The sequence below is a fragment of the Sminthopsis crassicaudata genome, chromosome 2, assembly GCF_048593235.1.
Source record: "Sminthopsis crassicaudata isolate SCR6 chromosome 2, ASM4859323v1, whole genome shotgun sequence".
Classification (NCBI taxonomy): Eukaryota; Metazoa; Chordata; class Mammalia; order Dasyuromorphia; family Dasyuridae; genus Sminthopsis; species Sminthopsis crassicaudata.
Window position 1 is genome coordinate 4,320,355 of NC_133618.1, and position 72,089 is coordinate 4,392,443.

The 72,089-nt window shown below is 42.0% G+C and overlaps 2 pseudogenes; both read left to right on the plus strand.

The window, feature by feature from the left end:
• Positions 1-4,254: 4,254 nt before the first annotated feature.
• On the plus strand, positions 4,255-30,047 carry LOC141552545 (pre-mRNA cleavage complex 2 protein Pcf11 pseudogene; annotated as a pseudogene).
• A 1,887-nt stretch (positions 30,048-31,934) lies between these two features.
• Positions 31,935-38,721, plus strand: LOC141552546 (pre-mRNA cleavage complex 2 protein Pcf11 pseudogene; annotated as a pseudogene).
• Positions 38,722-72,089: the final 33,368 nt, after the last annotated feature.

Consider the following 72,089-nt stretch of genomic DNA (forward strand, 5'->3'; position numbering starts at 1 on the left):
TTAATAGAACATCAGACTGGCCCATGAGAGCATAAATGCTTGTTAAATTACTGACTGATTAATAAATGAACTTTAGCGGGCATATGTACAATTTCTCCCACAGTTCGGGGTACATTGGACAGAGCTCTGCTCTTGGATTCAAGACCAGTTTACTGCAGTCAATAGTTTCCTTCGGATTGGACAAGTCACTTCCCCCCTTTCTCCTCAATTTCTTCATCTGTAAAGAGAATGAAATGGTGAACCACTCCAAGATCTTAGCCAAGAAAGCACCAAATGCGATCACCAAGAGTTGGACACATTTTAATTGACTGAAGATCACCACCACAAAGCTGTCTACTAAGAAATAGTTAGGGAGACCCATAGCCACCTAAGATGATTATTGACTCTAGCATGGAGGGCCTGTGATCTCAGCAAAATGTCTGACTACATGACCAATGACCCTCCCTCCTTTATGGATTATAAGATCCATGAGGCAGGGTCTGGCTTTGCCTTTGTATCTCCCCCATGTCTTAGCAGAGAGTCTTAGTGAGACTTCATCAGTTAGGATTAGAGTTAGCTTTGTGGAATGAAGGCATGAAGAGCCCCCTCTCTGGGCTTACCCTCTTGATTCCAGCTGGACCAGCCATATGGGAGTCCAAGGGCAAATGACTATTTCTTTCCCTTAATATTCGAGGCAATCGAGGTTTAGTGCTTTTAATACTATTGTTCATAAGTAACCCACAAGCATTTAACTAGTGTTTCTATTAAGCTCTGGTGATATAAGTACAGAGAAAGGTAATGAGCTCCCATCGGTGTATCGCTCAATATCATATAACCAGTTCATATCCCTCTAATAATAATTAACACCAATCGGATTTTACAAAGAAATATTTACTGAGAAAACAGAGCAAGGTCCGAAGTAGAACATCTTCCCAAACCGAGAGGTTCACATCATCCCTACACTCCCACTGAGTTCTAGAAAAACTTGACTCAGCCTGAAAATGGTTGTTTAAAAAATCGTCACCTAATTTTGTGCTTCTTTATGGAATCCCCTAACGTTCACTTCTGGAGATGACATAACTGTGGACAAGGTGAATTGCTCTCTTGCTTCTGTGGGATGGGTCTTTGATGGGTTGAGTCAAGTAGGTCACTCCTTGGGGCTGTCCTTGGGGAGTCCTCCCTGGTTCCTGGCTGCTGATGTGAGCTGTGATAGCTTGATGGATCACGCCATCTCACCAGGCACCTGGGTGCTGTCATCTCAGTATATTCATTCCCAGCAATCATTTCTTCTCAAAAGCCATCAGAGAAGAGAGAGAGAGAGAGGAGACAGAGACAGAGACAGAGAGACAGAGACAGAGACAGACAGACAGACAGACAAAAAGGCAGAGAAAGAGAAAGGAGACAGAGAAAGAGATAGCGAGACATAGAGAGAGAAGGAACATTTGCTGTGTGCCTAGCACACCCTAAGCCCTAGGGTTAGAAAAATAAGAAAACAAAATGGTACTTCTCTGGAACAAACCTACAAAGACTGGAGGGGAGCAGGAGAACAAGGGGCCTGTGGAGAGAGGCTTGAGGGTCCCAGTAGCCCGGTGGGGAGGTGGGTCAGAGGGTGGACAGCATGACTGGGGAGTTGCCACTACTCATTGGTCATTGTGCACAGTGACCCTCCATTGTGTGCAATGTCCCCGGCTGAGGGAACACATCCCTGCAGCATCCAAAAATCTCAGCTCCCCAGATCACAGTTGTTCAGAATTCCTCCCTGAAGGAATTGGAGAGGATTCCCTGGCCATCTAGTCTACCTCCTCCCTGACCGACAAACCCTTACAGAATATTCCCAACAAGGGATCATCCAAGGTCTTCTGGGAAACATCCAGGAAGGGGGACCCCGCCTTCCACTCTGGAACAGCTCTCCCCTCTGAGAAGTTCCTTCCCACACCCGGCCTCCTAGGGCCTCTTTGTAACTTCTCTTCATCACTCCTGGGGCCAAGCAGAGCAAGATTAAACTGACTTCTATTCCTCAAAGGCTGTTCCATTATCCACCTTCCATCCCCTAGAACCTAGAATTTTAGGTTCTAAAGTTCTCTTCTAGCTCTGACATTCTATGTTCTAAGTTTTCCTCTAGTTCTGACATTCTATGTTCTAAATTCCACCCCCAGCTCTGATCTTTATTCTATGTTCTAAATAATTCTGACATTCTACATTCTGAGCTCTGTCCCAGATCTGGACTTCTCTGTTTTAAGCACCCACACACATAGCTCTTACACTATGTTCCAAGGTTCTTTTCAGCTCTAAATTGTTCTAAAATATTCTCATGCTCTTGTTCTAAGATTCATCCAAGATCTAAGGTTCTAGGATTCTCTTTCCCAAGAGAGAGCAGATAAGTATTTATGGACATTAGCATTATCAGCACTTTGATGGAAATAAAGGAAGCTGGAACACCTCAGGGTCCCTGTGCCAATGAATGGTTATTCTTGCTGTCCAAGGTAGGACTTTGGTCCTTCATCATCTCAAGTCAATGAGAACCTCTCATAGCATCCAATGCACTTTTATTTTTCTTTCAAACCTCCTTTGATTCCCTTCCCCTGGAGGGTCTTTAGTAAGAATAGCCATTGGGCTATTCCTGAACAACCTTAGCTGCCATTAGAGTGGCTCAGTGGAAATGGCTGAGGACCCATTCTTAAGCTTATGGGGACTTCACAATGGATAGAAGGACAAGAGCAGTAGACCCAAGGCTGGTTCTAGGTACATCATAATTGTCTGAGCTGATGATTGGGATGGCTAAAGAATGTATGACACAAAGAGTTTGGTAACTTGCCCAACCACACAGCTGGGAACTCTCTGAGGTAAGATTTGAACCCAGGGATTCCTGACCCAAAAAGTGCAATACTCTACTCTCTCAGCCACACTGCTTCTAAAGCTCTATGACATTGGGTAAGAGCAGTTCTCTTCCTAAGATCCATTTTCCTCATTTCAAAAATGGGGATAATAATTGGTGCGATCCCTGTCTCATTGAGTGGGTGTGTGATTGAATCTCAGTAAAATACAAATTGAATGATCACTATGGCTTTTGGTAAAAATAAAATCTGAATCGTATTCAGCGTTTTAGGATTTGCTTTACTCTTCCACTAAAGTGAGCTCACAACACACTAATTAAGCACTTATTTCCTCCAGATATCACATTCTTTGGAGGAAAGGTGGAGATAGGATGAGTTTCCTCCATAAGTTTCCATTCTGCTGGAGGAGGGGGAAACATCTAGGATCTCAGTAATATAGACATCACCTCCATGATGCAGGTTACGGCCCTTCAAGCAAGAACCTTGTCCATATCTTCATCAGAGAAGGTCCATCTAATGCAATGAGGGCCTTGATTCCTCTGGATATTGTCAGAGTCGCCAGGGGAACCATACGGGCTGCTGTAGTCCAGCTCTCAACATTATCCTGTGACCAGTTCATCTTCCACACCATTCTTAGATGACATCCTTCATTGTGCATTGGCTGAGTGGCTGATGCTGCTTTTTCTTTGCAGATTCCCTTTGGTACGTGTCACAACCTGCTCATACCCAGCATCCACCTCTTCTTTGACCTCTGGGAGATACTCATTTTTAATTCCTTGGAGGCTTTAGTATTCTATGACTCACAATCATTCAAGCAGCCTGAGAGAATCTTGGCATTGAGAATGTGAGCTTTTATTCCAAGGAGACATTGGGGGTGTTTAAAAGAGCTTTGCAATGTCCAAAACATTTCAGATTATTCTTTTTCTGTTTCATTCGGGACCTAACTCAAGGTCATTTGCTGGGTGTGACCAACTGAGACAGAGATACAGAGAGACAGAAGCAGAGATAGGCAGAGAGACAGAGACAGAGATGAGAAAGAAAGTGAAATAGAGGCAGAGTCACATAAACAGAGAGAGAGAAGGATGGAAAAAAGGAGAGAAGAAGGCAAAGGGAGGGAGGGAGGGACAGAGAGACAAAGAGTAAAAGGCAAATAGGCAGAGACAAAACCAGATAGGGTTAGAGAGGAAGACAATAAATACTTGCATACAAGCTCCACGGGTTGTCCATCTAACAATAATCCAGACAATGAGCATTTTTGATCCACTTGGGTTTTTTTTCGGTCCCAAGCTCTCCTGAGTGGCTACAAACCATGTCCAGTTAGTTATTCAATAAACATTTATTAAGTCTCTACTATTTGCCACGTACCATGCTAAGCCCTGGGGAAAAGAAGGCACAAACATACCCTTTTCCCTCTAGTGGGGGAGACAACCTGTAAACGCCCATGTCCGTGCGAGGCATCTCTGCAATCAGCATGGAGTCATCCATGAAGAACAGCATCCTCCTCATCCTCAGAGGATGGTCCTTCCACTTCTATCTTCGGCCTCCCCTTGATGATGGCAAACACCTAAGACAAGCTTCAGGCACCCGGTTTTACACCCCAGCTGGTACCAATGACCAGAGAGCTGCTGAACAAGCTTCTTTCTTCTCTTAAGAAAGCTGGAATAATTTTCACTTAAACATGGGCAACCCCCATTATTGTACAGGCTCCAAAGTTTTATGTCATTGTCTTGGACATATATGTGTATATAACCAGCAGTTCATAAGCCCAACTTCTTCCCACCTAATATTCTCTTCATCTTCCCACTAATTATGTGATGGTAAAAGTGGGATGTCTCTTGCAAAGGCCTGTCTGCTCACTACTAGTGAGCGCCTCTTCCAGTCATGACTTTAATATGTGTTTATTAATCTCGTGAACATTTGTGTAGGTGGAAAACTAGAACTCGCAGAAGTTGGCGGTAGATGTCTCATTTTATTATACAAAGTCCAAGCAACTTTTCTATTTCTTGATGGAGTAGCGTAGGATTCAAGCTTCAAAAATCCTGGAAACCACTTTGTTCAGAACCTTCCTTTTTACCAAGATGACATCTAAGTCGAAGAGAGGGTGAGTCTCGGCTCACACGGCCCGCAATCAACAGAAGCAAGTGTGTAACTGAAGCCAGTTCTCTCCATGGGACTGTCCTGCTCCTTTCTTCCCCATGACTTCTCCATCAAAGCTGCAATTGCCTCCCAGCTTGTCGCCTTCAGCCTGGATCTCTTGTCTAGGCTTTTTATCTTTCCAATATCTTTCTACTCCCACAGACATTCAGTAGTGTAATGGTTAAGTCCAAATGTGATGAGCCTTTTCTCTTTGATGATAAAGAGATTCTGCAGATCTTTCACATTCTCTTTTGTTTGTTTCTTGCTTCTGATAAAATCTTCAAATACTCTGAGGATGATTTGACCTGGATCTTTTGCCAAGCTTTCTTTAAGCTAGTTTTCCCTTTCACTATTGCTCATTGACTCATTATTTGATATTGCTTATCATCCTTTCTCTAGAAGACTTGACAAATATGTTTATATTCCAAACCTGCCTCATCCTTGCTCGCCATAGCTCTCCACTTATCAACTGTCAAGCCAAGATATATTTATTAAGCACTTTGTGCCAAGCATCTGGAATACAAATACAAGTAGAAATATTGCTCTCAAGTAGTACACATTCTAATGAGGTGAAACAATACATAAAAGGAAACTGGAAAGGAGAAGAGATGAGGGAATTAAATTAACTTATAAACCAAGTGTTTGCTGATTGAGGCTCTTCTAATCTTGTGTCATTTGATTTATAACTATTAAATTAGCTTAGTGCAGTGCCTGGCACATAGTAGGTACTTATTAATGAATGAGTGATTAAAATTTCTCTATATTTTTCAATTATTAAAAGCATTTAAGTGTTACTTTCTTCTCAGTATTTGCTTTACTTCTTCCTTTTACAAAGTTTCACGGAGTTCACAGCTTTGTACCATAAAATGAAAGGAGGCCAGGATATTTGTTTATTAAATATTGCAGAGCTGTCTCACCATGATTGATTTTTAAAAAAGAAATTTCTGCACAACAGTACTGTAATTGATATGCACATGTTTTCCTCCCTCCAAATCCCAATTTTGTCATCAATAACTTCCACAAATAATTCCAATCGAAATGATATTAATTGTATGCCATATTTTTCCCCTGAGTTTTACTCTTTCCTCTAGCTTTGTGCTAATTCTGATCCTGGCTCTAAATCTCAGTGCACACAGACAGATGATTCAGAAATGAAGCTCACACTAGTAACCAAATTGAATGCTGTTAGTCAATTGTCTAGCACTTTCTGATAAGAAGTCTTGTAAAGGTGTTCAGCTTTTGTTCTTGTGGTAGTAGTAGTAGAGGTAGTAATAGTAGTAGTAGTAGTGAGGGAGTGAGGAGAATGATAGACATAGTAGTAGTAGTAGTAGTAGTAGTAGTAGTAGTAGTAGTAGTAGTAGTAGTAGTGGTAGTAGTAGGTAGTAATAGTGATAATAGTTCATAGTGGCAGTAATGGTAGTAATGGTAGTAGTAGTGATGGTGATAGGGATGGGGTGGGAATGGTAGAAGTAGTAGTAGTAGTTGTTGTAGTACTAATAGTAGTAGAAATGATAGTAATAGTAGTAGTGGTAGTAATGGTAGTAGTAGTGGTGGTAGTGATAGAAGTAGTGGTAATGAGGGTGTGTGGGGATGGTAGAAGTAGTAGTAATACTAGTAGTGGTAGTAATAGCAATAATGGTAGTAGTAGTGGTAGTAATGGTAGTAAGATGTGTACAAAGACTGTGACCCTGTGTTGCAAGAATCAGCCACACAAATCACATTGTAGACTCTTCGGTTCACAAGTGTCCTTGCTCAGACCTGCAGTAGAGCCTGGAGGACCTGCAACATCGTCCCTCCTCCTTTTCGGAATATCTCAATACATCTCGCCAAGGCCATGGCAGCATGGTCCGGGGGCTGGAGAGTTGCCATAGAGACAGGGAGAGCAGTCCCAGTCCTGCTGCTTTCACCCTGGCTGTGTGTCCCTGAAAAAATCACTCCCAGTGACCCCATCTCTCAGTTCTCGAACAACTCTGAACATAAGTTGCAGAGAAGAGGCTGGCCTGTATGGATGGAACAACTTCCCTAAACATGGAATTGCTGGTCACCAGTGATGCCTCAGCTTCAGCATCCTTCTGATCCCTTCTAAGGAAGACTCCAATGTCCACAGCAAGTCCTACGGATCCCTGTGGCAATAAAAGTCTTCTTCTCCCCATGGATCTCACAGAGCTTTGTATTCTGTACCTCTGAAGAATGTATCATGCATTATGTATTATAGTCATCTATTTGTATCGGTTTCTCATTTCTTTACATGACTGGTGAGCTCCAATGAACCTTTCTGTTTTGCAAAGGGCTCTAAAACATCCTTTATTAGTTATTTGATTTTTCACTTCATATTTATGGGAAAGGGGGAGAGAGAAAAATGAAGCAATAAAGACAAATGGCTTTGAAAAACGAGCTAGGCTCTCTCCATGAAAATTCCCAGAGATATCCAAAATCGATACACAACTAACACGAATATATATGACCAAAAGTCGCTGTTAGATATATCAGAGGTAAAAAGATTTGAATGAACAGTTTTCAAAGGAAGAATTCCAAACTAACAGCTAATATATAGTATCACGTGTGTGTACATCTATCAATAGAAATTTCTTGGATCACTCCCATGGCTTATCACGTTTACACACGTGCTGCCGCGTGAAGAGAAAAATCTCACAACCATTGAATGGATACACTACAATCTCAGGGAGACCCTCATTGCTGCTCAACAATCCATACCACCCTTGCCAGCTCACTCTCCCACTCTCCTCAATGGCTCTTTGATGGCTTTCCGTCCCTCTTCAAAGCTTCCATGACTCCCCTAACCCCCCGCATCCAAGAACCTTGATTCACAGTTTACAGAAAAACAGCTGAGTCCATTGGCCATGAGCTCCCTTTGTAGCGAGCTGTCGTCTCCAGAAGCTGCTGGATCGCTCTCTGGGAAGAGATCTGCTGTGTCTTCTACTCAAATCTCTCCGACAGATTCTTCTTACTGTAACGAACCGTTGTCTCCAGGCAGTTGCTGTTAACTCTTGTCCAGAGAAGTGACTTCCCTTCCTGCAGGGAGCCCCGTCAAGCCTGATGCAATGCAGAGTCTTCTTCTATCTCTGGGAGTCCTCTCTTTTATTCTCCCAGAGAATGGGCGTGGGATAATGCAAGGGCTTGTGGGAAGAACCACCTCAGCCAATGAGCCTGCTCCTTCCATCAAGTCAACCTGAGTTCTCACCTTGTAATTGTCCAACCTGAATTCTCACCTTGTCACTATCCAGACAACCTGAGTTCTCACCTAGTAATCCCAACATCCCTTTTTTCCTCTCTTCCTATTTCCTGTCACCCAGAGGCCTTCTGCCTCCCTCTCCTCTTTCATCCCTGTCTCACATAAAGAGGCAGCCCTCCTCCTTGCCCAAGCCAACCCATCTACTAGTTCAAGTGACCCTATTCCATCCCATTTCTTCCAACATATCACCCACTGTGACACTGCCATTTTTTCACTGACCTTCCTGTCTATTGGTTCCTTCCTTATTGCCTATAAACATGACATCATATCTCCCCATCCTCAAAAGCGCACCCCTTCATCTTTCTATCCCTGCTACCTATTGCTCTATATTTCTTCTGCCTTCTGTGTCAACACTTCTTGAGAAGACCAGGCACAGTAGGTGCCTCCACTTTCTCACCTCTCATTCTCTTCTGCTAACCCTTATAATCTGCTTCCAACCTCATCACTCCACCATTAACCCACTTCGGGACTATTGCAATAGCTGCCAAAGAGCCTTCTTGCCTCAAATCTCCCCCTACTCCAGTCTATCCTCTATTCAACCACTAACGGGACTTTTCCTAAAGAGCAGATGTGATTAACTCACCCCCTACTCAATAAATTTCAGTGGCTCTCTGTTATTTCCAGAGTCAGACACAAAATCCTGTTTAGTGTTCAGCCTTCATAACAACTGTTTTCTGGTAAACCTTTCCAGTCTTACTCTTTACTCCCCACCACATGTCCTCCATGACACTGGATTGCTTACTTTCCAAAACAATTTCTTGGCTCTAGGCATCCTCTCTGGCTCATAGCCAGAATTCTCTTCCTCCTCATCTCTGCTCTCTGACTTTCTTAAGTCCCAACTGAAACCTCATCTGTGGGAAGTCATTCCCAACCCCTCTTAATTCTAGTCACTTCCCTCTGTTAATTATTTTCTATTAATCCCATATATATTTGGCTTTATACGTATTTGTTTGTATACCATCTGCTCCCTTGGACTGCAAATTTCTTGTTTTATTTATTTGTTTTTATTTTCAATATGACTTTTTAGTCATAAGTTAGTTTTCAACATTTACCCTTGCAGATCCTTGTTTTCCAAATGTTTCTCCCTCCATTCCTCCACCACCTCTCCTACACAGCAAATAATCCAATATGTGTCAAACACTAAACAATTCTACACATATTTCCAGATTTATCATGCTGTATAAGAAAAATGAGACCAAGAAGGAGGAAAAATGAGAAAGAAAGAAAAAGCAAGCAAACAAGAACAAAAAGGTGAATATATTATGTTGTGATCTACATTCAGTCCCCATAGGACTCTCTCTGGAAATGGCTCTCTCCATCACAAGTCTATTGAAATTGTCCTGAATCACCTCATTGTAGAAAAGAGCCACGTGCATCAGAATTGATCATCTCATAATGTTGTTGCTGTATATGATGCTCTCTTGGTTCTACACATTTCACTTAGAATTAATTCACATAAGTCTCTCCAGGCCTCTCTGAAATCATCCCACTGATCATTTCTTATAGAATCATCCTATTCTATCACATTCATATACCATAACTGATTCAGCCATTCCCCCACTGATGGGCAGCCACTCGGTTTCCAGTTCCTTGCCACTTTTACAAAAAAAGGCTACCACAAACATTTTTACCCTTGTGGATCCTTTTCCCTTTTAATATCTCTTTGGATACAGACCCAGACTGCAAATTCCTTGAAGGCAGGGACTCATTTGCCTCTTTTGGTATCCCCAATTCTTAGCCCAGTACTTGATCTAGAGTAGGCTCTTTAGAAAGTCTTATTGACTAACTTGATAAATGTTTGCTAATTATTTGAAGTATTAAATCTTCCACTAGCACACAATCCCAGCATATGCAAAGTGCAACTAATGAATTATTCCTTTAAACTTTCTTCTCTTCTCAATGTGTCTCTTTCTGTTCACAGCCCCATCATCCTTTGAGGCACTCAGCTTTCAAACTTCTATATCTCAATATGCTGGAAGTTCTTCAGACCTATTAATTCTAATTGATCAGTAATGAGCAGAACCAGCTATACCCAGTGAAAGAATACTGGGAAATGAGTGTGGACCACAACATACCATTTGCACTCTTTCTTTTATTGTTTGCTCGCATTTTTGTTTTTCTTCCCAGGTTATTTTTACCTTCTTTCTAAATCCGATTTTTCTTGTGTAACAAGACAACTGTATAAATATGTACATGTATATTGTATTTAACATATATTTTAACATTTTTAATATGTATGGGACTACCTGCCCTTAGATGGCAGGTGGAGAGAAGGAGGGGAAAATTGGAACAGAAGGTTTTGCAAGAGTTAGTGTTGAAAAATTCCCCATGCATATGCTTTGTAACTAAAAAGCTATAATAAAAAATTAAAAAGCTATTGATTCTCCTCCAACAACATCTCCCAAAGAGAGTTTTTCCTTTCTTCTTACTACTTCACCAGTCTAAGCTCCCATGTCATGTCTTCTCCCCTCCACATGATCAAAAATATTCCAACCAAAGTAGCTGGTGCTAAAATTGCAGATGGACATGGGTTCCGATGCAGGTGGAGATGGAACCTGATGATTCTCCTCCTCAGGGATCCTTTGGTTCCATTGGTCTATGAATCTCATTACTGGGAGCCTGGAAATGATCAAGGAGCCAACGATGGGCTAAGGAAGCAGGCTGCATGAGAAAGACTTTCCAGGGGGTGACACTTGTCCTGAAAGGCTGGACAATCTTGGAATAAGCAGAGAAGAGAGGAGACAGAAGGGTATCTCAGGCCATGGGTGGAGCATCAAGGAGATTCATTAGTGCATCACTTTCTCACAAATAAATTTTTATAACCTTCCTTTCAGATTCCATCACTTTCCCAAAATGCCATGCCCCACCCTCTAGATTAGGGACATTGTTCCTTGGACAAATTTAGACGCTCAACAATCGCTCTATTTTGGGGCATCTGAGTCTCAAAACTTGGCGGAGATGAGAATTACAACTGAAATAGAACAACTAATTTTTAGGAATAAACACTGGCTTCTATTTCTGTTTTTGCTTCATTTAAAAAAATGATCATGTCCTAAGGAAAGTCCTCAGAGAAGTCTGCAGATGCTCGGAGGTGGGGAGATAAGGTCCCTCACGCTCCCAACCCATCCTAGCCCAGTGGGGCTAACACAAGGACAGCTGATGGATGTCTACCTCCAAACCTGGGGGTGCAGACAAAGCCTTTTTCCCCTCAACCTGTCCCTGGTGCCTGATGATAAAGCAGTCCCTGGGTTATCTTGCTGTTTCACTAGGCTTGTGCTGTCTTAGCTGTCCTTGGAACATTTGAAGGGATGGGATGGCCCAGGATTTGGGCAGAGGAAGAGTGTTTGAGAATTCAGGAAGGATATAGAGCTGTCAAGAGGAATATATATCCACAAAGCAAGTGATGGCAAAGGCGCTCCCATTTAAGAAAGGTGATCGGACGCTGCCCTGTGAAGACAAAATGAGAACATTGGGGTGCCGGCTTTGAGGGAGGAAGGGAGAGCACCTCCCTGTGCAAGGGGGAAGGAGAGAGGGAGACCCTGAGACTAGACTGCCCACGTGAGGCTGGTATTGAGGAGTGGAGAGGAGCCAGGCGCCATCTTGATATGGGCGGATTATGAGACCCTAATGCAAGACCACAGCCAGAGAGGCTGAGCTGAAGACAAGGATAGAGGATATTTATTCTTATAACTTCAGGCTGAGCTTTGGTGCAGAATTTCTGAATTGCTGCATGATGATAAGAGCTGGCAGAGATCTCTCAATCTGGCTTTCTGTTGCAGTTCTGGCTAGCAAGCCTTGGTTATGGCCCCAGTGAGAGGAAACAAGGACGCAGTGAGGACTCTGATCTTGAGATACAACAACATATCTGTCACTACTTATTACCCATGTGGCCTGAACTTAGGCACTGAGACTCCCCAAAAGGCCATTTCCTCAGCTGTAAAATAGATATTAATCCCCATGCTATTTCTTTAAGGGCTGTTGTAATGATCTAGGGAGAGAAGAAACAGAAAGTGTTTTATGGAGCAGAAAGAGCTCTAGTCACGTAATCCATTGCTAGGAAAACACCACAAAAGGTGGCAAGTTCTTACCTATACCATGGTCTGGAACACTTCAGAGGCTTAATAAATGTTGGTGAATGGAACAAAAGTCAACATTATTTGCCAGAATTCAATAGGATCAAATAGGATGGGATGGGATGGGATAATTCTAGAAAACCCTCCAGAATGAACAAGCAAGAACTTGAAGATGGAGAAGCCACAGCTCTCTTGCACATTAAATCAGAAAATCTCTGAGATAGAAATGTGCTGAAAACATTTTCATCTTCCACCAGAACAAAAATCTCCCATCCAACATTCTCAATAATAGGCCATCTGGTCCAGAGCTAAGGACCGTAAGGGCTTCTTTTTCAGGCAGTCCATTACAATTTTGGAATACCTCTAATTATTGAGAAATTTTCCCCTGACCTTGAAGATAATTTGTCTCTTTGCAACTCCCCTTCCTACTGAGTCTGTTCTCTGAAGCCAATCAGAACAAGGGAAACACCTCTGCCATATTATGGCTCTTCAGATATTGAAGTATCTGGTTAACCAATTTCTTAAGGATTTATCAAGGCTTCACGATGCTCCAAGTCCTGTCAGAACACTTGAAACAAGAACCATGAGGCCTTTATTCTTCTCTTCTCCAGAATAACCATCCCCAGCTCCTCTAACTGATTCTCCTAGATCATAGATTCCAGAGAAGGTTCTTCATGCTGGGGGCCAGACATTTTCCAACTTATTGATATCCTGTTTCAATCACCAAACATCCCATCCTATCAAATGTTGCCTGATGAGGGCATAATGCCAGAGGAATAATTGTTATCTCCTTCATCCTCAATCCCAAGGTGCCGCTCATGAGGCTTTGTTCTCATTAGCCCTGCTCAGTCCTCCTAAGCTGCTCCAACACCAAGGTAGTACATGGGGCACTTACAGTCCTCCCTGGCTGCATGGTTGTATGTTTCCAAAAAAGGAGCCATATTCTGCCTGACTGATACTATCTGTGCAAACATGGACAAGGCACCATGTTTATAAAGCTTCATGTCATGAGTGGGTTGGACTAGACAAAGTCCAGATTGATTTGAGCAGCTAGGTGGCACAGTGGACAGAATACTGGACCTAGAGGCGGGAGGATTCATTTTTCTGAGTTCAAATTCGGCTGTAGGCATGTACTGTGTGATCCTAGGCAAGTCATTCGTCTCAGTTTCCTCATCAGTAAAATGAGCTAGAAAAGTAAATGGCAAATTACCCCAAATGGAGCCCCAGATAGTCCAACACCACTGAAAACGACTGAATTCCAGCTTCAAATATTGTGCTCCTATTAGAATTCCTCCCAGAGGCTGGTGACTGAGCACTTTTTCATCAGTGAATGAAAATCAGAGAAGGAAGTCTAAGATTATAGTATTGTAGCATGAGTCAGGTTACCAAGAGCCCCATTATGGTTCAGCTACATTTATCTCCCATATCCAAGTCCATAAGTCAGCAAGTCATCAGTTTCCATTTGTATAGAAGAAAGTCCAACAAAGGATACTGAGAAATAATGCCCTGGGGAGCGGATACTCTGAGGTCCTGAGTGTTTCACTCTGCAGTGAGCTAAATTTTGGGTCGGTTCCTGTTCCAGTCTGGGAGAGAAATCCGGGCCTGTCCTGTTCACAACTGGTGGTGCAGTGCCGACAGTGCTAGACTTGGAGTCAGCACCCACCTCGAAGACTTGGGCGAGGATCAAATGAGATGATATTTGTAAATCACTTAGCACAGTGGGGGGGCACACAGCAGGCACTTAATAAGTACTTATTTTCCTCTCCTTCTGCATGAACTTGGAGTGCCTGCTGATTAGATACCAATCTTCTCGTTGTCAGTGGCTCTCCTTTTCTATTTTGGAACATAGTTATTTATGGCTGCCATGACATCCTCCTTTGATATCTTAGCATAGAGAGTACCTTGGGCCAGTGGAGTAGAACCTCTCAGAGGTCCAACTGAGCTGGAAAGGTTTGAAGTATAGACCCAGCAATGGACTAGAGGTCATCCAGGAAAAAGATGCTTTGTCACAAATGGCTTAGCCCCAGAAGCCCTGATGAGCTCAATGCCAGAGGGATGGAGAGCTCACCACCAGGGGGAGATGCTCAGAACCATAGGGTCCTAGAGAAGGAGGTGAGTGCCAGTAGGTACAGTGAGCTCAGCACCAGAGGGATGGAGAGCTCACCACCAGGGGGAGATGCTCAGAACCATAGGGTTCTAGAGAAGGAGGTGAGTGCCAGTAGGTACAGTGAGCTCAGCACCAGAGGGATGGAGAGTTCACCACCAGGGGGAGATGCTTAGAACCATAGGGTCCTAGAGAAGGAGGTGAGTGCCAGTAGGTACAGTGAGCTCAGCACCAGAGGGATGGAGAGCTCACCACCAGGGGGAGATGCTCAGAACCATAGGGTTCTAGAGAAGGAGGTGAGTCCCAGTAGGTACAGTGAGCTCAGCACCAGAGGGATGGAGAGCTCACCACCGGGGGGAGCTGCTCAGAACCATAGGGTCCTAGAGAAGGAGGTGAGTGCCAGTAGGTACAGTGAGCTCAGCACCAGAGGGATGGAGAGCTCACCACCAGGGGGAGATGCTCAGAACCATAGGGTCCTAGAGAAGGAGGTGAGTACCAGTACCTACAGTGCCAGGTGAAGGATTATTGTTTTTAGGCACAGCAAGTCACAAAACCATTTAACTGATGCTGAAAGAAGCTGTGAACTTTATGGATGTGGGAGGCTGAAGGGGATTTTTATCCTCAAGTTTCATTCTTATGACCAGGATGTATCTCATCCAACCCCTGATTTTATAAAGAAATAAACAAAGGGATAAAGAGATTTATATACAGCATCCCAAAAATCCTAATTCAGTTTTGGGCTTTGATAATATCAGAAGTAAAAATGCTACAAGTGTATGAAAAATATAATTTGATATTTTAATTATTTTTATACTTATTTCATTTCATACATTTTGAATAACATTTTAAGGTTTTGTTTGTTTCAGCCCTTTTGAATGAAGATGGCAAAAACTAAAGAATAAAGGCAACTGAATTCTCTGGTTAGTCCAACTCAAATCCATAGTAGAGAATTCTTGGGGCCTCAGTTTCCTCATCTGTAATCATAATAGCTTACCTTTATATAGTATTTTAATATTTGCAGAACATTTTACAAATTATCTTCTGATGTATAAAAAGTTTGAGAAACAGTTTCTGGGTAATTAATCATTATATTAATCATACCAGCATATAATTAATAAAATGGGCCAGTAAGACTCTTGAATAGATGTTCCTAAGGGTGGCAATAAACTTTGATTTGTTAACAGATAAAGAGAGAGTTGAATATTATAATAAAAGGTGCATCTATTTTAATGAAGGGCTGAGGGACATGACTTTGATCACTCAGTTCGAGTCAAAGAGACTTATCTATACTCTCATCACCCATCTGACAAAAGGGAGAATCCACATGATCCCAGAACTGCAGAATAAAACATAATGGGCTCAATTTTCCTTTTGAACAGATCTGAGTTTTTCCTTTTAGTATTGACAGTTCAAAGGCTGAATGAATAAGCTTTTGTTTTGTTTTGTTTTTGTTTTTGTTTTTGTTTTCCTGAGGCTGGGGTTAAGTGACTTGCCCAGGGTCACACAGCTAGGAAGTGTTAAGTGTCTGAGACCAGATTTGAACTCAGGTTCTCCTGAGTTCATGGCTGCTGCTCAATCCACTGCCCCACCTAGCTGCCCGATGAATAAGTTATAGGGGCTAATTTCTGGGTGACAAAAATAGAAAAGGGGAAAATTCAATAATTGGTTATTAATACAAGCAAGAAATAATAATTTCTCTCAATCTAATTTGACCCTTAAAAATAACACTATAAGTTAGGTATATTTTATTATCCCCATTTTACAGAAAAGCATACCAAAAGTGAGTAAATTTCTGCTTTTGGCTTTCATTTTCAGTCTAAGATCATTCTGAACTTTAGCATTATTGACATTAAGCAGATAGGACTTATATCACCTCCTAAAATACATCCTTTGTTGCTTGCTCATGGTTCTGCCATATACCAGTATAAGTGTGCATGTGTGTGTATATATGTGTGTGTGTTTGTGTATGTATATATCTATGTGTGTATACAAATATGTCATTAAGCATATATATATATATAATCTAGATGTGTCTATGGATATATCTATGTGCCTATGTGTATACATGTGTGTATGTGTATGGAAATCAAAATTGTTTGATGAATTCTCTTGACATAAGTTCCTAAAGTTTTTTCTTCATCAGAATTGTTTCCTTTGTTTCTTCAGAATTTGAATCATATTGAGAATTTCCCATCTTTTCTCAGCTGATTTCCCCCATATAATTTTGATCCCAAGATCCCGTCTCTTTTTGAAATCTGCTCCCCCCAAAGCAACATCATACACTGGCTCTGCCTCCATTTCTCTGCCCTGACACAGTTTCTGAGATGATAAGCCCTGCTGGCTTATCAGTACTTCCATGAAGTCCCCAGTTCCTTCCTGTTAATGAAAATTAGGCCCAGCACCGAATTTATCCTCCATCTTTTGAAGGATGAAATTGTCATTAAGGCAAGTGGAGCATTTGATGGCTGCTCTGCTTTGGGGAGACAGAGTCGCAGCCAAAGTCTGGAAAATTGAATTACCTCATCACAGCAATATTGTTCCTCCATGCCAGGCTACTGATCTATTCCCTGGGTTACTCATCCATCTTCTTTCTGTCCAGTTGGTCTATATGGATAGACCCTGCTGACCAAATCTGTTTGGTTTTGTTTCTGCCCCCACTGTATTCCCAAAAAAGGCTCCTCCCTCTCTAGTTCTTCCTCCTTTCTGTCCAGGCCACACTCGTCTGGACTCCTCCATCATGCCCCAGAAACTTCCTGGAGCCTTGGAGTCCCCACCCAGACATCCTCCGATATTTCAGCCTCCCTCTGTTGGGAGGGCTCTTCCCAGAACTTCCAAATAAGGAGGGTATTCAGGAGAGCAGGGCCTGCCTTTCTCAGGAGACCCAGGCTGCCCTCACCCAGATTTCATCACACACCCCAACCTCTTCTCAGGTCACTGTATAAGTGGGCTTCTCCCATTCGAATGGGAGCTCCTTGGGGGCAAGTGTCATCCTCCTTTGGGCTTCTGTGCACATTCCCAGCATTTAGCAATGTCTAGAACTTAGGAAGCACTTAATAAATACTTGTTAACTGGCTACTGATAGACTTCAGTTCCAGCATTTTCTCCCATGAATATACCTTTGTACCAGATTTACCAGAATTTGCCAGTTATTACCCACTGATTCTGCTTGTTTCTTTTTTGAATAAGGCATGACCGTTCAGACCCATGTTCTAATGACTGATTTCATCCCACTATAGTTCACTGATGCCTTTTGGGTCAAATTTCCCCCCTTTTATTAGGACATTTAATTTCTCTTATTTCTTATCTCAACATTGGCCTTTAAAAAATCTACAGCTCTAGGGCAGTTAGGTGGCTCAGTGGATAGAGCACCAGCCTTGAAGTCGGGAGGACCTCAGTTCCAATCTGGCCTCAGACACTTAACACTTCCCAGCTGTGTGACCTTGGGCAAGTCACTTAACTCCCAATTGCCTCAGGAAAAAATAATAATCTACAGCTCTGGATTTTATTCCTTTCAATTAACAAAAATATTGATTAAACACCTACTATGTGTCAGTTACTATACCAGGTGCTAGAACTACATACACAAATGTGAAAATAGGGCCCTGTTCTCCAGGAATTCAGAGACAGTAAGAGAAACAATATTAAAACAAAGACAAGGGGAAAGGGAAGGAAGGGAGGCACTAGTTTCTGAGGGGAATCAGGAAAGGCCTCAAGTAGAAGAGTTTGGAAGGACCCTTTTTTTTTGTTTGGCATCTAATTGTTCATGACCCCATTGGAGATTTTTCTTGACAGAGATATTGGGGTGGTTTGCCATTTCCTTCTCCAGCTGGATTTGAACTCAGGAACATGAGTCATTCTGACTCTGGGTCTGGGGCTCTATCGACCCTACTTCCCCCTTCAAGGAAACTAGGGTCTCTGAAAAATGGATGTGAGGAGGGAGTTGATCAGGGGTGGGGGAAAGGGAAGAATATGCAAAGCAATTTAAATGGGGAATATTCATCTTTAGAACAGTAAAAAGTATGGTCAGTTTTTGTGGATGGGGGTATTAGGTCATTTAAAACAGAAAGACTAAAAATCAATCTAATTAATATAAATAGGTTAATAATTTCTTCAAATTGATGCCTTTCAATTAAAATATAAGCTCTTTAAGAACAGACTCTTCCTTTCTTTTTTTCTCTGTTTTCTCCCTATCCACCTATCTCCCTCTCTGTGTGTCTCCCTCCTTTCCTTCCTTCCTCTTTCTCTCCCTCCTTTCCCCCAATTCCCTTCTCTGTCTTTGTCTGTCTCTTTCTGTCCCTCTCTGTGTATGTTTCTCTTTCTGGCTCTCTCTCCCTCTGTCTCTGTCTCTGTCTCTCTCTCTCTCTTTCTCCCTCTCCCTCCTTCCTTTCTTTCCTTTCTTCCTTCCCACTTACCAGTTCCTGATACATAGTAATAGTTGCTTAATACATTTTTGTTGATTAAAACAAAAGACTAGAGAAAGAAAAGGCTGTCAGCTTGTGATGGGCTTCCAAATCTAAGAGGTAGTAGGTAGCCCTTGAAGTTTATTGAGCAGGAGAATGCCATAGTCAGATCTGTGCTTAAAGAAAATTACTTTGCAAACTAAGTGGAGCATGGATAATATACAGGAGCGACAAAGCCAATTAAGTCAATAGCCAATTAAGAAGCTATTATAACAGTCCAGGGGAGAGGTGATGAAATGCTGAGCTAGGGTGAAAGGCGAGAGAACAGTCTGGATGCAGGAGATGTTATAGAGGCTGAGATTGTTTTTAAATGGCAGCTCATTGGATAAATAGATTAAATGAGAGTAATTGATGACAACGCCAGAGCACTAAGGTGGGAGATGGGAAAGATGATAGTGTCTTCTACAATAATGTGGGTGTGCACAAGATGGCTCCGCTTGTGAGGGAGAGAAAGCGGTAAGATCCATTATGGATATGTTGGGTTTGAGATGCCTTCGGGACGTTCCTTTGGAAATGTCCATTTGGCAGCAGACAATGAGGAACTGGAGCTGAGAAGAGAGACTAGTGGTACACGGGGAGTTTGATTCATTATCTACGTTGATATAATAATTAAATCCGTGGGATCTGAGGAAATCACCAGGACAGAAAACTCCAAGTAGTCTGGAAGAACACCCATGTTTGGTAGAGGATGGATGCAGGACAACATCCCAAAGGGGGAAGCCTCCGGAAGTTTGTCTTGAAAGGGTCTCTGTTACAGCTTGGATATGTACTCAGTGAAAACCACTGACCTTTCTATTGAGGTTACCTGATGGACAAACAGCCACTCCACTGCTCCCCAGGGCTCTGGGTCTTCCTCTTGCCCTTTCTAAGTGAGCTCCCACTTACAAATATCCGTGAGTTCTTGACCAACAAACTGCCTCTTGCTCCCTAGAGCCCTCATCTCCTCCCGCCCAGAAGGAACCTCAAATGTGTCTTATCACTCAGGGGAATCTTCTTCCACCCTCCAACCGCCTAGCACAGGGCCGTCATCCCCATCCTTCCTCTTAGGGCATTTCACACGGAAAGAGTCCCTCGCTGTCCCCCTGAATGTCTGGAGTACAGAGAGTTCCCCTTCTCTTCCAGGAGGAGAGTCATTCGCCCTTGGTGAATGACATAGCAATTACTCACTCGGCCATGGCAGACATCACACACTCAGATAGACACAGAATTCCCTTTGCCTTTCCTTGCCCTGCTGCTCCCTCTCTCTTTATTTCCTGGACAGGCTGTGGAGCCAGAGCCACTCCTTCTGGGCAGAACAACTCCCTCCTGGGGGATCCAGACAGCTCGCCCAAACAAGCCCAGAGAAGGACCAGAATATTTATGTAATGCTGATAAGCAGTCTGAGGCTGAGGGAGGGGTGGCTGGGGATGCTGGGAGTCCTGGGACTGTGTCATAATGATATTTCCTTCGGTGGAAAGGAAGAAAGTAGGGAAGGAGAAATAGAATGTACTGGAATAGACCTACATATAGGGAGAAACTGGAGTAATTGTTTACTATTTTTTTAATGTCACCAGTGCAAAAGTGTCGAAAGCAATATAAAATATGACATTTTTCTAGGAATGTTTTAAACCCATTATGTTTCTTCTTGACATTAACTCCATGATCATCTCTTCTTAAGACAATTAAATATGGCTTCCAAGCAGGTGTGGTGTGAAGCTCAAATAAAACAATAGATGTCTAGCATTTTGCAAATCTTCAAGCTCTATATAAAGGTCAGTTATGATCACATCATGGCCATCATTAGCTTCTAATCCCATCAGGCCACTAATGTTGTCTAGCCTTCACTCCCAGAGGCCTGAGCTCAAGCAGTGTTTACAGAGCAGTGTAGGGCCACTGATCAGTGTTTAACAACTGGGCTCTCTAGGATTAAATTTTAAAAGTATGCACATACATGTTTAGATTTAATCTGCATTATTTACACCTTCTTAAACCTAGACAATTAACAACAAGTTAGATCGCTCTACCAAAGGGCACAAAAATAAAAATCAGCTCAGAGAATCTCCAATGATATCAGACTGTAATATTGAATCAGTAAGCATGAAATTATTAATTTTGTCAAGAAACTATAGAGAAGGAAATATTTGAACTTTAATCCAGGGTTCATATGGAGTCATCAGGTCAAAGTGATATTTCTACTACCCTTGGTCTTCTCTAGGCAAAACACATTGACCATAAAGCTATCCAGAAGAAAGCTAGGGCCGTCTATGTCAAGATGAAATACTGATGCCATTCTGAGGGCAGAGTTGGAGGAAAAGTCTACTTTGAGTGATGAACACCTTCACAATTTCAGTATTAATGTGCATTTTACAAAGAGTAAAAAATGGATGGCAACAGTTCTAGAAGAAATCCAAGGAGCTGTACAATATAAATGAAACATGTGCCCCATTTGCCCCAAGGGAACTAGCGAAAGATTAAATACTCTGCATTAAAAAAAAGGAAGATTAATACTTTCAGAAGACATGACAAGCAGGTTAAAATGTTCAGAAATCATACTGGACCAGAGACATATCCCTTCATAGCACAAGAGTACAAGCTAAAAATAGGGACTTTTAACAGGATTTATTGATTATAATCATTATGGGTTATATATTGATTTCCTGATATAACCTATGAAATGGCTAAGATCTTAGAGTGGAATCAAAAAATCCTACATGGATGACATCACATAAATTCAATCAACAAATATGTAAACAAAGGGGTGCTTAAAACTTTTCCAAGTCATGTGAATTAATTTATAAAAATAGGATTTATGATAGCAATTCATGACCAAATAATGGACAATATAAATTATTTCAAGACCCTAAACTTATCACCAGTGAAGATTATACAATGAATTGTTTTGAATTGTGTAACACATTAGAGGACATTCTAAAATTTCAACACCGACTCAGTCTTTAGGACAATGAAATCAAATAGTCTGAATTATATGTCTGAAGCTCCAGAGCTTATAAATCATTATACAACAAATATAAATCTGCTAATATCCTTAAGGAGCCAATAAATAAAATGAGCTAAAACTAGAACCTCATCGCAGATAAAATCATTATTCCTAATGGCCTAGACATAAGACCAACCCACAGACCTTTAAGAGTAACTTTGAATGGATGTCACCATCCAGAAGTCTCCCACATTCACAGACAGAGTTCCAAAGCACATGCAAAGTACAAATATAGATAACTAGCCCCCGAAAATCTGAAACATGTAGGGAAAGGGTGAGTGTATTTCACCCCCATGGTTGTGGTTGGTCCTGGGCTAGGGGTTCTCAAGTTGTTTCAGTGAATCTGATGAGAGTACACCCCAAATTGTCAACCAGTTACAAGACTGATTCACCCAAGCAACAGTCCAGATAACATCAAGCCCAAAAGAGCAATGATAAAATTATCTCTGGCCGCAGGGTTCTTTCTATTTGAATTCCATTGAATGTAACATGAGGAGAATGATAACAATGATATATATTGCTTTAAAGCTTGGGAAGTGGTCTAGATCTCCTGTATCATTTGAGGAGAAATATCCCCCCAAAGCTCATTAGCCAAAGCCAAAGCATGACTGACCAGCTTCTAGCTCCAGCCATGGCCTTTAAGGAACAGCATGGAGTATGGATAAAGTACCAGACTTAGATCCAGAAAGACCTAGATTCAACCACTCTATTTGCTACTGACTCTGACTAAATCATATCTTTACCTATGACCTAATCTCCCTCACCTCCCCCAACTTTGCCCTAAGGACAGTTCTTCTATCTCCCTCATGACCATCCAAGTTGTTTCTAAAGACTTTAGAGGGACAGATTATGCATTTTTAAGGGACAGAAATATCCTTTAGGGATGGGGAAAATACAATAGCTGCAGGCCTCTGGAACTCCTTCAAAACAGACCTACTCCCCGCAGGTCTATAATGTGGAAGTCACTTTTCTGGGCAAAGAGCCAAAGGAGGTGTTTTTGTTTTATTTTGATTTTAATGACAGCACGTTGCAAATGAACTGATGATTCCCTGGAGGGGAGGGAGACAAGTTTGATACAAGAGAGAGTGGGACTGGACAAGAAAAAAGAATTTTAATGTGAAAATTTTAAAAAGTTTATGTGGAAGAGAATGGAAAGGTTTTGGTGGATAATGATTTGCATCAAGGAAGAGAATAGCAACATTTAGGAAGTCATAAGGGCAGCTAGATTGTGCAGTGGATAGAGCACCAGCCCTGAAGGCAGGAGGACCTGAGTTCAAATGTGGCTTAAACACTTAACACTTTCTAGTTGTGTGACTTAACCCCAATTGCCTCGGGGGGAAAGGAAGTCATAGAGCTGTGGAAGTATGAACGCCAGAATCACTTGTAGCTTCACAAAATGATTTTGGGAAAGGATGTTCTCCCCAGGTTGCCCTAAACCTCTGGGGAGCAGACTCAGTAGGGAAAGAACCTATATAGAGTGAGGGGAGGAAAAATCTATAATCACCCAGGATAAACTGGAGATTTAGAAACCTTGAGGAATAGGGGGAATGTCCCCCAAACTTAGAGAACCCAGCTCTTCATTTTGAAACACTGTGAACCTTTAATTTAGGGGAAAGTGCTGATACTTGGAAGCTTTTCCATCAAATAGCTCATGTTCTTCAGGCTCTTGTTTTGTCCAAATGGGGGAGCAGGCTGGAAATCTTAAGGGGGGAATATCTCCTTGTACACTGCAGGAAACATTCTTCCCTGAATCATTTTCTGGGCTGCTTCGAAGGTCATTTTTTTGCTTCCACTCAGATGTGAAATGACTTCTCAGAATCCACGTCTTGTGCTGCTCTGGAATTTCAGTCACTTAATCAACTTCACTCCAGAAATGCTCAGGGTTTTCCTCAAAGCAAATGTGTTGCACCGCTTAAAAAGGTTTCAGAAACCAAATTTCTGGGTAATTGAATCATTTTGTTAATAATTCCAGCATGTTTGTTAACGAATGGCTGGTCTTTTGGCTTTGGCTTTGGCTTTGGCTCTCCCTCTCTCCCTCTCTCTCTCCCCCTCTCCTTCCCCCTCCCCCTCTCCTTTCCCCTCCCCCTTTCCCTCTCCTCCCTCTCCCTCTCTCTCCAATCATAGTGACAGATTCAAGGCTTATATGCTCATTAGAAGAGAGGTGTTCCCAAGGGTAGCAATCAACTCTGACTGGTTAACAATTAATGAAAGGATGAATATTGCAATGATGGACTGAACCTGAACTTTAAACCAGAGTAGAATACAATGGCTTCCCCATCTTAATCTAATTTCATGATCTTCAATGTCCTTCAGGAGATTACATTTTTAAAATCAGGACTTTAAAAAAGAGAAAAGCTTGGGATCTCCCCAAGTCATTGGCGATTAATAACCATTTTTCTCACAAAAGATTCCTAGGAATCCTGTGGTACCCCCTGTTCATGTTGGCTATATACTCTGGGGGATCCTTTGCCCAATCCTTACTTGTATTTGTGAGAGGGCTCACTAGTATAAATCTTCTATCTTTCCCCCTCTTGGGAATCTAGGGGTAACTTGTGTTTTTCCTCTCTTCTTAATTTCCTCTCTTTCTTAACTGCCTGCATTTGAGTTAGGATGGAAGGACTGATAGGAGCTTCTAGGTGCATAGAAAGATCAAGCACCAGCAGGTTAAAATGGAGCCGTGAGTACTTGACCTTGGTGCTTTGGTCCCTCTTGTTTCTCTTTGCTGCCTTAAGAGAAAGAACACCAGCTCCAACACGGATCAGACTTCAATTACACGCTTGGAAGTGGGAAAAGTGGAACCATTCAAGCCCTAGTGATGGCGGTCCATTCAGGCTTGAGTTTGTGGACAGACAAGTGGGGTCTGCTAGCAACTTGCGAGAACCAGTGAAGCAATGGATCAAAGGCAACCGAGAAGGAATGGCTGCTCCACTGGCTATGCTAGCAGGGAATGTGAACTTATCTGGGGGAGAATGACAGTGCATGGTGGTGTTTTTTTTTTTAATTTCCTATCAGTTCCTCTGCTTGAGTTTGACTCCAGGTGCAGCCTGCCCCAGCATCAGCTGCCTTCTCACAACCTTCCTGAGCAACTTTCCAGCTTACTGTTGTGTGCTGTCTTCCCCTTGTAAATTCCTTGAAACAAAAACTTTCTTTTTTAAAAATTTGCCTTCACTCTTTGCAGTTGACATGATGGTACACCAGAGATTCTAGTAAAAAGTTATTAGAAATAATTCACAACTTTAGCAAAGTTGCAGGATACAAAATAAATCCACATAAATCCTCAGCATTTTTATACATCATCAACAAAATGAAACAGCAAGAGATACAAAGAGAAATTCCATTCAAAAAAATCTCAAGAGTATAAAATATCTGGGAATCTATCTACCAAAAGAAAGTCAGGAATTATATGAGCAAAATTACAAAACACATGCCACAAAAATAAAGTCAGATTTAAATAATTGGAAAGACATCAAGTGCTCATAGATAGGCCCATTGAATATAATAAAGATGACAATACTCCCCAAACTAATCTATTTATTTAGTGCTATACCAATCAGACTCCCAAGAAACTATTTTAATGACCTAGAAAAAATAACAACAAAATTCATATGGAAGAATAAAAGGTGGAGAATTTCAAGGAAATTAATGAAAAAAAAATCAGAGGAAGGTGGTCTAGGTGTACCTGATCTAAAGCTATATTATAAAGCAACAGTCACCAAAACCATTTGGTACTGGCTAAGAAATAGACCAGTCGATCAGTGGAACAGATTAGGTATACAGGACAAAATAGGGTACAACTATAGCAATCTAGTGTTTGACAAACCCAAAGATACCAACATTTGGGATAAGAATTCATTATTTGAAAAAAAAACTGTTGGGAAAACTGGAAATTAGTATGGCAGAAATTAGATATGGATCCACTCTTAATACCGCATACTAAGATAAGATCAAAATGGGTCCATGATTTAGGCATAAAGAATGAGATCATAAATAGATTAGAGGAACAGAGAATAGTCTACCTCTCAGACCTGTGGAAGAGGAAGGAATTTATGACCAGAGGAGAACTAGAGATCATTATTGATCACAAAATAGAAGATTTTGATTACATCAAACTAAAAAGTTTCTGTACAAACAATACTAATGCAAACAAGATTAGAAGGGAAGTAACAAACTGGGAAAAAATTTTTTTGCAGTTAAAGGTTCTGATAAAGGCCTCATTTCCAAAATCTATAGAGAACTGACCCTAATTTATAAGAAATCAAACCATTCTCCAATTGATAAATGGTCAAAGGATATGAACAGACAAATCTCAGATGATGAAATTGAAATTATATCCACTCATATGAAAGAGTGTTCCAAATCACTATTGATCAGAGAAATGCAAATTAAGACAACTCTGAGGTATCATTACACACCTGTCAGATTGGCTAAGATGACAGGAACAAATAATGATGAATGTTGGAGGGGATGTGGGAAAACTGGGATGCTAATACATTGTTGGTGGAGTTGTGAAAGAATCCAGCCATTCTGGAGAGCAATCTGGAACTATGCCCCAAAAGTTATCAAACTGTGCATACCCTTTCATCCAGCAGTGCTAGTACTGGGCTTATATACCAAGGAAATACTAAAGAGGGGAAAGGGACCTGTATGTGCCAAAATGTTTGTGGCAGCCCTTTTTGTAGTGGCCAGAAACTGGAAAATGAATGGATGTCCATCAATTGGAGAATGGTTGGGTAAATTGTGGTATATGAAGGGTATGGAATATTATTGTTCTGTAAGAAATGACCAGCAGGAGGAATACAGAGAGGCTTGGAGAGACTTACATCAACTGATGCTGAGTGAAATGAATAGAACCAGAAGATCGCTGTACACTTCAACAACAATACTGTATGAGGACAAATTCTGATGGAAGTGGAAATCTTCAACATAGAGAAGATCCAACTCACTTCCAGATGATCAATGATGGACATAAATAGCTACACCCAGAGAAGGAACACTGGGAAGTGAATGTAAACTATTAGCAATACTGTCTATCTACCCAGCTTACTTATACCTTCGGAATCCAATTCTTACCATGAAACAAGAAAATTGGATTTACACACATATATTGTACCTAGGTTATACTGTAACACATTTAATATGTATGGGATTGTTTGTAATGTAGGGGAGGGAGTAGAGGGAGGGAGGGGAAAATTTGGAAAAATGAATACAAAGGATAATGTTATAAAAAAATTACTCATGATATATACTGTCAAAAAATTATAAATATAAAATTAATTTTTAAAAAAAGATACTAAGGATATTTAAGAGGTGTTACAAGGGTAAAACTGACAGGTTCTGGAAAAAGATTGGATGGGGTGGTGTTAGGATTACAAGGTGATAACTCAGGTTGTCTAAACAATTCTCTAGCTCACAGTTCACACCTTTAGGAGTTTACACCTTTAGACTTCTGAAAAGGAGTTTGCACATTTAAAGGAGTTTACACCTCCAAAGGGAGTTTACACCTCCAAAGGGAGTTTACACCTTCAAAGGGAGTTTACACCTTCAAAGGGAGCAAGTTCATTGGCTGAAGGAGTTCCCACAAGCCCCTGGGAGTTCTCCCAAGCCCATTCTCTGCTAGCATAAAAGAAGGCAACATTGAGTCTGAGAGTCACTCTAGACTGGGAGAACCTTCAGGGAAGCTGGAGGAGATTCAAAGCCAGGATTCAGGGAGAAGAGGATTCCAGATTCTACCTTCACTCTGGCTAGAGGCTCCAGAACCCTCCCAAGAAACCTGCTATCAGAGAAAAGGATTCTCAGAGGATTTCAACTGAGAGCCTCTCAGAACATTACAATTGGTGCCCAACGTGGGGCAAAGACTTTGGCTCATCCTGACAAAGGCTGATTCTGAGCCCTTCAGACTGAGCTAGCCCGGACCTTTCTCTTTTGGCACCTGAACGGGGACTTGAACCCTGCACCCTCAGAAGAGCAAAGGTCTCCATTCAGTGAGCGTTTTGCACTTAAGAGACCTAGATATGAAGACTCAGAGAAAACATTTGCAGGCAGCCCGGCATCAAGATATTCAAGCAGACAAGAATACAAGAAAGCAGAGACTCACAGCATTACTTGAAGATAGACGATTATTTGATGGAGCTGTAGCAAGGGCAGATGGCCCAACTAAAAGGATTTTTGAAGGACCTAATAAGCCCAACCCGAGAATTGATGGACCTCCAACACCTGCTTCTGTTCGGTTTCAAGGCTCACCAGGACAGAGGGGGGCAGGGGGGCCCATGAGGTTTGAAGGACCACAAGGTCAGCTAGAAAGTGGGTGCCCTTTGAGATTTGAAGGTCCTCAAAGACCAGGAGGGACTCCTTTGAGGTTTAAAGGGCCACTTGGACAGGCAGGAGGAGGTGGCTTAAGGTTTGAAGGAGCTGCTGGTTTGAGGTTTGAGGGCCCAGCTGGCCACAATGTGGGTGGTCTTAGGTATGAAGGTCCCCATGGCCAGCCTGTGGGTGGTCTTAGATCTGAGGGACCACATGATCAGCCAGGGGTTGGGGTCAGATTTGAAGGACCCTTAATTCAACAGGGAAGTGGAAGGAGATTTGAGGGTCCTTCTGTACAAGGAGGTAGTATGAGATTTGAAGGACCATTAGGCCAAGGTGGTCCAAGATTTGGGGGGGTGTCATGTTTCAAGATTTGCTGGTCAGCTAGGTCAACCATCTCTCTTGCCAAGATTTGATGGCTTGCACGGTCGACCTGGTCCTGGGTTTGAAAGAACTCCTGGTCAACAGGGCCCACAAAGGCTTGCTGGACCACCTGGTCAGCAGGTACAACCAAGATTTGATACAGGGCCTCAGAGATTTGATGGTGCACAACACCTGCAAGCATCAAGATTTGATATTCCTCCTGGTCTTCAAGGTGCAAGGTTTGACAATCATCCTTCACAGAGACTTGATGCAGTCTCTTTTAGTCACACTGGCCCATATAATGACCCTCCTAACAGTGTGTTGAATGCACCATCGCAAGGAAGACAGTTCCAAAGACATGAGCAAATGTTTGATACACCTCAGGAACCAAATTTTAATGGACCACATGGCCCTGGAGCGCAAAAGTCCTCAAATCCACTTAACAGAGCATCTGGACATTATTTTGAGGAAAAGAATCCTCAGGGTCCTCAGTATGGAAACTTTGGTAATCTGCCCACACCAACTGCACTTGGGAATATTCAGCCATCTCAGCAGCTTGTCTCTGGAGTTACTCAGCCTGTATCTTTGGGACAAGGACAGCAGTTTTTTCCAGTTCATGCACAAAATCCTGGTACTTTTGTTCAGAATCCAGCAGGTGCTCTTCCAAGAGCATATCCTGATAATCATCTCAGCCAGGTTGATGTGCATGAACTCTTCTCAAAACTGCTAAAAGCAGGAATACTGAAATTATCCCAACCTGATTCAGCAACAACTCAAGGAAATGACGTTGCTGCACAGCCTCCTCCTGAGGAAAAAGGAGAAGCTCCAAGTGAACATCAAGATGTTCCTGACCTCACTAATTTCACAGTTGAAGAATTGAAACAGCGTTATGCTAGTGTTATAAACTGCCTGTATACTGGTATCCAGTGTTATTCTTGTGGACTGAGGTTTACACCATCACAGGCTGACGATTATGCACACCACTTGGACTGGCATTACCGACAAAATCGAGCTGAAAAGGATGTTAGCAGAAAAGTTACACATAGGAGGTGGTACTGTAGTCTAACGGACTGGATAGAATTTGAGGAAATAGCTGATTTGGAGGAACGTGCAAAGAGCCAGTGTTGTGACAAAGTACATGAAGAGGTTGTGTTGAAAAACCAAGAAGCTGCTAAAAAAAAGGAGTTTCAGAGTGCCCCTGCTGGACCAGCTGGGGCAGGTGAGAGCTCTGAAATATGTCAGGACAATTTGAACAATACTGGGAAGAAGAGGAAGAGGAATGGCATTTTAAAAATGCTATACGAGTAGATGGAAAGATTTACCATCCATCATGTTATGAAGATTATCAAAATACATCTTCATTTCATTGTACACCAACGCCCAGCAAGACATCTGTTGAAAATCCCTTGAATATTATATTGAACATTGTCAAAAAAGAATTGCAGGAACCTTGTGACAGTTTCAAAGTTAAAGAAGAACCAGTTGATATCACACCAGCTTGTACAGATGATAGCATAGATTCAGCTAATGAAATTCAAACAGAATCTGATACAGTTGAGTCAATTTAAATAAAATGAGAAGTATGTTTTTCTTTACAAAAAAAAAAAAGGGAGCTGCTGTGTTATAGTTGAATCTGGAAGGTGGAGAATTTTATATATGTGTATATATCTCCATCCATATCTATGTATCTATATATGTGTGTGTGTGTGTGTGTATATATATATATGTATATATGTATATATATGTATATGTATATATATATATATACACACACACACATACATGAATTACTTAGGTGAGGCAGGGTGCTTAGCTATCATTTGGTTAATAAATACATTTTAGTATTTGTATTTCCTACTGCCTGCACAGTTTCAGGTGCTTGTTGTGTGAAAGTTCTGTAGAAGCGTGCAAATGTAACAAATTGAAAGTGTATGTGTAAAATATGTATAATTTTCACTAGTGGAACTGTAAATTATAAATAAAAATATTTTTGCTATCCATGGAGTGGGAACGTTTATGCACACCAACAAATAAAGACAGTGTTTCTGGACTTAGTATTTTGGGGAAATAATTAGCAACCACAGCATAGACCTTTTTTTTTTTTTTTCTTTTTTTTTTAAACTAGAAGCCTCCCATGACTAAAAAAGATAAGAACGATAACCAAATAACATGAAGTTAATTTTCATCCTTCAAAAGAGGATAATCAGCACTACAGGGCCTTTCTGAAATAGTACAGTCTAGATTTCAAAAAAAAAAAAAAAAAAAAAAAAGAATTTCAGGCTCCCTTTCAATGGGGGCTTCCCCTCCTCTGAGGAGGTTTTCTCAAGCCTTTATGTTCTGAGAAGGAAGGCCACTGCCTCCTAGACTGGGAGCTGAGAAGTACCCCTGGGGAGAACCAAACTAGGGATTCGGTTCCCTAGGAACTGCAACTGGGGGGGGAGGGTGAGAGCATCCTTTCAAGGCTATCCAGGCCATCCCCATGAGCCGGCTCCTGGCCCAGCACCCCACTCCTCTCCCTTGTCTCTTCCTTCTCCCTTGGGTCCCAGGGAGCCCTTCCCTGAGCCAGCTCTCCTCGCCAGGGTCAGGGGCAGTCTCCTGGGCAAACATAGAGATCCAGGGCAGTGCTGTATCCAGCTGCTTCTTCTGGATCGGCTCCAGGCTGCTTTTAGAAATTATGGTTCCCCCCAAACCTGCGGTCCTCGGGAGTCTTCACACCAGCTCCTCACTGCCTTGGTTGGGAATTTCCTCCAGAATCCCGTGGTGCAGCTGGATGCGCCAACCTCCGGCTCTAACATTCATTGTGCCTTTCATGGGCCCACCCAGATCCGAAGTCCTCTACATCTCTCAGTCAGTGGGCGGGGTCCTGCCCGGGACGTCACAGACACCCTGGTGTCCAGCTTGGTGAGGGGGAGCCTGGGAGCAGCCTTCTGAGCAGGAAGGGATTCTTGAGACTGGGAGGAAGAAAATGAGGGTGAAGTTGTATGTTCTCAAGAACAGAGCTTGCTTGCCCAGCTGTCCATCTGGGAAAGACCCATCAAACCTAGGTAGACCAGAAACCTTGAACCTGGAGAACTGGCTGGGGCTATCCAAAGGAGACTTTGGCCCCACAGAGGCATTTGCAGGACTGGGAAAGACCAATCAAACCTCAGGCCAACCAGAGACCTAGAACCACAAAAAGTGCCCGAGGCTATCCAAAAGAGACTTCGGCCCTATAGAGATGTTGACAGGACTGGCCCAAGACTGTGGCAGGTCTGGGGTCCTTTGTTCTTTCTCGCACCCAATCTGGGCCTTCTGACTTGGACGCCTCTTGTTCTCTGAGAATTTGGACCTGCCATTTATGTTGGATCCCACCCTGGCTCGCTCCCAAGCTGGCTCAGTGCACAGATCTATTTGGGTTGGCCCCAGGACCCGCCCTCAAGCAGCACCTCACACAATGTCCTCCCGGGGAGCCCCAAATGGATCCTCCGTCCATGAGAAGGAAGGCTCGCCACGTGGGCTCATCCATGGACATAGAACCTCCGGGACACAGAACAGCAGAGCTGGAAGGTCTTGGAACAGAAGATGGAGAGAGAGGGAAGAAATTGGCTTCCAAGGGCAGGAAACTGCATCTTTGCAAAGGAGTTTAGACCCAGGCCCTGATGAGAGCTGGGTCTGGCTGGAGGGTGACAGAGCCCAAGGGCTGGGGAAGATGGGGCTGGGGGCGCACTCTTTAAAGTGGCACAGATTCTAAAAAAGACATCATGCTGGGGAGGGGGATCCTCCCCCTCAGGGGATAAGAAATAAATTCTTACATCTGTAAGCAGCCATCTGACTTTTCCTGGCAGGCACAAATCCAGAAGAGTTAGCAGAAAGATGGAGAGTGTCAGAGTTGGTCCTCAATTTCCCCGTCTCTCAAAAGGGGGTCAGTAAACTCCACCCTGGGCCTCTCTGGGGCTCCACAGTGGACAGCCTGGAAACTGGAGGCAGGGAGGCTCATCTTCCCGAATTCAATTCTGGCTTCTGACGCTTAGTAGCTGTGTGATATTGGGCAAGTCTCTCCACCTTGTTCTCCTCGGTTTCCTCATCTGTGAAATGAGCTGGAAATGGCAAAGCCCCCCGAGATCTCCACCGAGAAAACCCCAAATGGGATCAGAGCAAATGACAAATCGTGCTTCATGAGGATCATGAGCATGAACACAGAAGAAAATGCTTTGTCCCTCATGTGCCATAATGAGAGCTGAAGGTTTCCCATTTCTTTCTCCGGCTCATTGTGCAGGTGAGGAAAATGAGAAACAGGGACAAGGGACTTTCCCAGTGTCACCTGGCCAGGAAGTGACTGAGACCAGATTTGAACTGGGGAAGAGTCTTCCAGGCCCAAGCCAAGTTTTCTGTGCACTACAGCATCCCCTAGCGGCCATCTAGAGTAGATCAATCACTTTACTGTAGCTGTGAGAAGTCAGGTTTTAAGCTGACAAGCAGAAAGGGGCCAGGAGAATACTTCTGCTACTTCTCACTTTTTCCTCAGGTCAGTGGGTTTTGCTAAGTATTCAGGATGACTTTGTGGGGTACGCTAGAACCCGGCTGCTGGTGATGCTGCCAGATGGGAGTCCTGTAGGTTGGGATTAATTAACCCATTAGGTATCGATCATTATATGACATGAATTAAGTGAAGGGATAGATTTACGCTTAGTTAGGCTTATGGTAACTTGTGTTAGAGACAGAGGGAGAGAACTGTAGTCTCCACACCCCCCACTCCCCATGAATGTGTGAGGAGAACCCCATTCTGAGACCCGCATCCCTGGGCTTCTCTGCCCTCTCACCTAAGGTTCAAAACTTCTCACACAACTTCCAGAGTTCTGCTGATGAGCATCTCCTTTAATCCTGTATTGTGATATTAAAAGAAAGTTTGGATTTGCTCCTATAAATGACACTCTCAAGCTCAGTTAAAAAGTAAAAGTAAAAAGTTTTAATCAAATAAGACAAAGTATAGATAGTTTAGATTTGCATAAAAAAAACCAAATAGAAATAAGAACAATTCACAATATGACAATTATAGCAGATAGAGGAAGAGAATACATCACCAACTCAAGGGAACATACAAGATCATCAAACGGCTGGGAGCCCCCCTTTTTCAGCCTTCTCAACTTGAGTTGTGTAAAGATTTTTCCGGGCGAAGCGTCCTCCCCACGGATGAGGCTCGGTCATAGTATGGGACACTGACTTTTTATAGGTCTTTAGACAAAGAAGGATTTTTGCCAAAAACTTATATAAGGGTTTGGCACATACATCTGTGCAGGTGCGAGGTACAGGAGGGCTTCACTAGTTGACTCGTTCCATATCGTCTGTATCTTGACAGTTCTTTATTAATTGTCTATGCCCAGGGAGGGAGCCACTCTTCTCTGGAGCACAAACATCTCTAGGAATGGCTAGTTCCCAGCATCTAGTGTCAAAAATATACAGAGTTCATGGAATGGTCAAGTTCCTATAATTTGGAAGCTCAGGCCTGTTAGATATGAGCGAGCTTATAATGCTAATATGAAATTTTAAAGTTCTTATTCAAATCCATATAAGATTTCCCCCATTTTGCAGCTGACCGATCATGAACACGTGACACCCAGATCGTACAGTTATTAGAGGGGCCAATTGGCCCAGTCACTGGCCAAAGATTAAGGCAGACACCTACATGACTGCATAACCTGAGTTCTCACCTAACATCAGAGAACTCTCCAGACATTATTAGTAATTAGACCTTGTAATCCTAACAACTATAGCAATCTAGTGTTTGACAAACCAAAGATACCAACATTTGGAATAAGAATTCATTATCTGAAAAAAACTCTTGGGAAAACTGGAAATTGGTATGGCAGAAATTAGATATGGATCCACTCTTAATACCACATACTAAGATAAGATCAAAATGGGTCCATGATTTAGGCATAAAGAATGAGATCATAAATAGATTAGAGGAACAGAGAATAGTCTACCTCTCAGACCTGTGGAAGAGGAAGGAATTTATGACCAGAGGAGAACTAGAGATCATTATTGATCACAAAATAGAAGATTTTGATTACATCAAACTAAAAAGTTTCTGTACAAATAATACTAATGCAAACAAGATTAGAAGGGAAGTAACAAACTCGGAAAAAAAATTTTACAGTTAAAGGTTCTGATAAAGGCCTCATTTCCAAAATCTATAGAGAACTGACCCTAATTTATAAGAAATCAAACCATTCTCCAATTGATAAATGGTCAAAGGATATGAACAGACAATTCTCAGATGATGAAATTGAAATTATATCCACTCATATGAAAGAGTGTTCCAAATCTTGCTGATCAGAGAAATGCAAATTAAGACAACTCCAAGATAACACTACACACCTGTCAGATTGGCTAAGATGACAGGAACAAATACTGATGAATGTTGGAGGGGATGTGGGAAAACTGGGATGCTAATACATTGCTGGTGGAGTTGTGAAAGAATCCAGCCATTCTGGAGAGCAATCTGGAACTATGCGCCAAAAGTTATCAAACTGTGCATACCCTTTCATCCAGCAGTGCTAGTATTGGGCTTATATACCAAGGAAATACTAAAGAGGGGAAAGGGACCTGTATGTGCCAAAATGTTTGTGGCAGCCCTTTTTGTAGTGGCCAGAAACTGGAAAATGAATGGATGTCCATCAATTGGAGAATGGTTGGGTAAATTGTGGTATATGAAGGGTATGGAATATTATTGTTCTGTAAGAAATGACCAGCAGGAGGAATACAGAGAGGCCTGGAGAGACTTACATCAACTGATGCTGAGTGAAATGAACAGAACCAGAAGATCGCTGTACACTTCAACAACAATACTGTATGAGGACGAATTCTGATGGAAGTGGATATCTTCAACATAGAGAAGATCCAACTCACTTCCAGTTGATCAATGATGGACATAAATAGCTACACCCAGAGAAGGAACACTGGGAAGTGAATGTAAACTATTAGCAATACTGTCTATCTACCCAGCTTACTTATACCTTCGGAATCCAATTCTTACCATGAAACAAGAAAATTGGATTTGCACACATATATTGTACCTAGGTTATACTGTAACACATTTAATATGTATGGGATTGCCTGTCATGTAGGGGAGGGAGTAGAGGGAGGGAGGGGAAAATTTGGAAAAATGAATACAAAGGATAATGTTATAAAAAAATTACTCATGATATATACTGTCAAAAAATTATAAATATAAAATTAATTTTTAAAAAAAGATACTAAGGATATTTAAGAGGTGTTACAAGGGTAAAACTGACAGGTTCTGGCAAAAGATTGGATGGGGTGGTGTTAGGATTACAAGGTGATAACTCAGGTTGTCTAAACAATTCTCTAGCTCAGAGTTCACACCTTTAGGAGTTTACACCTTTAGACTTCTGAAAAGGAGTTTACACCTCCAAAGGGAGTTTACACCTCCAAAGGGAGTTTACACCTCCAAAGGGAGTTTACACCTTCAAAGGGAGCAAGTTCATTGGCTGAAGGAGTTCCCACAAGCCCCTGGGAGTTCTCCCAAGCCCATTCTCTGCTAGCATAAAAGAAGGCAACATTGAGTCTGAGAGTCACTCTAGACTGGGAGAACCTTCAGGGAAGCTGGAGGAGATTCAAAGCCAGGATTCAGGGAGAAGAGGATTCCAGATTCTACCTTCACTCTGGCTAGAGGCTCCAGAACCCTCCCAAGAAACCTGCTATCAGAGAAAAGGATTCTCAGAGGATTTCAACTGAGAGCCTCTCAGAACATTACAATTGGCGCCCAACGTGGGGCAAAGACTTTGGCTCATCCTGACAAAGGCTGATTCTGAGCCCTTCAGACTGAGCTAGCCCGGACCTTTCTCTTTTGGCACCTGAACGGGGACTTGAACCCTGCACCCTCAGAAGAGCAAAGGTCTCCATTCAGTGAGCGTTTTGCACTTAAGAGACCTAGATATGAAGACTCAGAGAAAACATTTGCAGGCAGCCCGGCATCAAGATATTCAAGCATACAAGAATACAAAAAAGCAGAGACTCACAGCATTACTTGAAGATAGACGATTATTTGATGGAGCTTCTAGGCCATCTGTAGCAAGGGCAGATGGCCCAACTAAAAGGATTTTTGAAGGACCTAATAAGCCCAACCCGAGAATTGATGGACCTCCAACACCCGCTTCTGTTCGGTTTCAAGGCTCACCAGGACAGAGGGGGGGAGGGGGGCCCATGAGGTTTGAAGGACCACAAGGTCAGCTAGAAAGTGGGTGCCCTTTGAGATTTGAAGGTCCTCAAAGACCAGGAGGGACTCCTTTGAGGTTTAAAAGGCCACTTAAACAGGCAGGAGGAGGTGGCTTAAGGTTTAAAGGAGCTGTTGGTTTGCAGTTTGAGGGTCCCACAGGTGGTTTGAGGTTTGAGGGCCCTGATGGCCAGAATGTGGGTGGTCTTAGATTTGAGGGACGTCATTGTCAGCCTGTAGGTGGAATGAGATTTGAGGGGAGCCATAGTGCATCAGGAAGCAGAATTAGGTTTGAGGGACCCCATGGTCAGCCAGGTGGTAGAATCATATTTGAAGGCCCTTTGCTCCAGCAAGGTGGTAGAATGAGATTTGAGGGTCCTTCTGTACAAGGAGGTAGTATGAGATTTGAAGGACCATTAGGCCAAGGTGGTCCAAGATTTGAGGGGTGTCATGTTTCAAGATTTGATGGTCAGCCAGGTCAACCATATCTCTTGCCAAGATCTAAGGGCTTGCACGGTCAATATGGTCCTGAGTTTGAAAGAACTCCTGGTCAACAGGGCCCACAAAGGTTTGATGGGCCACCTGGTCAGCAGGTACAACCAAGATTGGGGCCTCAGGGATTTGATGGTCCACAACACCTGCAAGCATCAAGATTTGATATTCCTCTTGGTCTTCAAGGTGCAAGGTTTGACAATCATCCTTCACAGAGACTTGATGACAGTGACTCTTTTAGTCACACTGGCCCATATAATGACCCTCCTAACAGTGCGTTGAATGCACCATCGCAAGGAAGACAGTTCCAAAGACATGAGCAAATGTTTGATACACCTCAGGAACCAAATTTTGATGGACCACATGGCCCTGGAGCGCAAAAGTTCTCAAATCCACTGAACAGAGCATCTGGACATTATCTTGAGGAAAAGAATCCTCAGGGTCCTCAGTATGGAAACTTTAGTAATCTGCCCACACCAACTGCACTTGGGAATATTCAGCCATCTCAGCAGCTTGTCTCTGGAGTTACTCAGCCTGTATCTTTGGGACAAGGACAGCAGTTTTTACCAGTTCATGCACAAAATCCTGGTGCTTTTGTTCAGAATCCAGCAGGTGCTCTTCCAAGAGCATATCCTGATAATCATCTCAGCCAGGTTGATGTGCATGAACTCTTCTCAAAACTGCTAAAAGCAGGAATACTGAAATTATCCCAACCTGATTCAGCAACAACTCAAGGAAATGACGTTGCTGCACAGCCTCCTCCTGAGGAAAAAGGAGAAGCTCCAAGTGAACATCAAGATGTTCCTGACCTCACTAATTTCACAGTTGAAGAATTGAAACAGCGTTATGCTAGTGTTATAAACTGCCTGTATACTGGTATCCAGTGTTCTTCTTGTGGACTGAGGTTTACATCCCAGGCTGACGATTATGCACACCACTTGGACTGGCATTACCGACAAAATCGAGCTGAAAAGGATGTTAGCAGAAAAGTTACACATAGGAGGTGGTACTGTAGTCTAACGGACTGGATAGAATTTGAGGAAATAGCTGATGAGGAACATGCAAAGAGCCAGGTTTTTGAAAAACTACATGAAGAGGTTCTGTTGAAAAACCAAGAAGCTGCTAAAGAAAAGGAGTTTCAGAGTGTCCCTGCTGGACCCGCTGGGACAGTTGAGAGCTGTGAAATATGTCAGGAACAATTTGATCAATACTGGGATGAAGAGAAAGAGGAATGGCATCTTAAAAATGCTATCCGAGTAGATGGAAAGATTTACCATCCATCATGTTATGAAGATTATTAAAATACATCTTCATTTGATTGTACACCAACTCCCAGCAAGTATTCTTTTTTTGACAATGTTTAAGGGATTTTGTTGAAAATCCCTTGAACATTGTCAAAAAAAAAATTGCAGGAACCTTGTGACAGTTCCAAAGTTAAAGAAGAACCAGTTGATATCACACCAGCTTGTACAGATGATAGCGTAGATTCACCTACTGAAATTAAAACAGAATCTGATAAAGTTGAGTCAGTTTAAATAAAATAAGAGGCATGGTTTTCTTTAAAAAAAAAATACAAAAAGGAGCTGCTGTGTTATAGTTTAATCTAGAAGGGGGAGAATTTTTATACATGTGTATGTATATCTCTATCTATCTACATCTCTATCTATCTATATATGTGTATATACAGGAATTACTTAGGTGAGGCAGGGTAATTAGCTATCATTTGGTTAATAAATACATTTTAGTATTTGTATTTCCTACTGCCTGCATAGTTTCAAGTGCTCGTTGTGTGAAATTTCTGTAGATGCATGCAAATGTAACAAAATGAAAGTGTATGTGTAAAATATGTATAATTTTCACTTATGGAACTGTAAATTATAAATAAAAATATTTTTGCTATCCAGGGTTTGGGAATGTTTATGCACATCAACACTAAAGACAGTGTTTCTGTACGTAGTATTGGGTGGAATTAAATAGCAACCTCAGCGTAGAATTTTTTTTTTAACTAGAAGCCTCCCATGATTAAAAAAGAAAAGAACAATAACCAAACAAACCTTAAGATAATTTTCATCCTTCAAAAGGGGATAATCAGCACTGCAGGGCCTTTCTGAAATAGTAAAGTCTAGATTAAAAAAAAAAAAAAAAAGAATTTCAGGCTCCCTTTCAATGGGGGCTTCCCCTCCTCTGAGGAGGTTTTCTCAAGCCTTTATGCTCTGAGAAGGAAGGCCACTGCCTCCTAGACTGGGAGCTGAGAAGTACCCCTGGGGAGAACCAAACTAGGCACTTGGTTCCCTAGGAACTACAACTGGAGGGGGAGGGTGAGAGCATCCTTTCAAGGCTATCCAGGCCATCCCCATGAGCCGGCTCCTGGCCCAGCACCCCACTCCTCTCCCTTGCCTCTTCCTTCTCCCTTGGGTCCCAGGGAGCCCTTCCCTGAGCCAGCTCTCCTCACCAGGGTCAGGGGCAGTCTCCTGGGCAAACAGAGAGATCCAGGGCAGTGCTGCAGCCAGCTGCTTCTTCTGGATCGGCTCCAGGGTGCTCTTAGAAGTTACGGTTCCCCCCAAACCTGCGGTCCTCGGGTGTCCTCACACCAGCTCCTCACTGCCTTGGTTGGGAATTTCCTCCAGAATCCCTTGGTGCAGCTGGATGCGCCAACCTCCGGCTCTAACATTCATTGTGCCTTTCACGGTCCCACCCAGATCCGGCCTCCTCTACTTCTCTCAGTCAGTGGGCGGGGTCCTGCCCGGGACGTCACAGACACCTGGTGTCCAGCTTGGTGAGGGGGAGCCTGGGAGCGGCCTTCTGAGCAGGAAGGGATTCTTGAGACTGGGAGGAAGAAAATGAGGGTGAAGTTGTATGTTCTCAAGGACAGAGCTTGCTTGCCCAGCTGTCCATCTGGGAAAGACCCATCAAATCTAGGTAGACCAGAAACCTTGAACCTGGAGAACTGGCTGGGGCTATCCAAAGGAGACTTTGGCCCCACAGAGGCATTTGCAGGACTGGGAAAGACCAATCAAACCTCAGGCCAACCAGAGACCTAGAACCACAAAAAGTGCCCGAGGCTGTCCAAAAGAGACTTCGGCCCTATAGAGATGTTGACAGGACTGGCCCAAGACTGTGGCAGGTCTGGGGTCCTTTGTTCTTTCTCACGTCCAATCTGGGCCTTCTGACTTGGACTCCTCTTGTTCTCTGAGAATTTGGACCTGCCATTTATGTTGGATCCCACCCTGGCTCGCTCCCAAGCTGGCTCAGTGCACAGATCTATTTGGGTTGGCCCAAGGACCCGCCCTCAAGCAGCACCTCACACAATGTCCTCCCCGGGAGCCCCAAATGGATCCTCCGTCCATGAGAAGGAAGGCTCGCCACATGGGCTCATCCATGGACATAGAACCTCCGGGATACAGAACAGCAGAGCTGGAAGGTCTTGGAACAGAAGATGGAGAGAGAGGGAAGAAATTGGCTTCCAAGGGCAGGAAACTGCATCTTTGCAAAGGAGTTTAGACCCAGGCCCTGATGAGAGCTGGGTCTGGCTGGAGGGTGACAGAGCCCAAGGGCTGGGGAAGATGGGGCTGGGGGCGCACTCTTTAATGTGGCACAGATTCTAAAAAAGACATCATGCTGAGGAGGGGGATCCTCCCCCTCAGGGGATAAGAAATAAATTCTTACATCTGTAAGCAGCCATCTGACTTTTCCTGGCAGGCACAAATCCAGAAGAGTTAGCAGAAAGATGGAGAGTGTCAGAGTTAGTCCTCAATTTCCCCGTCTCTCAAAAGGGGGTCAGTAAACTCCACCCTGGGCCTCTATGGGGCTCCACAGTAGACAGAGACTGGAGGCAGGGAGGCTCATCTTCCCGAATTCAATTCTGGCTTCTGACGCTTAGTAGCTGTGTGATATTGGGCAAGTCTCTCCACCTTGTTCTCCTCGGTTTCCTCATCTGTGAAATGAGCTGGAAATGGCAAAGCCCCCCGAGATCTCCACCGAGAAAACCCCAAATGGGATCAGAGCAAATGACAAATCGTGCTTCATGAGGATCATGAGCATGAACAAAGAAGAAAATGCTTTGTCCCTCATGTACCATAATGAGAGCTGAAGGTTTCCCATTTCTTTCTCCGGCTCATTGTGCAGGTGAGGAAAATGAGAAACAGGGACAAGGGACTTTCACATCTGTTTTTAAACCCCTCAAGTCCTTAATGTTATTGTTTCTTCTTCCTGATGAGCAGGCTGTCTCCTGCTCCTTGAGGACCCCTCCTCTCCCGTCTGTCACAGGATGACAAAGAGGTCAATTCAAATGCCTCTGGAAGGGCCTGCCTGCCTCTGCCACATGCAGAGAAGGTGATGTGATTTGTGGGCTCTGTGCTGCAAATGATCTCCCCCCACTGGCCTGTCTTGGTGCCTGCAATTCCACAATTAGAGATTTATTTCCTTTTATAAAGGTGTATGGGTCCCTGGTTAAAATACAAATATTCCTGGGAAGGATAACACATTAATCCTTTTTTGCTTAGACATCAACACTATAGTAAGAATCAATACGTAAACTCTGATTCAATTTGATTTGATTGGGAGAGGAGGAAATGCTTATAGCAGAATGGCTGTTAGGAAGTCTGGCGCCTATTCCCAACTCTGCAACTAACTAGCTCTACCACTTCTGGTAAGTAATTTCATCTCTCTGGGACTCATCAAATTAAAGAGGCAAAAGACAGTCCAAACTCTTCAGGGAGTTCATAATCTAACAAATTATATATAAGCACATATAACATAAAACATATAACATATATGTAACATATATATGATTATATAGAAATCATATAATTAATACAAATTCTTAAAGATTGCAAATAAACCTTAAGTTGTGATCAAAATAGCAATGATTATTACTCTAGTGTCCCATGTAATCCTTTGTTTTCTCTCTCTCCCCTTCCCTGTTCCCTATTCCGTTCATGGTGCAGATTTCTGAATACTGCAAAAGCTCTTTGAGCTGTGCCCACCCCCTCTTCCCACCCCAGTTCTAAAGCTGTTTATGCCAACTTCCCTCGCAGACCCTTTGGCTCAGAGAAGGGGGATCAGGGTTTTGGGAACCTTCAGTAGCAGATAATAATTCATCCTCATTATCCTCCTCATCAGGCCTTATCATCCAAGAAAAGCAATCGGAAAAGATTTATGGAGCAATAGGAGCCCAAGAGTATTTTGCTAACTGTGCCCCCTTTCACCTCAAGGCCCTGGGTTTCTGGAGAGCCAGTTAGCTGCTGTGCCTGGCCTTTTCTGGAGATTGGTCTGTGCACTCGCTGGGTGGCCTGTGCAGCAAAGACCTCCCCCCTCCCCGTCTGTTGAACAGCTTAGCGGAGACCCTCACCTGGAAGACACGTCGAGGCTGTTTGTCTAAAGAAGTAGGTGCTGACCTTCCCATACTGTACGGGCTACCGGGGGCAACTTGAGATCTTCCCTGCCCCCCTTCCTTTCCATTCTTTACCCTCTCCCCCTCCCTCCTCCCACACATGCAAAGGGAAAGCCTGTTTGACTTCTGGGTTTCTGGAGATGCAGAGACTGGGATCCCAGACAATGATGATGATAATGTGGGAGCTAGCATTTACACAAGCCTTTGAGAAGGGACTGGATGCATCATCTCTTTTGAGCCTCACAATACCCCTAAGAAGTAGATACTACTGTCTTAATTTTACAGATGAGGAAATTGAGGTTAAGAGAGAGAGAAGTGATTAGTAGAGGAATAAAATAGCTAAGTAAGTGAATGAGGGAGGATTTGAACTCTGGTCTTTCTGAGTCAGAAAGTCAAAGGCCTAAAAATTTTCAAATAAAGTCCCATATTATCTTCTTGGTGCTTATAGAAGGTGATGGGACCTAACAAGATAGAGAGAACCTTGGGTGGAGGCTGGCTGAATATTTTGGTGTAGGAATGTTTTGATACTGAAAAGACAAAAAAGAATATAAAGATCTACATGGGATCATGAAAAGATTTGTTTCAACTGATGCAGGATGGGGTACCCAAAGCCAGAAGAACAATTTAAACAGGGATTACACTGGCAAAGAAAAACAATGTTGCAAGATTTGAACCTGAGATCATTTCAGCTACTAAAACTGCTTTGGACAAAATAATTCCTCCTCTCAGTAGAAAGATGGTTGATTAAAGGTTTGAAAAGAGATATATATATGAGAGAGAAGAGAGAGAGAGAGAGAGAGAGAGAGAGAGAGAGAGAGAGAGAGAGAGAGAGAGAGAGAGAAAAGCTAATATATAATGTTTGTTTTGCTTAAATGTACCAAGTTAAAAGGGAGGATCCTTTTGTGGAGAGAGGGACAGAGAAAGGTCATTAATAAGTGAAAGGAATCAACTGGGTTTGAGTTCTCAATTCTATCAACTTCTACCTCTTGGTGGTGGGAGAATCACTTAACACCTGTAAGGATTCAGTTACTTCATCCGTAAAATGAGGAATGATAACAATATTTCTGTTTATTTCACTTTATGTGCACACACATAATTATTTAAAGATGTAGTTATCGTATCAGCAGTAAAGGTAAGGCAATATCATTAGAATGGCATCTAGTAACCTAGTGGATAGAGTGCAGAAATTGATAGTAGGAAAACTTGGGTTCAAATCCCACCTTAAAACTTAATTAACTTTGCCACTTTGGGACTTAGTTTCCACTCTAGTCTATATTGAACTACATCCCTTCTTAGGCAGGAGATGGCCAGTATATTTTATCTTGGGTCTTATGAAACTGTGGCTAGTCTTCAAGTTTATCAGGTTTTTTAGTATTTCTTTAATTAAAGTTTTTTTTTTTTAATTTTCAAAACATATGCATGGGTAATTTTTCAACATTAATCCTTGCAAAACCTTGTGTTCCAATCCCCTCCTTCCCCACCTCTTCCCCTAAATGGCAAGTAATCCTATAGATGTAGAGCATGGTAGAGATATATGTCAAATCCAAGATATGCATACATATTTATATAATTATCTTGCTGCATAAGAAAAATCAAATAAAATAGGAAAAAAGAGAAAGAAAAGAAAATGCAAGCAAACAACAACAAAATAGTGGAAATGCTAAGTTGTGAACTACACTCAGTTCCCACAGTCCTCTCTTTTCATCACAAGATCATTGCAATAGGTCTGAGTCATCTCATTGTTGAAGAGAGCCACGTCCATTGGAATCGATCATCTTGTTGTTGCAATGATCTCCTGGTTCTGCTCATTTCCCTTAGCATCAATTCCTATATATTTCTCCAGGCCTTTCTGAAATCATCCTGTTGTTCGTTTCTTACAGAACAATAACATTCCATAATATTCATATACCATAACTTATTCAGCCATTCTCCCACTGATGGGCATCCACTCAGTTTCTAGTGCCACTACAAAAAAAGGGATGCTACAAACATTTTTATCAGTTATTTACATTGAATCTAGTACTTTGTAAATCTTAAAACCCTATAGAAACATGAGCTAATATTAAATTGTTGGGCAAGGAGTGACAAACTGATTAGGGCACAGGAGACAAGCCACTTTATCAATGAGAAACAGGACCTTTAAAGACCAGATTGTTCAACTGTCCCTTTTACAGATGAGAAATGTAAAGTCTAAAGATCTTGGACAATTTGCCGATGGTCACGAACATATAATATGTAGGACAACAGTTAATAAGATTAAAGCTGAAAGAAATCATTGAGGTCTCTCAGTTCAGTCCTTTCATTTTACAGATGAAAAAAATTGACCTCTAGAGCAAACTTTACAGGTGAAGAAACTTCACCTAGAAAGGCAAAGAAATTGGCCCCTTGCCACATAGATAATATGTAGCAAAATCAGGATTTATAATCAGATCTCCAGGTTTCACCTGCAACCATGTTCCTCCTTTCTGCCTCTTGGTGACTTTATTTGCAAAAGAATCCATCCAAATGGGAGATAGAAGAAGATATTTCTCCAGATTTCTGTGCAGAGGTGGAAGATGACTGTTTTGCTAGGTGGTCTAGTTTGATGATCTGTTGTTTATTCCTCTTTTGAAATTGTGTCAAGCAGATTGTTCTCTAGGAAGAGAGCAGAAAAATACTTTGGAAAAATTAGGTGCTGTCAAAATTATCCATACAAATTATTATTTTTTTTAAATGAGGGGGCTAGACTAGTTGTCTTCCAAGATCCTTTCTAGCTCTCACCTACTAGATAAAATGCTGTGCTCAGATTCAGCACAACCTAGTATAAATTGATGCCTCGGGCACTTTTAAACTCTGGGACTTTGGGCAAGTGAATTAACCTCACTCAGATTCAGCTTTTTTATTTGTACAATGGGGATGAAGAAAGCATCTACCTCCTAGGCTTGTAGAGAAGATTAAATGAGACAATATAGTTAAAAGCACTTTCCAAACCTTAAAGAGTTAACCAAATGTTAATTGTTGAGTTATCATCATTATTAGTTCTATTTTTTATATTCCTACCTTGTACGAAACATAGGATTTTAGTGATTCTTTGGTCATCTTTAGAAGCTGGATAACCACTTGTCAGGGACTCCATTGCCAGAATTTGGGGTTTGGGTGGGGGTCAAATTGGATGATTTTTGAGAACTAATCCAATTGTAAATGTTTCTGAAAATAAATCTTGATGTGACTGGAAGGAAGCAAACATGATGTGAAAGGTGAAAAAGGAAGATGGAAAAATGTTGTAAAAAAGGGACGCTGACTTGGACTTCAAAGGTGACCTGAATTTTGGTACTTATTAGCAATGTAAAGTCAAGGTACCTTTTCTGAGTTTCTCTTTCCTCATCTATAATGTGAACATAATATAAGAACTCTTGGCTCTAACTTGAATCAAGTCAGAGAGATAATACAGTGGATGGAGCCAGGAAGGCCTGATTTCTACTGTGGCCTCAGCCACTTACTAGCTATGAGGGGATCCATGACAAGTCAATCAACCCTGCTTGCCTCAGTTTTCTCACCTGTGAAATGATCTGAAAAGGGGAATGGCAAATCACTCTAGTCTCTTTGCCACGAAACTCCAAATGGGGTCACAAAGAGTCAGACACAACCGAACTGCAAAAAGCTGCCTTGACCTAACTAGGCGACACAATGCATAAAATGCTGGAAGTGAAGGTAGTGAGACTTGAGTTCAAATTCTGCTTCAGAAACACTATTATATTTCCATTTCCAGTGTTTAGTACAGTGTCTGATACACAGTAGACACAATATATGTTTACTGATTAAATTGATTATCTTCACAACAATCTTAGGCACTATTATCTTTTTTACAGTTGAGGAAACTGAGGTAGAGAAAAATTAAATGATTAGATAAGAGCTATGTAGCTACTTAGTGTCTGAAGCTGAATTTGAACTCTGATCTCGAACCAGCCCAACACTTTACCCATTGTGCCACCTGCCTACCTCATGCTGGATGCTTTCTACTTCTTTGAAAGGTCCTCAAGAAACTCCATATTGGACATAGTATCTGTCCTTGATGAGTTATTCTGTTCCCCTGCTTTGCTTGCTTCTCTTAGATTATGCTTTTGCTACACGAATCTATTTTGCAGAGGACTGGGTGAGACAGGTCCCTTTGATGCTGATGCTGGGTTGGCTCCTACTCTGGATGCTGTTGGCTCAATTAGAAGGATTCCTCAGCCATGAGGCTGCTGCTGGGCAGCAACTGCTCAAACAGGCCAGACATCTTACTCAGCAGTTTGGCTCTTGTCAGCAGGAAGGGTCCCTACCAAATGGTAGAGATGTTTTTCATTGCCAGGACTAAAAATTGGATGGTTTGCTGTAATCTTTCACCATCTGAGTCACAAACCAAAGGAGCTGGAAGTAGATTAATAACCACAGAATGATAGACTATCAAAGCTGGAGCAGAATCATCTAGTCCTGGTATTGTTACTTAATCTTTTTTTCTGTTATGATTCAGTTGTTTTTTGAATTGTGTCTGATTCTTTATGACCTCATTTGGGATTTACGTGGCAAAGATACTGGAGTGGCTTGTCATTTCCTTCTCCAGTTTATTGTACAGAGGAAGAAACTGAGGCAAACATTGTGAAGTGATTTACCCAGAGTCACACAACCAGTAAGTGTCTGAGGCTGATTTGGAACTCAGGAAGATGAGTCTTTCTGACTCCAGACCCAGCATTCTATCTTTTACACTGTTAGTGCATTTGATAAGTGAGTCAATTAAAGACTTGGATGATTGATGATAAAAGTATACCTTTCTTCTCCCAATGGAAGGGATGCAGAATGTGCTATATCTTAGACAGTTTCTCTTTGACAGCTGATTTTGCTTAAATGTTTTTTTTTTGTTTTTGTTTTGCTTTTGCTTTGTTGGAATGAGAGGATTCAGTGGTGGGGAAATTAGTTTTATCTAAAAAAATTAGGTAACAGTAATACTTTAAAATAATTCCAAATAGAAAAAAAAGAAGGCCATAGAATAGTTAGACTCAGAAGTGAGAAATAATTAGTGCAAGTTAATAATATATCTAGGGTTAGATATCAGGCCTTCTGACTCCCGATGTGACCCTACATCCACCAGAGTGGAGAGCTACGGTATCTAGATATCCTAAAGGGTCGAGTGTGGGACTTGGGGTCATGAAAACTTGAGCTGAGATTCTGCTTTAGGCACTTGCTGGTATTGTGATTTTGAGTAAATTATTTAATCTCTGTCAGCAACCTGTGTTTCCTCATCTATAAATAAAAGATAATATAGCATCATTTTCAAAGAGTTATATGACTCAAATAAGAGCATATGTGAATGACTTTGTAAACCTTAAACATCATCTCATCAACATCACTCTCATGATCATCCTCATCATCCCTATCATCTTCATCATCAATCATCCAGGGCAGCCAGGTGGAGACCACATCAAGTCTGCCTCAGTGGATGAAGGATCCCAGGTGCAGAGCAAAGAGAGCTTTGTTTTTGACCAAATATGGAAGCCAACCAGAGCAGAATTCTTCTCGATCTGAGAAGGGCTTGGGTGAAATACACCATTCAGTTTGAAGGAATCTTCAAAGTTAATTGGGGTCCATTGGATTACTGATTTCAGTAACTGAGCCATGTTGCCTTGAGCAAGATCCCTTTCTTTCTGTCTGCTTTGACCAAAATAAAATATATCCCGGATCAGACTAAGATGGGGGAGGAGAGGGAAACATCCTGACTGACAAGGCGGGTACTGATCATTCTTGATGACTATCTCTATGGCCCAGGAATAGAAATGTGGCTCCATTAAGGGGCCAGGAAAAGAAGGAAGGTGGGAAAAGGAGCCCAAAAAACAGTATGAGGGGCAGGAAGGGCATGGGACTTGGTCCTATTATCAGATTTCTGAACCACCACTGTTTCCGAATCTCAGAGTGAATTACAGATAGTTCATGTAAAGACAGCCAATTTAGGGCAATAAGCTCTTACATGAGGTCTGTGTGAAATGGCCATCCCAGACAAAATATACTAGGGCACAAATAGGCACAGACTGGCATCGGATAGATCTTATCCGGCTTTGATTGGAGACCTGCCCTTAAGTAAGTCTTGCAAGTTTCCTGAGGAATTCTCCTTAGAATCAGCCCATATAGTGAAGTATGTGATGGAGGAATAATAGTTGTTGGCTGTTGGCTTATTGAACTCCATCCCCTCTTCACCCAACAGTTCTATCAAAATGGCTACTTTGCTTTTCCTTAAACTCAACATTCCTTCCTCACTTCACACAGATTGTTTCAAATGCTAAGGATCAACCAACAATCATTAATTAAACAACTTTGTATAAGACACTTTACAAATATTATCTTTTTGGATCCTCATAACAACACTGGCTGATAGGCACTGTTAGTGTCTATATTTTACAATTGAGGCGACTGAGGCAAACTTAGGTTGAGTAACTTGCTCAGCATCAGACAGCTGGTAAGTGTCCAAATCTTGATTTGAATTCAAGTTTTGTTTGGGGAGGCAATTAGAGTTAAATGACTTGCCCAAGGTTATACAATCAGAAACTGTTAAGTGTCTGAGGCAGGATTTGATTTCAGGTCCTCCTGATTTCAGGGCTGGTGTCATATCCACTATGCCATCTAGCTGTCCTCATCAATTATATCAAGTCCATATACCAACTCTGAGGGTATCTTCACTGATTTCCCATGCCTAGAATTCTCTCCCTTTTCATCTCCATCTCCTGCCTCCCTGATTGTCTTCACGTTCAAGATAAAAGTCTATCTTCTATAAGAAGACTTTCTCAACTCTTCTTAATTCTAGTTCCTTCCCTCTGTTGATATCCCACCTTGCTTGTACATCATTATTTTCATCATTATTTACCTGGAAACTCCTTAAGAATAGGGAATGTCTTTCCCCTTTCTTTGCATCCTGCTTATCTGAGCATCTAGCATATGGTAAGTGCTCAATTAATGCATGTTGACTCACTGACAAGAGAAGGATCAAGAGATTTGGACTTATTATTTTCCAAACACAGTTCTCAAGACATCAGCATCTGCCTCTGAAGCAGAAGACAAAATTACACAGAAGAAAGATGGCTTCAAGTTCTTTGAGAAAAAGGTAGGTGGAGCTAGGTGGTGTAGTGGGTCCTAATGTCAGGAGGACCTGAGTTCAAATGTGACCCTAGAAACTTGACACTGTGTAATCCCTGTATGACCCTGGGCAAGTCACTTAATATTTCCTTATCAAAAAAAAAAAAAAAAAGGACTCTACAAGTATCCCACAAGTTAGTGATAGAGAAATTAAAGGTAAAATCTTGATGATTTTAATAAGAGGACTTCCAGGACCTGTAAGATGGCCTCCTTTGTCACATATACTTTCTAAGCTTGAGCCCAATTTCCCCTGGATTTCATGTAATCCATGTGACCTTGGACAGTTCCTGAAAACTACACTTGCAAATGATTAGCTCTCTAGGAATGTCCCAACTGTGCTTCAGATTAGACCAACTCTCTCTCTCTCTCTCTCTCTCTCTCTCTCTCTCTCTCTCTCTCTCTCTCTCTCTCTCTCTCTCTCTCTCTTTCTCTCTCTCTCTCTCTCTCTCTCTCTCTCTCTCTCTCTTTCTCTCTCTCTCTCTCTCTTTCTCTCTCTCTCTCTGTCTCTCTCTGTCTCTCTATTTGTATCTGTCTTCCTGTCTCTCTTTCTCCCCTTCAGTTTCTCTCCCTACCTTCCTCTTCTTCTCCTAAGCAAATCCAAGTGATTAGATGATTAGAGATCTTTATCTCCATATTCCAAGCACTTAATTTTGCATTTGTTAAAACATTGTTATTTATTTTGTCAGAAAAGCTTTTCTTTCTGAATTCAAATTTTGCATAAGACATTTATTAGCTGTGTGATGCCAGGCAAGTCTTAACCTTGTTTTATGCAAAATGAGCTGGAGAAGAAAATGGCAAACCCCACTCCAGTATCTCTGCTAATAAGACCCCAAGTGGGATCCCAAAGAGTGGTCTATGGCTGAAAATGACTGAACAACAATAATACATTTGTTTTGTATTTACTTAAGCAGCAGGGGTGATCAAGACACATATCTGTCCATCTGTCCACCTCCTGGGAGGTAAATCAAGACAACAAATCAATCAGAGGTTCCCCTAATCACCTTTGATACACTTAGCATGCATGTATTCACCCACATATTCAATTTTTGTGGGCAGGAGGTATTTATTTTTTGTTTTTGCATTTCCAGATTCTAGCACATTTAGAAGAAGGAGGGATCTGGATCTGTGGTTTCCTAGGAAAAGAGGATTCCTGAGGAGATGACATCCTTTGGAGCAAATGGGCAGCTGTTCCTTTGCAACTTAGTTTAAAATCTTCTAAGCCAACTTAGATCAAAGGTGAAGATCTGGAAGGGACTTCAGAAGCCATTTAATTTTCTCATTTTATAATGCAGGAAACTGAGTGTCAGGGATTGAAAGTGAATTGACTCTGATGGGCGTGGCCCTCTTCAACAATGAGATGAACCAAATCAGTTCCAATAGAGCAGTAATGAACTGAACCAGCTACACCTAGAGAAAGAACTCTGGAAGACGACTATGAACCACTACATAGAATTCCCAAACCTTCTATTTTTGTCAGCCTACATTTTTGATTTCCTTCACAGGCTAATGGTACACTGTTTCAAAGTCTGATTCCTTTTGTATAGCAAAATAACTCTTTGGACATGTGTATATATATTGTATTAACTTATACTTTAACATATTTAACATGTATTGGTCAACCTGCCATCTGGGGGGAAAGAGGGGAAAAGTTGGAACAAAAGGTTTTGCAATTGTCAATGCTGAAAAATTACCTATCCATAAATTTTTTGTAAAAAAAAAAAAGTAATTAATTAACCAAAAAAAAAATGAAAGTGAATTGACTAAGGTCATGAACAGGATCATCGATCTAGAGTGGGAAAGAACTTTAGAGGTCATGTAGTTCTCATTTCATTTTTGTGGAAAGTGAGAAGTTAAGTGACTGACCTGAAGTTATACTTGCTCAGGTAGAAAATGCAAGGAAGGTAAGTGTAAACAAGTATAGTAAAGTAAGATTTGAACCCAGATCCTCTACCTCCAGATTTGATGCTCTTTCCATTGTATCATACTTCTCCTTGAACCTGGATAACAGCCAATCAATATCTGAGTGGAGTGGGGAGGAGATCCGAACCCTAGTCCTTTTGATTTGAGCTCTTTATCAATGGCACTAAGTTGAGTCTTGTTTGATTGTAATTGTTGAGAAGTTGTGTACAATTCTTCATGACTATATATAGGGTTTTCTTGGCAATGATACTGAACTGAATTGTTATTTTCTTCTTCAGTGAATCAAGCTAAATAGTAAATGACTTTCACAGGATCACACAGCTAGTGAGTGTCTGAGGGCAGATTTAAACCCAGGAAAATGAATGTTCCTGACTCCAAGCCTAGTGCTGTATTCATATAGTTGCCTTCTGCTTGGTACATGGTAGGCACTTAATAAATGCTTATTGAACTGGATATCAAGCAAGACCATCAGAAAAGGGATGTGGGACCTCTCATATCCCTAGGGAGGTTGATTTCAAGGATGTTCTCCAAACCCTTAATCTCCTTTCACACATATTTATACAAAGGTTTGTACAAAGGCCACCACAGTAATGGTGGAATTATGATCAGCCTTGAAGAAATGAGTTGGCAAAATGAAGCTCTAAGAGCTGTTCATGAATGGCCTATGATGGGCTTGGGGGCTATCCATCATTGCAAGACTTCAAGTAAAGACTGAAGGACCACTAGGAGGTAGGTTTTAGGGGGATTGGTTGTTAAGGTATGAACCAGACTAGATAAAGCTCAAGGTCTCTGCTGGCTTTGAAATCGTTGGAGAATATGAATGAGAGACAGCCTTTTAAGGCTGAGGAGCTGGGGAGGGTTTAGGTGACTGACAGTAATAGATGAGTCTACAAATTCTTGCAGACCTAATGGGGCCACCTCTGTTCTGGCTGCCTTCCTGGAGTCATGGTCCAACTGCCAGAGAAGGGAGGGGAAAGAGGAGGCAATGGATGCAGATGGGTTATACCCTAGGGAAGGCTTGGGAGACGGTGTGCTGACTGTGGAGGGCAGAGAGACTGGCTCTCCAGGAGTGGGATGGATGAGTGCTGTTTCTGCCCTGATGGCTAGCTTCTGCAGAGGATTTCCCAGATGGCCCTTCAGAAGTTGGGTTGGGATCAAATCAGGGTTGGCACTACTACTTTAGGGTCATGAAAAAAACAACACAAATGCTGCGTGCCGTCTTGTTTTGTGTGGGACAAGACTTATTTTCCCCAGAATTTTTTTGACTCTTTATATCTATTTTCCTATCCATCCATCTATCCATCCATCCAGATGGTGGAGTAAAGAAAGGGAGAAAAATCAAAAACACAAGGTTTTGCAAGGGTGAATGTTAAAAACTATCTTTTCATTTATTTTGAAAATAAAAAAGCTGTCATTGAAACCCAAAAGAAAATCTAGCATCAGATACTCTCTATGTGACCCTGGGCAAGTCATTTCAACCTGTTTGCCTCAATTTTCTCACCTGTAAAATGATTGGGAGAAGGAAATGGCAATCTGACCCAACATCTATACCAAGAAAACCCCCAAAGGGGTCACAAAGATTGAGACTGGACTGAACAGCAACAGGTGCTTAATCATTGTTTGTTTTACTAATTGACCGATGATAGAATATAAGACATTACACTCACATAAGTCCTTCCCTCATAAATTTTTCCTACATAAACTGTTAGGATTACTAAGTGAGAACTCGGGTTGTCTGGATAGTGACGAGGTGAGAATTCAGGTTGGACAATTACAAGGTGAGAACTCAGGTTGACTTGATGGAAAGAGCAGGCTCATTGGCTGAGGTGGTTCTTCCCAGAAGCCCTTGCATTATCCCACGCCCATTCTCTGGGAGAATAAAAGAGAGGACTCGAAGAGATAAAAGGAAGACTCTGAATTGCATCAGGCTTGACGGGGCTCTCTGCAGGAAGGGAAGTCACTTCTTTGGACAAGAGTTAACAGCAACTGCCTGGAGACAACGGTTCATTACAGGAAGAAGAATCTGTCTGAGAGATTTGAGTAGAAGACACAGCAGATCTCTTCCCAGAGAGCGATCCAGCAGCTTCTAGAGACGACAGCTCACTACAATTGGCGCCCAACGTGGGGCAAGGACTTTTGCTTATCCTGACAAGAGGAGCTAGACCAGACCTTCGCAATTTGGCGCCCGAACAGGGACAGACACAGTCCTGATTCCAGTGGAAAAGCTTCTGATCTAGATCTCAGTCTCTCTGACCCAGAACCGTGAGTAACGAGGAAACTTTGTTAAAGATTAAGTGAGCGTGCTAATAGATAAATAAGGAACTTAACTTGTTAAGGGCTAAACCAGGAATCTCTTATAGCTGAAATGGGGCAGATGTTAGCTATATTCAATCCCTGGACCTCAGCCGACTCATCCCCAGCCCCAGAAGCAACCTCAGCTCCACCCCCATTCAGGAGTGGTACTATAGAGAGTATAATCAACATAATTGAGGAGCAGAGTTTACTTGTAACCTGGGTACAGATTGCTAAACTCTTGGCTGCATTAAGACGCACATCCCCTTGGTTCTTAGAGGAAGAAAAGATAGATGTAGATATATGGAAGCTAGTGGGATATGAAATGAAAGAATTTCAAGCAAAATATGGGCCTCGTTAAATTTCTGCAGAAGTATTTTATATCTACAACATAGTTCAATTAGCCTTAAACTATCAAGCAAGTTGTAGGAGAAGGAAAAGTTCTAAAAATGAACAGAGGAGGAAGTGTGAGGAAAAAAGGAAAGATCAAGATCTTTCCCTAGAGCAAGAGGATTTAAATGAGGAATTATGGTATGATTCTCTTGAAGAAGCTTCAACCCTGCCTAGAGAACAGATTATTGACAGGCCCACATCAACCCCACCTTCAGAGATGGAGGAAGAAAGAGGGGAAGAGGCAGAAACACAAACAGAATTGCCTGTGAAGAAGCCTAAGCCTATGACAAGATTAGAAAAAGCATTGGTTAAAGCTAAGAGAGAAGGACAGGATATAAGTGATTTTATACATGCATATCCTGTGATTGAAAATACTGACTCTGTAGGTAAAAAAAGGAGAAGATATGCACCTTTAGATTTGAATACAATTAAGGATTTGAAAAAAGGTTGTACCCTTTATGGGGCTACATCAGCTTATGTCAAAATGTTACTAGATGGTTTGTCTTATGAAGTCCTAACCCCGAATGATTGGAAATCCATAGCAAGGACATGTCTGGAACCTGGAGAAAATTTATTATGGCTTGCAGAATTTCATGAATTATGTAAAATTCAAGTCAGATGCAATTTGGAAATAGGAGTTAACACACAATTCACTTTTGAGCACTTAGCTGATGAAGGTCAGTATGGAGAGAATTCGGAACAGATTAATTATACCATGACAATATATGAACAAATTGCTAAGGCTGCAATAAAAGCTTGGGGTGTCCTTCCTGGACAGAAAGATCGTGGAGAGGCTTTCACTAAAATACAGCAAGGTCCCAATGAACCTTTTGCAGATTTTGTGGGACGTTTGCAAACTGCTGTCAAAAGAACTATTGGAGAAAATTCAGCTACAAAAATAATGACCAGACATCTGGCTAAGGAAAATGCCAATGAGATTTGCAAAAGAATTATATGGGGATTAGACAAAGATGCTCCTTTAGAGGAGATCATAAGACGCTGTGCTACAGTGGGAACAAATGCTTTTTACACCCGGACAATGAGGAATGTGGAAAGACAGGGTCCCTCCTGGCAAGGGCCTTCTAGAGAAACTCGGCGATGTTTTCAATGTGGAAAAATTGGGCATCTAAGAGCTCAGTGTAGATATGGAGATACAGTGAGAAGACAGGGGGAGAGAAGACCTAAAACTCCATGTCCAAAATGTCACAAGGGCCTCCACTGGGCCTCCGAATGTAGATTGACACAGGGAAATGACAGGTGGGGCCCAGCTTCAGCCCCCCAAGTGGGGCATGATGGCAGCCGAGGTTACATCCAGAGAATTTTAAGACACGATCAATCAGCCAAAAGGCAATCAGATGGAAGAAAGGGATTGAAATTAGGAAAAATAGAGTTGTGTGCAGTAGAGACTACCGAGATACTCCCTGGAGAAGTGAAATCTGTTCCTGTTGAGCCTATGGATCCTTTGCCTCCAGGCACAGTAGGCTTGACCATTTCACCTTCTGAGAGTGCCTACAAAACAGTGTCCATCCATACACTGATGTGGGAGACTGGAGAACGTGTATCTAATATCCCAGTCACTAACACAGGCAGACAACGTGTGATTTATCAACCAGGAGAAGTAGTAGCATCAGGCTTATTGTTACGGACCCCTAATAAGCAACCTAGTGATAGTCGCCTAGATTTTGACTCCAATGAACAAAATCCAGGAATATATTGGACAGCAGCTGTGACAGCTGACTGACCTATGCTTACTATTTATATAAACGGAATACCATTTGAAGGATTGGTAGACACGGGTGCAGATCGTACAGTTATTAGAGGTGCCAATTGGCCCGGTCACTGGCCAAAGATTAAAGCAGACACCTATATGTCTGGGGTGGGAGGATCAATAGCAGCAGAAGTTAGTGCTAGGCCTTTGAGATGGGTATTTGAAGGAGAAACAGGAGCTTTTACTCCTTTTGTGGTTGAAAAAATCCCCATCAATCTGTGGGGAAGAGACATTTTACAGCAGATAGGATTACAAATAAGCACTTCGGCTTTTTAGGCAGGGCTGCTGTTGAAGGCCTACCTGCACTTTCACCAGTTCCTATTCAGTGGAAGACTGATTCACCAGTGTGGGTAGAACAGTGGCCCTTAAGAAGTGATAAAATTCAGGCCTTATTAGACATAGTGCAAGAACAACTTGACCAAGGACACTTGCGGCCTTCTCTAAGTCCTTGGAATTCCCCAGTATTTGTGGTGAAAAAGAAATCTGGAAAATGGAGGATGATAACTGATCTAAGAAGAGTAAATGAACAGATGGAAACTATGGGAACTCTTCAGCCTGGACTTCCATCTCCTACTCAGTTGCCAAGAGAATGACCTCTATGGGTTATAGACATTAAGGATTGTTTCTATTCTATCCCTCTAGATAAGGAGGATATGAAAAGATTTGCTTTTTCAGTGCCTAGTGTTAATTTGGCCGAGCCTTATAAAAGATATTAATGGACAGTTTTGCCACAGGGAATGAAAAACAGCCCTACTATGTGCCAAATGTATGTTGCAGCTGCTCTTGCTCCAGTAAGAAAAGCCTTTCCAAAAGTAATATTGTTACATTATATGGATGATATTTTGGGATGTGCACCTGAGGAACAAATGTTAGAGGCATGTCTACAAAGGACCATGGAAACATTAAAGTACTACAAACTACATATAGCTACAGAAAAAATTCAAAGACATGCTCCTTTTCAATATTTAGGATATGAAATATATCCTAAGACACTCACAGTACAAAAGCTTTCTTTAAGAACAGAGAAGTTGAACACCTTAAATGACTTTCAAAAATTAATAGGAGATATCCAATGGATGCGTCCAGTGTTAGGCTTAACTACCAATCAACTACAACCTCTATATGACATTTTAAGGGGAGACAGTGCTTTAAATTCACCACGCCAGCTTACAAAAGAAGCACAAAAGGCTTTGAGAGAAGTTGAACTGGCTTTATCCAATGTGGTTGAAAGAGTCACTCAAAAACCCTTGGAAATATCAGTTTTTGCTACAAAAGAGGCACCCACAGCAGTCCTTCATCAAGGAGACAGAGTGATTGAGTGGGTGAACCTCCCAGCACAACCAGAACAAAGCCTTACACCTTACCCAGTGCTTGTGGCAAGGATTTTATTAAAGGCTATTAAGAGAGTAATACAATTATCTGGGATAAGTCCTGAAAAAATATACACATTCTATACTAACGCACAGATTAATGTATGCTGTGAGACCATCCCAGAATGGCAAATTTTATTGGCCACCGCTCCAAATTTTGCACATGGATCTCCATTAAAGATTACCCGGCTACTACATAATTGGCGATGGATTTTTGAAGAAAAGGTTTCTAAGGTTCCTCTTAAAGGACCAACAATCTTTACAGATGCCTCCAAAGAAAATATTTGTGCCATATACTCTCATGATTTAACCATAAAGAGAGTAATCAGGACTCCTTTTGAATCCACTCAACAGAATGAATTATTTGCTATCATGCTAGCTCTCACTTATTACCCAGGAGACGTAAATATAATTACTGATTCAGCCTATTCAGTAGGTGTAGTACAAAGAATTGCCATAGCCCAAATAAAATTTGCAGCCTCCAATATTTATCAGCTCTTTAAGGAACTTCAAGAGCAAGTGAGAAAACATCCAGGCAAGATTTATATCCTGCATGTCCACTCACATAGTGGACTTCCAGGTCCCATTTTTGATGGAAATTCAAAGGCAGATAGCCTTCTAACCATGTTAGCCAGTAGTCCTTTATTTCAGGAAGCGCAAGAATCTCATTCTAAATATCATCAGGCTGCTCGAGCTTTACGTTTACAATTTGGAATAACAAGAGAGGAAACTAGGAGCATAGTAAAAAGCTGTACAGCTTGTCTTCCTTTCCATGCTCCTACATTCCCTCCAGGGAAGAATCCTCGTGGTTTGAGACCCAATGAAATCTGGCAAATGGATGTGACCCATTATAAATCTTTTGGTCGTCTATCTTTTATTCATGTCGTGGTAGACACCTTTTCAGGATTCACATTTGCAATGCCAGCAGCAAAAGAGACAGCCCGAGTGGTCACTGAATTCCTTATACAAGCTTTTGCAATTATGGGTGTGCCACAAGCAATAAAAACAGACAATGGACCTGCATATACGTCCAAACATTTTACACACTTTTGTGCACAGTATAAGATTTTACATACCACGGGCATACCCTTTAATCCTCAAGGGCAGGCAATAGTAGAGAGAAGAAACAGAGATATTAAGACACTCCTCCAAAAACAAAAGAAAGGGGGAGCCACAGGTAGCCCTAGGGAACTTCTAAATTTAGTTCTCTATACCATTAATTTTCTAATTTTTGACAAAGATGCACTGGCTCCAGCAGACAGGTTTTATAACCCACCAGAAGGGCAGTGTCCAGTGAGAGCATCTCCACTGTCCTTAGATAATCGCCAGGTGATGTGGAGAGATCCAGAAAGTGGTGAATGGAAGGGACCAGATAGGTTAACTGCCTGGGGGAGAGGGTTTGCTTGTATTTCTTCAGCAGGAGAAGGAATCAGATGGGTGCCAACGAGTCATATTCGCCTTGTCCATCAGAGAGAGACAGAAAAAGAGAAAGATCTCAAAATAAAGGAGAAGATCTAAGAAACATCTGACACTGAAAGAGCATGGATAATAAGAAGACTGTTAAAGAACTTTAAAAACCAGCAGGAATCATTGGACTTCCTCACACAAGATGAGACTAATGGACAATGGACTTATGAACATTTATAAATTTTCAATTTATGATTATGTTATATACTTCTAGCATGTGTTACGTTACTATGTGCTTATGTAATTTATGTAATTATCTGTAATACTTCCCATATTGATGGATTTATGTTTCAAGGTCATTTATGTAATTATCTGTAATACTTCCCATATTGATGGATTTATGTTTCAAGGTCATGACTGTCCTATGTTCTAAATCAAAAAAAGGGGGAGATGTTAGGATTACTAAGTGAGAACTCGGGTTGTCTGGATAGTGACGAGGTGAGAATTCAGGTTGGACAATTACAAGGTGAGAACTCAGGTTGACTTGATGGAAGGAGCAGGCTCATTGGCTAAGGTGGTTCTTCCCAGAAGCCCTTGCATTATCCCACGCCCATTCTCTGGGAGAATAAAAGAGAGGACTCGAAGAGATAAAAGGAAGACTCTGAATTGCATCAGGCTTGACGGGGCTCTCTGCAGGAAGGGAAGTCACTTCTTTGGACAAGAGTTAACAGCAACTGCCTGGAGACAACGGTTCATTACAGGAAGAAGAATCTGTCGGAGAGATTTGAGTAGAAGACACAGCAGATCTCTTCCCAGAGAGCGATCCAGCAGCTTCTAGAGACGACAGCTCACTACAATAAACCTTCCTCTTGAGTTTATAGTTCTTGGAATGTGTCAGGAGCCTCCTGATTTCTGACTTTTTGCTCTCATTATTTTTTTGACTGGAGTAGCCTTCCTAAGGTCCCAGCCTTCCTTCAAAGTCCTCCTTTTATGTCTCTCCTCCATGTAGTCCTTTCCAGCCAACCTGTACTCTGTGATCATTTCCTCCTCAGACTTCAAGTACCATTTGCAGTCTGAATTAATCATTGGGGAAATGAAATAATAGTTGTAAAATGCTTACCACATTACTTGACACATAGCAGGTGCTTAATAAATATTTGTTCCCAAATAGAAGATTTTGATTACATCAAACTAAAAAGTTTCTGTACAAATAATACTAATGCAAACAAGATTAGAAGGGAAGTAACAAATTGGGAAAATATTTTTAAAAACAAAGGTTCTGACAAAGGTCTCATTTCCAAAATATATAGAGAACTGACCCTAATTTATAAGAAACCGAACCATTCTCCAATTGATAAATGGTCAAAGGATATGAACAGACAATTCTCAGATGAAGAAATTGAAACTATATCCACTCACATGAAAGTGTTCCAAATCACTACTGATCAGAGAAATGCAAATTAAGACAACTCTGAGATACCACTACACACCTGTCAGATTGGCTAAGATGACAGGAACAAATAATGATGAATGTTGGAGGGGATGTGGAGAAACTGGGACACTAATACATTGCTGGTGGAGTTGGGAAATAATCCAGCCATTCTGGAGAGCAATCTGGAATTATGCCCAAAATGTTATCAAACTGTGCATACCCTTTGACTCAGCAGCGCTACTACTGGGCTTATATCCCAAAGAAATACTAAAGAGCGGAAAGAGACATATATGTGCCAAAATCTTTGTGGCAGCTCTTTTTGTTGTAGCTAGAAACTGGAAGATGAATGGATGTCCATCAGTTGGAGAATGGTTGGGTAAATTATGGTATATGAAGGTTATGAAATATTATTGCTCTGTAAGAAATGACCAGCAGGAGGAATACAGAGAGGCCTGGAGAGACTTAAATCAACTGATGCTGAGTGAAATGAGCAGAACCAGAAGATCACTATACACTTCAACAACAATACTGTATGAGGATGTATTCTGATGGAAGTGGAAATCTTCAACATAAAGAAAAGCCAACTCACTTCCAGTTGATCAATGATGGACAGAGGTAGCTACACCCAGAGAAGAAAAACTGGGTAGTGAATGTAAATTGTTAGCACTAATATCTGTCTGTCCAGGTTGCATGTACCTTCGGAATCTAATGTTTATTGTGCAACAAGAAAATGATATTCACACACATGTATTGTATCTAGACTATATTGTAACACATGTAAAATTTATGGGATTGCCTGTCATCGGGGGGAGGGAATAGAGGGAGGGGGGGATAATTTGGAAAAATGGATACAAGGGATAATATTATAAAAAATATATATAATAAAAATTATTAATTAAAATAAATAAACAAATAAATATTTGTTCCCTTTCCCTTTCATTGTTGCTTTCAAATAGTGAAAGGTGATATGGTATGTGGAATAGAATGATGGCTTCAGATCCCCAGATTCAAATGATTCCTCAAGACTGACTAGTTCTGGAGACATGAGCACAAAAACATGGACACTCAGAGGTGTTGTTATCTTTCATTCTCAAAGAGGACCAATGACATCGACAGGGTGATGTCTCAATTTGCTAGCAAATTGGATTGAAGTAAAATAGAATCATCAGCCCCACTCTCTTCTCCATTGTCAGGAGTCCAGTGGCAGGACATAGGTCAAGATGATGGGTGATGGCCTAGAAACTCAGAAATGGAAGGACCTCAGGAGCTCTCTAGTCCCATTCATATCTGAATCAGTATTTCAAACCTGGAGGAGTATTGACCCATTGGGCTATAAGTCAATGAACCTGTTTCCTCACCTGCAAAATATAGAACAGAAAGAAGAAAGAACGGTGATCATCAGAGAAGGGAATTCCCAGTGTGGAGGATGGAAGCATGGTGAGGTGGAAACAACACTGGAACAAAGGACTCAGGTTCAAATCCTATTTCTGCCTCTCCCTATTTGTGTGTTTTGAGCAAGTCATTTCACTTCCTTGGGCTTGGATTTCCCCATCTGTAAAATAAAAGGTTGGATTACAAATGGTATCTAAGATTACTTCTATTTCTAAATCCATGAGCCTATCTTTCCTTAAATAAGTGATAGAAAGTGCCTCCTGTATGAGCTAACTATCAGAAGCTTAAACTTGGCAGAGACTCCAGAGCCATCTAATCTAGTATCCCAACAGAATCCCTGTAAAAGACATGTCAACATGGAGTCAAACAGAATCTGTTTAAAGACCTCCAGTGAGAGAAAGTTCATCATCTCCAGAGCTCTTGAGAATTATCTGAGGCTTGACCCTTGACAGCTATTAAATGTCAGAGGGAGGATTTGAACTCAGATCTTCTCAAGCTCTTAGCTCAGTGTGATAGCCACTATGGTAGTAAGGTTCTTTCTATCTGTAAACAGGGACAAGAGCATCTCTGGAAGTCTAAACAAGTCAACAAGTAATTCTTAGGTATCATCATGTGCTAGACACTACACTAAGTTTGGAAAATACAAAAACAAACAGAAAGACACTTCTGTCCTTGAGGAGCTTACATTCTAATGGAGCTTCCCTTCCACATTTTCCTTCCCCACTTTCTTCTTTCCCCAATCTTGTCTTCACAGTACCTTTCTATTATGGGAGATTAAAAGTAGGGAAGGGGCTACACTGAGACTTGCTAAGGAAGGTCCTGAGGGTCAGCCTGAAGCTGAGCCAGTTTGGGGAGGAACCAAGAAATCAGAGGAAGAGGATAAAGTGGACTTCCAGAGTGAAGATATTTATTTTTATGGCAAAGTAGAGAAAGTGTGGAGTCGGGAACAGCTGCCTAGAGGGGATGAATCATCAGATAAGATTATTGTGAGGCATAAATGACATAAGAGGTGTAAAGTGTTTAGGAACTATTATAAAGGGCTATGTAATTACAAAAGAATCTTATCTCACTTTACAGATGGGAAAACTGAGACTCAGAGGGAAAGTCATTTAAGTTACATGAGGACTGAGGATCAGAATTGGGATCTTCTGTCCCAGTGCTGATGGACCCCTTGTGACTGGTTTACAAGAGAGTAAAAGCAAAGCTTGGTCAGACCCGGCAGGCATATCTGGGTTATGATCTGTGGGCTGGAGAAAGTGCTCACCTAAAAGATCACATGGCTATTGGTGGTACAAAGGTAAATGCTTGTGCATGTATAAATCTCCCTAATCCCTGAAGAAAAGGACTATATTTCTCTAAATCCACAGATACATTTCAGAACCATTCTGCTACTGATTATGTATCTGCTTTCTGGAAAGTCTCTTCTTCTCCCTCAGCCTCACTTTCCCCACTCATAAAATGAGATGAGGGGACACAACTATGTTTGCAACTCTCTGAATCTAAACCTTATAATGTAATGCACAGCAAGGAAACTTGGAATACTGTGGGTGTTTAGTAAATGTTTGGTGAATTCAATTAAGGGAGATTTGGGGGAAGGCATTCAAATATACCTGATGGGAAGAGAAAGGAAGATAGAAGACACATTGCACAGCTTTCATTTCTTAGCCTAAGGCTATCCCTCTGGGCAGGATTTAACTCTTAAGATCTTGGATCCACAGCCAGAGGGAAAACAGTCCAGAAATGTTTCTTTCCCTACTCTCCTGTTCACACCTCTGAGGGAAACCAAACGGTTTAATGTGGAAAAGCAGTCAGTTCTGGAAAACTATGTGGGAGGCTAGATATAGAGACCCCCAAGGAATTGGAAGATTTCCCTCTGGGTGATGCAGGGTGATTGTAGTTGTGCGCCTCCTGGTGGGAGTGTGCAGTACTGCAAGTAAGGATGTAAGCAATATTCTAGTCTCCAGGCACTTCCCAAGTATCAGAGAAATAGAATCAAAAAGTCAAAAACTTTGAGTTCCTTTTCCCAAGGTGTTCATGTTACACGGGGAGAAGTCCAGGGTGGAGCGTGACTAGCCTAGATTCACATAGTGGAAAATAAACTGGCTTTGGAATCACAGGATTTGAGTTCAAATTCAGATTTGTTCCTTAACACCAGTGGGAATTTGGAGAAATCTGTGCATCTCCCTTAGTTTCAGTTTCCTCATTTGTAAAATGAAATGTTAAGGCTGGATGATGGTTAAGATTTCTTTCAGCTCTTAACTCTATGATGCTGCTAAAGTCTTAAGAGACTTTCTTCTTCTTATTTTTTAATTGATTAAATGAAGGCCCTTCTCTGTACTCATAAACTTTCATCAGTGTTTTTTATAAGTGGTGCCCAAATGATTTAAGAAAAGGCTGGAAAGACTTAAATGAACTGATGCTAAGGGAAGGGAGTAGAACCAAGAATAAAATGCCCAAGCCAAAGTTTCTCAGGCTACAGAGATCACAGCTTTCTTGCTTGTCATGAATTCCCATCATTTAATTTTAATATAATCACTGTTCTGACTCTATGGAGTCACCTAAAACTGGATTGGTCTTGCGAGATTTTTTAGTTCAATTGAGAAACAACTGACCAGTCTTATAGGGAAGACCACACATCTCAGTGTGAAAAAACAGTAGGAAGACATTGTTTGCTTCCAGATGCTTCCTCAGCAAATCTGTGGTCAGTTTGTCAAATTCCAACTACTCCAGGTTCCTTCCTTTGGATTAAGCCTTTAATCTGAGCCATTAAGCCTCTTTAAAAGCACAAGTATCAGGGCAGTTAGATGGCATAGTGGATAGAGAACCATGATACAGTCAAAAGGACCTGAATTAAAATCCAGTCTCAGACAATTAGCACTTCCTTACTGTGTGATTCTGGGCAAGTCACTTAACCTCAATTGAGTCACACACACACAAAAGTAGAAACATCCTCTGAAGCCTCTAAGTCCTAAGATTTATTCTAAAAGCTCTCAGAAAAAAAAAATCCAAAGATAGGAATCTAGTCTCCTGCTTTGCTGCTTGGGAAAGCCATTGATCTCTTTTGCCTTAGTTTTTTCATCTGCAAAAACAAGGGAATTGAATTCTAACATTTCTTTATAAACTCTTCATTTATGCTCATGAGATGTGATGACTTGAAGGATTGAGTGTTCCCTAAAGGTCTTTGTCATTTTGGAAGATTTAGATTGTTTCTCATCCTTAGTTTGAAAGACTCAACCAGCATCCATTGTGACTAAAGTTAGCCAAGTGCAAGCTTTCATAGAATCGTTGAATTTCAGAGATGGAAGGGACCTCAGTTACCATATGATCTAACCTATACTTGAGAAATTATCTTCTCTGCAATATTTGATAAGTAGGCATCAAGGTTTTTCCTGAAGATCTTTAATGAGAAGAAGCTTATCTCTTCCTAAAGAAGCCATTGAACTTTTGGATCATTCGGACAGGTTTTTTTCTTGATACACAGCCTAAAATTTCCTTTTTGCAATATTTCTGCATCTCATCTAGTTTTGTCTTTTGAAGCTAAATACACCCAATCTAATAGATGTTTGGGGTATCTAGGTGGAAGAATGGATAGGATTATCTGAATTCAAGAATGACCCCAGACACTAAATGTGTGACCTTGGGAAAGTCACTGAAACCCTATTTGCCTCAGTTTCTTCACCTGTAAAATGAGCTCGAGAGGGAGTGGCAAAGGTCTCCAGGATCTTTGCCAAAAACAAAACAAAAACAAAACAAAACAAAAACAAAAACAAAAACAAAAACAAACCAAAAACAAAACAAAAACTCAAATGGGGTTAGAAAGAATTAGACACAAATGAAAAACAAAAAAATCATTCTATTAGACAGCCTTTCTAATACCTAAAGACAGCTATGATTTAAAAAAAAAGAATTAACAAAAGACAAAAAAAGAAAAAGATGTTTTTGAAGGTTGATGAGTACAGAGAAAAGTCACCAGTGGAGTGTAGATCATTGATTCCATTCTAAATGAATTAGTTGAAGAAAATGAGAATATTTACCCCAGAAAGGGGAGGGGAACTCAGTAGGATAACAAATCTCACCTTAGATACATACTCACTGTGTGATCCTGAGAAACACACTCAACTTTTCTGTGATTAGATTTATTCCTCTCCCAAATGATCAGTTGAATCTAACCATCTCTTTCTAGCCCACCACAGATAATTCCCAGAATGTTTAACCATTCCCTCCCCCCCTCCATGTACTTGTACTTGTGAAGTATAATCCCTCTTTAGTAGGACAGCCCTTCAAAAATCTAACTCCCCCTAATCTTTTTTCAAACAAACTGATGTTTGACCATTTCATCCATCTTACATTTGTGAGGCCTAATCTCACTTGAACACGACAACCCTTCAAATATATGATTAAAGTGAGCTCCCTGACATCCTCAGATGAGTCTCCAATCCCCAGGATTTGGAGATTTAGACTTTGAATAGACCAGAGCTAAAAGCGAAACAGCCACAGAGAGGAAGTGAAGGCTTGGGATTTTAAACAGTTTTCCAGAGATGGAGTTGGGCTGGGGCAGTATGGGGCTCTGGGGAGTTGTGGAAAGTATTGCTGGGTCCTATCTTTGCTTCGCTTAAAGGGAATCTGGATACTGTCACCGAGACCACATCTTCCTTTCTGGTGGAGGTGCTCAGCCACTGAGTCTAAACAGAGGGTCTAGGAGGAGGCTGGCTCAGTGACTTCCCAGAAAGTCTCTTGTCAGTTGTGAGGGGTGGTGGAAAACCACCTAGAGGCAGCCTTTCTTATCTAAAGGTTTAGTTCTGGAAAGGCAGGAATCTAGGAGCTCAAGGAAGGGGGAAAGGTGGGTCAAATGAGAAGGAGAACAGGTTCCAGTGAAACTTGGTTAAGAGGTCAGGCGTGTATTTTGGCCAACTGACATTTTCAATTAAAGTGATTCTTTGTCATTCACTTCTTAGTCAATCTGATAGAGATTCTCTGTTTCTGAAGTCTTTATGTCCTTTCTGCTCCTCCCCCCCTTTTCTGTTCTAGTCTCTCGCTCTCCCTTTCTGCTTCCCTCACCTCTCTCTTTGTCTCTCTGTCTTGGTCTCTGTCTGTCTCTGTCTTTCCCTCCCTGCAACTCTCTGCCCCTCCCTCCCCCTCTCCCTCTCCCTTCTCCTCCCTTTCCTGTTCCTTCACCCTCTTCCTCTCCCCCTTTTCTCTCTCTCTCATTCTGACTGTCTCTCTCTCTCTCTGTCTCTGACTATATCTCTCTCTTCTTCTCCCTCTCCTTCCTTCTTCTCCTTCTCCCTCTTCCCCTTTGCTTCCCTCTCTCACTTTCTCTGTCTCTGACTCTCTCCATCTCTCTCCTTCCATCCATTCTTTGTTCTCTCTCCTTCTCCCTCCCTTCCCCTCCCTGCCTCTGTCTCTGTCTCCCTCCCTGCCCCTCCCTGTCTCAGTCTCTCTCAGTCTCTCTCTCTCTCTCTCTCTCTCTCTCTCTCTCTCTCTCTCTCTCTCTCTCTCTCTCTCTCTCTCTCTCTGACTTTCTTTCTCTCTCTCTGACTCTCTCTCTCTCTCTCTCTCTCTCTCTCTCTCTCTCTCTAACTGTCTCTCTCTCTCTCTCTCTCTCTCTGACTCTCTCTCTCTCTCTAACTCTCTCTCTCTCTCTCTCTCTCTCTCTCTCTCTCTCTGACTCTCTCTCTCTCTCTCTAACTGTCTCTGTCTCGTCTCTCTCCTCTCCTCTCGTCTCACTCGTCTCTACTCTCTCTCGTCTCTCCTCTCTCGTCTCTACTGTCTCGTTCTCTCTTCTCTCTCTCTCTCGTCTCTGATTCTCTCTCTCTCTCTCTCTAACTGTCCTCCTCTCTCTCTTCTCCTCCCTCTTCTCGTCTGTCTCTCTCTTCTCTCTCTTCTCTCCTCTCTCTTCTCTCTCTCTCCTCGTCTCTCTCTCTCTCTCTCGTCTCTCTCTCTCATCTCTCTCGTCTCTCTCTTTTGTCTCAATCTCTGACTCTCCTGTTTTCCTCCTTCATCTCTCCTTTCTCTGTCTCTTTTGCCCCCTTCTTTCTCTCCCTTTCCCGTCTAGCTGTCCTCTCTCTGAATCTGTCTCTGCATCTCTCTGTCTAAGTCTCCGTGTCTATCTGTCTGTCTGTCTCTCTCCCATACACACATCTTTCTGAGTTTCTCAGTTCTCTGTTTACATCTATTTTCCTCTTCTCTAGTTGTCGGTCTTTGCCTCTCTCTGTCTCAATCTCTGACACTCTCTCCTGTTTTTCTTCTTCATCACTTTCTGTGTCTTTTGGCCCCTTCTTTCTTTCCCCTTTCCCCGTCTAATGTCCTCTCGTCTGAATCTGTCTCTGCATCTCCCTGTCTCTCTTGTCCTTGGTTGGCATGCACCTCCCCCCTCACACCCATCTCCAAAGTGTCTCCCAAATCCCCCCTATCTTCTTCTGGATCTTTCTAAAGTGAGGGTTCAAAGAATGGAAGAAGCAAAAGATCCATATGGGCAAACTCAAGCTGAGGATGGGGTCCCAGTGTGACCTAGCTCCCCCCTGAGGTTGGCAACAAAGGCACAGAGACTCCAGTATTTCCGGGGGAGAGATTTGAGCACCTGTAAGCAATTGTCTCAAAATTAGGAAAACTGGAGAGTAAAGGTCAAGGCGGGGAAACGAAGAATTGGACTGTTCACAGAGGCTTATCATCTTGGTCATTTTACCTGACGACGTAACGGGACTAGATAGCTCGTGAGGGGATCCCTGGCCCGGCTCCCAGCGGCCCCTGGTGCTCCGTGCCTGGCAAGCGTGGCGCATTCGGCCCCGGGAAAGCCTGAAACCTCCAGCTCGGCTAGAAGTACCCAGGGGGGCTCGGGGACGTCCCCATCGGCTCAGGGGGGACCAGGGGCTGGGAATGGGGAGGCTGCCAGTCCTATTGGTTCCCCCTGACACCCGTGAATCTAAGCTTTCCCTTCCTACCAGAAGCCATCCCGCTTCCCCTCCCCTTTCCAGCTCTGTATTCCCCCACCCTCTGTCCTTTTTCATTTGAACCCTCCTTCACCCCCCCCCCAATAAAGAATGCTGTATTAACCTTTTACATACTTGGGGCCCTTGGGAATATGATGGCGTGTGAAGGATTTTATCTGCATAAATCCGTCGCGAGATGTAATCGATCTGGGACACTGGATAGATGTAAGCCTCTTATTTTAAAGGAAAGGGCGTGAATTGCGTTTCTACGGAAGTCCCGCCGAGGGTCACCCCAGCTTTTGCTCACCTCTCCACGTTCTGCTTTATTGAAGGAGGCGGCTGGGAGATGAGGCGCGGGAAAGTGAGGCACAAAGGCGTAAATCAGCACGAAAATTCTAGGGACCCCGGTTTCCGGTTCGGTTCTCGTCTCCTCGAAGTAAAGGAAGAGCAGTTTGCAAATAAACCCGTATCAAAAATCCAGAGATTGGCCATGACCCCGGAGGGTCCGACTCCTCTGCTCAGAAGGGAAAGTGTTCAGAAGCGGCTGAGGCAGCTAACCCACGAGGAGGTGGGCCGGCCTTTGCTTTGTTTTTTTTTTTTTTTTTTTTTTTTTTTTTTTTTGTTTTGTTTTGTTTTTTATTTTTCAGGTAATGAAGGTTAAGTGACTTACCCAGGATCACACAGTGAGTGTTATCTGTCTGAGGCCGAGTTTGAACTCTGCTTTTCCAGTCTTTAGAGCCGGTACTCGATCCTCTGCTCAGTCTAGCTGCCCCCGGGTCTTCGAAGTAGCATCTGCCGGAGGTTGGAAACCGAATTCAAAAGGCAAGAAATGGGTGTCTTTCTCCCTAAGATACTGGAGAATGCACTACAGCCATCTACCCGGGTCTCTGGCTTGACTACAAAAAATGGCCAGAATTTTAACCCTCCCGATTCGCCAGGGGTGACGGAGCCCTCCCTAAGGGTGGGGGTCTCAGCTACAGCCCGTCCGTACTACATGTCTTCCAGTAGTCCGTGTGCCTCCTTTGGGAGTCCTCCAAAACCGCTCACTACATGGGGATGAGAGGAGGGCAGCCCATCCGAGCACCCATCAGGGCACCTCCACACCCTTTCGCCCGAGGCCTCCTGGCCTCCTGCAAACCTTTTCCGGGTTTCCCTTATCTCCCCATTTTCTCTCTTTCTTTTTCTCGTTGCTATTATGTGGGATTTACACGAAACTGATTTCTCTCTTCCCGGATTCCTAGCCCTTCTGCCCCAATAACTCCCTCGATTGTAGGAGGTTGTTGTTGTTGTTGTTGTTGTTGTTGTTTTGTTTTGTTTTTCCTTTCCCATGATTTTCCCCTGTGGTTCTGATTTTTCTTTCCATGAAAACAACCATGGTCTAAGTACTGAAATAATAAGGCCCTTGTGGGGAAAGAGGGTGAATGGAGTATCCCCCATTCTTCTGCATAAAGTTCTAGAGGAAGGCTTGTACAGGTTGTGTCTAGGGAAGAATGAAAAAAACTGGTCTGACAAGAGTAAACGTCTTCATTTTATAGATGAGAAAACTGACGTGCACTGCCCTTAACAGTGTCTTGAGGCCAGATGTGAATTCTGCTTATCCTAGCTCCTGATCAGGGTTCTGTCAAGTAGATCAAGATGGATCTGCCTTCTGGCCTCCCACTTACCAGAAATTACCTCACCTCACACTCAGGGAAAGAGGACAGAAAAGCATCAAATGCCTTGCACAGATAAACTCCTTTGGAATGGCCCCATCCCATCTTTTGCCAAGGTGCCCACTCTGTGGACCTGTCCCCTTCTTTTATCCATAAAGGCCAATCCAGATGTTCACTTCAATCTAATTTTGCAACAATTTCATCACAACCTCATCACATTTGAAAAATCTTTGGGAGGAAGAAGAAAATGGTCATGCTGCATGGACAAAGCCAAAGGTTCTGTCCTCGAATCCTGGCGTGGCTGCTTATTTACAAGAAACCATGATCTCCTGCCACAGAGTGGAGGGACTCCTTGGAGCCCCTTCTCCGTTGCTGAGTTGTTGCTTAAACCTTTGTTTTGAAGGACCCAAACCAATAATCCCTCATTCTTGAAATCTGCTCATGCTGCACCCCCACTCAGCAAATCATTTCCTACCCACTGCCTCCTATTTTCAAGGCCCTTTTATGTATTACCTGTATTAAAGGTAATTTAAATAGATAAAATTACATATGGTATATATAATTATGTATTATTCATTGCCTTATTAAAGATAATTTATATAAAATAAAATGTGTATAGAAAGTTTATTTAAAAGCTTTATCATTGAAAATCTAAGAGTATTAATTCTTAGTCACATTAGCACCCATAATTCATGGGCAATACCAACTAGATCCCTAAGTACCTCAACTCTGGGCCAGGGTAAGTAACTGTTTGTTGGGGAGATGAGATGAGGGGAATGTAGTGAAACTACCAGTAGAGCCTTGCTCTGTAAGTTAGAACTGAAACTAAGTGAAGAAATAGATTAAATTTCAGTTGTATTTAACATTTTGGCATTGGGCCAGCTATGAAGATAACAGTAGGATTCTGGGGGTGGGGATGATTAAGAACTTAAAAATGACATTGGGAGGATGACATTGCAAACTCAACACTTAATTTTTCATAATATTTCCAAGGGGGAATCACTCATCCTCTTCAGGATGAAAGTCTTTGAGCATCATAATATCCAATTTTCATTTTAAAAAACTTTTTAAAAAAAGTTTTTGTGTATATATAGGCTTGTGTTATCTACGTTTGTTGTTATCGAGGTAATTATTTGATAAAAACTTAACTCCCAATAAACCTCTTAAAAGAGCAGAATCCTCAGAAATAAGATGATGTAAAAGTTGTCTCGGGATTGCCTTGAAAAATCATTCCAGAAAAAATCTTGACAAGAATTTAATCTATCAGAATTTCAAATCATGCATTTCTCTAGTCTATAGTCCCCATGTGCTCTTTTTTTTTTTCCAAAGTGGTGGTATATCATTCTCTCTTCAAATGATTTTCTATGAATCTCTACCTACAAGCTCGAGTATTTGTTGGCTCCATATACTAGTGATTCAGAGTATCCTAGCATGGGGTGGTGGTGATTAACATCAGGGCTTGATAGGATACCTGTGAAAGATGCTGCCATTTCTTGAGTTTCTCTATGTCTGCTTTTATTTTTGGCTCTTACGATTACTGCAGTGTTGAAGACTTGAGAGCGTAAAATTTCACTGTTAATTTTATAACAATTTTATACTGTCCCTGCATGCACAAAGTCTCTGAAATTTGGAATGTTTGGTTTTAGTGCAGTTTAAAAAACTGAGACAATTTTACTTATTTGCCATTATGCATAACAGTATGAAGATGAACAAAATCACACTTTTGCCCATAATCCTTTGACTTCATCAGATCCTTAGGCTTGCAATACCTCTCATCAGGTGGATTTTTACATTTTTATAGGGCTCTTGGATTCTA